Source organism: Silene latifolia, chromosome 2, assembly GCF_048544455.1.
Source record: "Silene latifolia isolate original U9 population chromosome 2, ASM4854445v1, whole genome shotgun sequence".
NCBI lineage: Eukaryota > Viridiplantae > Streptophyta > Magnoliopsida > Caryophyllales > Caryophyllaceae > Silene > Silene latifolia.
This window is the reverse complement of record NC_133527.1, coordinates 31507622-31579710: the sequence shown is the minus strand read 5'-3', so window position 1 is coordinate 31579710 and position 72089 is coordinate 31507622. Positions and strand designations below refer to the sequence as shown.

Sequence of the window (72089 nt, the reverse complement as noted above, 5' to 3'; positions counted from 1 at the left end):
TCTATCACGTTTTAAGTGAACTAAAGCGGTGAACTACGATAATTGTAATTGACACGGTCGATGAACTCGATTAGAACGATGCATGTTTTAGTTATGGCGATTTAGCGATGCATGCGACATAAATAAAATGCAAAACATAAAAAAATCCTAGTATGGCCTTCCTAGAAATAGAAAACTGTTTAACTATAACATATTCGGAAACCAACTCCATTGGTCCCTTGAACTTCGGTTGTGGCACGCATCTCGAGGTAACACCGTCTTAATGTATCGTCATCTTGAAGAAATCCGTCTTTGGGAACTCCGAAATGAATTAAAATTACATAATAAATTACATAATTTCCTATTATACATTTTTAACTATAAAAATAAATCTATTAAATTATAAGACGGTGATACGAGATCACAATAAAAATTACAACCGAATCGATATTCCCATACATATCGGGTAATACCAATTAAAACTAAGGCCATACTAAGCAAAATTACATAATTCAAAAATTATATAAATAAAAGACATTCAACAATTGAAATATGCAGCATTATAATATGTATGAACATGCTCAATTTTATGCTAAATCGCCTTTAAATTAGCCAATATCATATATTACTCGGTTTTTACGGATTTGCGTGATTTCAACATTTTACAATCACCAAAATTACATAAATTCATATTTATGTATAAGTTAATACCCTAACCTCTTAGGACTCAAAATTTAGTCTTCACTAATAATTTGACCATAATTAACTCATATTTGTTCATAATGGACTTAAAATTATAAAAATAAGCTATAAACTTCAAATAAATCATAAAAATTTCAAATAAATTTGAAATTTGAAATTTAAACTTATGAACATTCTGGAAAAATACCATGACACTCATAATGTTCAAAAACTTAGGTTAAAAAATTTCGAAATTTTATCCGGAAAAACAATGTTGCGGTTTATCGATTTAAACTAAAATAATCATAAAAACATGAGAAAAATTATTTTCACCAACTTTTCAATTTTAGATCCGAAAAAGACAATAAAAAGCAACATGTGACGTTTTTCCTTAGTCATGAAGCATGTTTTAGCAATTTTCACTAATTAAGTCACTATTCATGCTATTTTTCTTCAAAAATCCATAAATCATGCATAAAGACTTCAATATAGCCTATTATTTTACACACTTCTTGTAAAATTTCATGTGACAACATACTAAATTTCTATGACCAGATTCGAAATTTATCTCATATTAACCTATTTTTCACCTAAATCCGAATTTAATAATGAAAAATTCATTTTTCGAGCATAAGAACTCATAAAATTATGAAACTTTACAGATCATCTAATAATAATATATGTGAAAACATATCCAAAAACCACTGCAAAATTCGAAGTTTAGCTAATTTTCGTCCAAAAACGGCATTTTTATCATAAAAATCACATTTTAATGCCAATATTATATAAAATGAACAATAAAATCCGTAAATTAACCAAAATATCCTAAAAACATTTTAGGACCAGAAAATTAACATGCATAAATTAATTTCGTGATATATCATAATATCACAAATTTACAAGTTTTGTTTGTTAATCATATAACTCGGAAAAACAATAACCGATTTGCATGCAAACAACCTGGCTCTGATACCAATTGAAGGAAAGGTAGATCTTTATACCTAACAACATACTCATATATGTATAATTTAATTTGTCATAAAATTAACTAATGATCTTATGCATGCAAACATAAAACAAAATAAGGAAGAAATAATATTCTTACATTGTATTTTCGGTATATATGGGCACAAAAGAGATCTCCTTCTCTTTTGTTCTTGAGCTTTCCTTAATGGATGAACAAAGACCCAAGTGTAGGATCTCTCCCAAGGAATTATACCCAAAGCTTTCTTTTAATTAAAATCAATATCATTAATACTAGATAATATTAATTTTGTAAGAAAAATTGACCCAAAAATTTGGTCTCTAAAGCCCTTCAATCACACGGTTTGAATGAAGGAGAAGAGAGGATAGTTTTGCTTACTAAAACTTCTTATTTTCAGCATAGTTAGAATGAATGATTACTTAGCATATATATAAGTAAATAGGGGCAAAAGAAGATGAAAGGACATAACTCTTAATCTTCTCCAAATAGTGTAGAGAAGAGGAAGAGTCATGGTCTTTTTATTTGTCTTCAAAATTTCGGCCATTTAATATGGTGTCCATATTATCTTTGTCAATTTGTCAATATGTTACATGTCACATGTCACATAAAATTGCTATGTATTTTTAACACATTTTAAAAATCAACGTATTAATAAAAATACGTCATACACAAAAATCGACTCAGTAATTCATAATTACTTGTACCAAAATGTTTTACCAATTATAAATCACAACAACTTGTATTTATAATTATTCATTCAATTTCAATTGTTTCCTTAAACAATAATTTCATCTGAGTAAAGATACAATTCGATTACTCAGACCGTATCTCATCTAAATGAGACACGTAAATTTTACTTCCAAAATCGTCCGTCAATTTTCAAGTAATTTAATTAACTCGTAACATTATACGATTAATTAAATAATCAATTAAGAGTGTTGCCCTATAGGTATGACCTAGGGGATCAACTGATCACCACCGTCGCACGACGGTAATGTCAAACTCTAGTCAGCCAATCATTACCGATATGTGTGGACCAGTTGACAGTAAAAATACTTCCCAAATGTATTCTTTAAAATGAGATTTAATAATGATATTTAAATCATATGATCGCACTGTTGTTGAGGACACATTTCCCAACAATCATCATGATCGACAGTTGTGATCGCATTATTGTCGGAGGACACATATTCCAACAATCTCCCACTTGTCCTCGACAAGTGTGCGTCACCAATTCTCTTGTCCTATTACTATCTCCCACTCAATGCAAGGTGTCTTTCGGGTCGTGCTTGCAAGTGATCATATCGAGAGTGGTTTCCTCGATCTAGAGAATAACTGATTGACCGGATTTATCTACCATAGATACCTTCCGAGCGTGGCCACGCATTTCCAGTTCATTACTCCTCGAGTGGCCCTGAGATATTGTTATAACCCTGACAAGGGGTGGACAATTCCTATCGCACTTATTCCCTTCGACTAGCCACAACCATCATAAACCAAAATATTCCCATTTGACCCCATTTACGAAGGTCGTAGTAACATAAATCAAAGTTAATCTCAAACTGTGCCACCTTAGGCGAATAGTCTTTAGTCAAAAGAATCGACTCATTAGAATACTATAGTAGCTCTCGCCACGACCAGGCTATATAAATTTTCCAGAACTCTATAAGCGGTCATTAGGCCCGACAAAGTGTTCCTAACAGTCTGTCTATGTGATCGACTAGTCATCTCACATGACTCAATGGCACTTGAACTTGCCATCAATTGCATCACACTCTAGTCACTTCGAGACGTCACCTCATGTAAGTGACTATGGGCGAATACAATGCTAATCCGTGTTCACTTTAACGGGGTTCAATTGTCTCTACAACCCGTTTGGATGTAACAAAGTATAAGGTGAGTTAATGAAAACTCAAACGACGAATGTCGACATCACATCCGGTTAGTCAATACCATATTACAACCTTGTGATGTATATCGTAAGTGTGTAAACACTAGTCGATTGCAATAGAAGTTTAACATACCATGTGTCCATGTGTTCATACTTCTTGTATTACACTTCCTTTATATGAATGTTATCTATCATAGCATGAACCTTACCAAGTACACATCTAGGTTCCCAACCTAGGTTTAGGTTCTTTATCTTGAAAGAACTTTCTTGTTGTTTATCACATAACAAACGAATTATGGTGGATAATATAACTTGCACTGGTCAAGTGTTCTACCAACTCACAATGCACCAGGTATACGTTTTGTAGGGTCTTGCAACAATTGTCAAGATGATTAGCCTATCACTTCTCATAAGTCCTAGCATATTAGAAAATACTAGTTTTGAGTAACTTCTTACTACAACAAGTATCTTTTTCAAACTCCTTATTTCTCCTTTTAGCTTGAATAGCTTAGGATTTTCATAAATCCTTAAGTGTGTTCGAACTTCAATATGTGCAACTTCTTGTCACATAACAGAGTGTTCTGTCAAACACTAGAACAGCTCATTAGTTCTCCTCGAGAATTCATGACGATTCTTCTATGGCTTGCCAATGACTTATCATGCTCTTAAGCATACGATTCATTATTGGACATGTGCATGATTATTCTAATGGCGGAATCATTAGTAATCTTTAATCATGTGATCAACCATTCTTAGGTTCAATGAATGACCATGACTGCTTATGGTAGTTCCATTTTCATCGATATAAATAACCTACGTTTCTCGTTGATTTGATGTGTATATCTCAATACTTATCCAACATCCTATGATGTGATTGGATTCATCATAGTCCATTTTCATCCAGAATTGAAAACTCAAATACTTCTTTGTGAAAGATAGTACTAGCTCGTCATTCTCAATGAGTAATGAGTTATAAATTTTACAAGATGATTTCTCCCACTAAATTCCATGTCTTTACATGATAATTCCAAACTCCCACTCAATTCAACATGTTTCGCAATTAACTACTTAATCGAAACATTTCAAGAATTGAAATACACTTTGCTTTGCCAAGTTATTAAGATAAAACCAAATATGTTCCGAGCATATCTTTTCAAAATACTTATTTAAAAAAGGTTTTAATCTTAAACTTATGGAAAGAGATTTTTAATCTCTAACTCATTCATTTTATAATGATGCGTAGCAATGTCATTATTTAAATGTGAATTTCATTTAATACACGTCCTTCTCAAAATACCCTTTTCCGGAAGGAGGTTTAACCATTTCATTTTCATAATGAGGTCAAGTAATGACACTAGCATGGTTAACAATTAACTTAGCTTTTGTGGATATCGGCATATCTTCCTTTGCAAATTTTAATCATAAATCTCATTTATTTTCAAGGATGCAACTTTGTTTCATTTAGGCTCTTAAGTAAATATCAATATTGAAACTCTTGGTCAAATGTTGTTCATAAACTAGCCAAATCTCTTGTTAAGACTTTTCTTTAGTCATATTCTTTCAAAACTTTCTTTTGGTCTCCTCGTGTAATAATCTTGAGAACATATTCTTTTGATTACTTCACTTGGTCTCTTTTGTCATGTAGATCTCATCTATTCGAGACCATATATCTCATCTATTCGTGTATACTCTTTATTTAGGTATACAAATCATTCTTTCTTTCGTAGATCTCATTTACTCAAGCATACAAATCATTCTTTGTATTCTTTGTATTCATTGTGTCTTCATTTTTCTCCCACTCTATCTTTAGAATAAATATACTAGGTATTCAAAAGATAGCTTATGAGACACAAATAATGATTTTGAAGTATAAGGAGGACTATCTCATAGATTGACTAATAATTTTAGATTTGATGAGTGTACTTGGTAATTGACATTCCTTTAGGAGAGTTCATCAACTCAACATCACTTTATAATTGATCATACACAAGCCTTAAGCTTGTGGACATATAATGAATCCCAACATTATAGTTGTTTATTGGATCACTTTAAGTGGATGATCATATGTTTCTATGTTCAAGCATATAAAGACGTATTTTTTAGAACAAGGAAATACGATAAAAGGGGTGACTTGGGTTGCAAACCAAGCCACCAAAATCCAAAATACAACCATTGTTTAGAAAGGATCCAAAATCCATTTCCATGTCGAACACGGTCTTCAAAATAGTTCTAAAAATCTGAAACATAAAATAAGACAATAATAAAAAGCCAAGCTTCATTGGAAGCTACTCCTAGCTCCTTGATGATTTCTCAAGCTTGTTTTTCCTTTCCCTTGTCTTTGCTTGGAGGAGGCCCTATTTACAATAAAAAGGGGATACATTATCACAACTTTGTATCAAAATACCATAGTTGAATTAGAAACATAAAAGAAAGGATAGTCATTTACCTACTGGAGTGATCTTTCCAGCTTTACTGTCACCAAGATACTTGGAACAATTCCTTTTCCAATGTCCAACACCATTACAATAATGGCATTTATCAAGAGGACCCTTCTTGGTCTTGGAAGTGCTAGCTTCAAAAGTCTTAGACTTGGTGGACATGGGAGCTTGCCTCTTACCCTTTTTCCCATTCTTTTTGAACTTCCCTTTGCTCTTGGTGCTTATGTTAAGCACATCCTTAGGTGGGTTAACATTTAACCTCATGTCTCTTTCGGCTTGCACAAGTAACTTGTGCAACTCTTCAAGAGACACGTCCTTATCTTGCATGTTAAAATTCACCCGGAATTGAACATACCCTTTGACTTTGGATAAGGAGTGTAGAATCCTATCTACAATGAGCTCTTTGGGGATTTCAACTTTTTGAATCTTCAAAGTCTCGACTAGCTCCAACAATCTGAGCACGTGAGGGCTAACCTTTTGGCCCTTCTTGAAATCGAGATCAAAGAATGCCGAGGCCGCCTCATATTGGACGATCCTCGTAGTTTGTGAAAACATTGTCACAAGTTTGGAATAGATTTCATTAGCGGTGCCCATTTTAAAGGCTCTCCTTTGGAGATCCGCCTCCATCGCAAAAATCAACACATTTTTCATTGCGGCGGACTCTTTCTGGTAAGCCTCATATGCTTCCCTAGTAGCGGCACTCGACCTAGCATTAGGTTCGGGTTGAGAGGCCTCGGTGAGGTAACGAAACTTGTCGTCACCTTGGGCGGCTAATTTGAGTTGGGCATCCCAATCGGAGAAATTTGACCCATTCTTTTCAAGTTTACAACGATCCATGAAGGATCGGAGCCATGAAGCATTAGTGAGAGGTGCAGCGTTAGTGTTTGGTGCGGCCATTTGTTATGAGAAATAAAAGTGGTCTACAAAACGAAAATAGAAGGAATAAAACATTTGTCGTTTTCACAATAATAATACTTGTAAATTTAATTTAAACATGTTTTATTGCATTTATCTAGTGACCTCTACCCAACTTGATAAATGATTCCAAAACCCAAATTCATATCAACTTAGGGCACGGTGTGCCGAAATACCCTTTATTAACATAACTTGGTGGATTAACCTTTTAATCGATTCTACTTTTAGAACTCTTGGTCGATAAAATTACATTAATATTTATCTCTAGCCCAAAACACATCCGAAAATCGTCGTGAATACTTTTGTTGAGTTCAACCCAAATTTTGAATAAACGTGTCCATGATCCAAACTTATATTAACTTAGGGCACAGTGTGCCGAAATACCCTTTTAACATAAATTCGGTGGATAGACATTTATCACCCACTTCCCCTACGTAACAAGGTTTGTACCCCGGGGTGGCCGAGTGCACTCCCTCGCGAAATAGGTTTTCATGGTTTCTACTTTTTGGTAAGGCTAAGTCTCAATTGTTGGTTTTAGCGAGAGGTCATGTCAATTTATTATCTATGACATTTTAAGTGAACTAAAGCGGTGAACTACGATAATTGTAATTGACACGGTCGATAAACTCGATAAAAAGGACAATGCATGTTTTAGTTATGGCGATTTAGCGATGCATGCAACATATAAATAAAATGCAAAGCATAAAAATAAATCCTAGTATGGCCTTCCTAAAATTGTAAATCTAATAAACTACTATAAATTCGAAAACCAACTCCTTTGGTCCTTTGAACTTCGGTCTTGGCACGCAAATCAAGGCAACATTCTTTGATGGATCGCCTTCTCGAGTGACACCGTCTTCAAGGTATTCCGAAATAAATAAATTACATAATTTCCTATTATACATTTGTAATTAAAATAAAAATAAATCTATTAAATTACAAAACGATGATACGAGATCACAATAAATTACAACCGAATCGATATTCCCATATATTTCGGGCAATACCAATTAAAAACTAAGGCCATACTAAGTAAAATTACATAATTCAAAAATTACATAAAATTAAAATATGACAATCATAAATAAAATGCAGCATTATAATATGTATGAACATGCCCAATTTTATGTTAAATCGCCTTTAAGGAGCCAATATCGTATATTAATCGGTTTTTACGGATTTGCGTGATTTAACCTTTTAAAAATCACAATAATTACATAAATTCATATTTATGTACAAGTTAATTACTCTAACCAACTTAGGACTCAAAATTAGTCTCCACTAATATAATGACAATAATTAACTTATATTTCTTAATATTGTTTATAAATGGACCCAAAAATACAAAACTATTCCATAAACTTCAAATTAAATCATAAAAATTTCAAATAAATTTCAAATTTGAAATTTTAAACTCATGAACATTCTGGAAAAATACCATGACACTCATAATATTCAAAACTTAGGTTAAAATTTTCGAAAATTTATCAAGAAAAACAATGTTGCGGTTTATCCGATTTATCAATTATTACCATAAAATATGTGAAAAATTATTTTTATTAACTTTTCACTTTTAGATCTGAAATATATGATAAAATTCAATATGTGACGTTTTTTCTTAGCCATGAAGTATGTTTTAGCAATTTTTACTAATTAAAGTCACTATTTATGTTATTTTTCATCAAAAATTCATAAATCATGCATAAAGACTTAATTATAGCCAAATATTTTATACACATCTTGTAAAATTGCATGTGACAACATACTGAATTTCTATGACCAGATTCGAAATATATCTCATATTAACCTATTTATCCATTTAAATACGATTTTAACTTAAAAAATCCATATTTCGAGCATAACAACTCATTTTATTATGAAACTTTACAGGCCATCAGTAGACAATATATGTGAAAACATATCCAAAAACCACTGGAAAAATCGAAGTTTAGCTATTTTTAGTTCAAAAAGACATTTTTATCATAAAATCACATTTTAATGCCATTATTATATAAAATGAACAATAAAAATCCATAAATAAACCAAAATATTCTAAATACATTTTAGGACCAAAAACTTTAACATGCATAGTAAGTTTCGTGATATTACATAATAAACACAAATTTATAAGTTTTGTTTGTTAATCGTATAATTCGGAAAAACAATAACCGATTTGCATGCAAACAACCTAAGGCTCATGATACCGCTTGTTAGAAAAACTAATCTCATTATTTCGACATATTCATATATGTTACATTTAATTTAGTCATAAAATTAAAACTAAATCTTATGCATGCAAACATGAATAAGAATAAAGAAGAAATTGTTTTCCTTACTTTGAGTTTTCGGATATATGGGCACAAATGAGTTCTCCTACTCACTTGTTCTTGAGCTTTCCTTACAAATGGAAGAACAAGGATTCAAAGATAGAATCCCTCCCAAAGATGAATACCCAAGATAACCTCTTAAAAATTAATATTACTTGATCTAGAATAATAATAATCTTTACTAAAATCGACCCAAAACTATTGTTTTTATCTCTTGTAATTTCGGACAAGAGAGGATGATTTTGGAGTTTTTATTTCTCTAGTTTTTTTTAAGATGTAGAGAGTTTTTATTTCTTACACTAGAAATAATATGTGAAGTATGAATAATTATTTTTATTTTTTTGAGAGAAAAACTCTCTATATGGTCCTTTGAAAACCGGTGGGGAGAGAGGAGAGGAGAGGAGAAGTGAGCCAATGCATGGACAAGTAATTCTTCTCAAGAAAAACTAGGTTTGCATGGCTATAATTATTTAACACAATTATAGTCATTATGCTCTCCACTTAATTATTTAACACAATTTAAACATTATACTCCCTCCATTTTTTTCGACACTTACATAAAATGAATGCTCTATTTTATATTTTGTCATTTGTCAATTGTCACATGTTACATGTTCCATGACATTATGTGTATAAAATGTATTTTTAACAATTAAAAATCAACATATTAATAAAATATGTCACTTATAAAATTAACCTAGTAATTCATAATTACTAGTACCAAAAAGTGTTTCCGAATTATAAACTACAACATTCTGTATTTATAATAATTTATTCATTCCGTTTTAATTGTTTTCGTAAACAAAAATTTCATCTAAGTAATAAAATAATTCGATCACTTAGACCGTATCTTATTTAATCAAATTACAATGAGACAAGTAAATATTACTTCCAAAATCGTCCGTCAATTTTAAGTAATTTAATTAACCCGTATCGACATACGATCAATTAAATAATCAATTAAGAGTGTTACCCTTTAGGTATGACCTAAAGGGATCAACTGGACACCACCGTCGCACGACAGTAATGTCAAACTCTAGTCAGCCAATCATTACCGATATGTGTGGACCAGTTGACTGTAAAATATTACTTCCCACATGTATTCTTAAAATGAGACTTAAACATGTGATCATCATGATCGACAGTTGTGATCGCATTATTGTAAGAGGACACATATTCCAACAGAAAATTACTACATTGCAAACACAAATCAGATGTTCCTTTTAGGTACTTTAGCAAACGACGGAGAGCATTCCAATGTTCACTACTAGGGTTATGTGTATAACGACTCAGTCTACTAACTGAATAGGCAATATCTGGTCGAGTACAGTTCATAAGAAACATCACACTACCTAGGATTTTAGCATACTCTTCTTGGGATACACTCTTACCCAAGTTTTTACATAAATATATACTAGCATCGTAGGGTGTCCTAGTAGGCACTTCATCAAAGCAGTTAAACTTTTTCTACACTTTTTCCACATAATGAGATTGACTTAAAGAAATTCCTTTAGAGTTTCGAATAACCTTAACTCCTAGGATTACATTAGCTTCTCCTAAGTCCTTCATCTCAAATTGTGATGACAAAAATTCTTTGGTTTTAATTATTACCTCTAAATTATTACCAAGTATTAACATGTCATCAACATAAAGGCATATAAGCACACAATCAGATTCTATTACTTTTGAATAAACACATGAATCAGAATTGTTTACCATATAGCCATTACTTACCAAAGCGTTGTTAAATTTCTCATACCACTATTTAGATGCTTGTTTTAGACCATATAGTGATCTCTTCAGTTTACACACCTTATTCTCTTGACCCTCTACCACAAACCCTTCAGGTTGCGACATATAAATCTCTTCCCTTAGCTCACCATTCAAAAAAGCAGTTTTGACATCCATCTGATGTATAAAAAGGTTATGAATAATAGCTAAGGCGACTAGAGTTCTAGTAGTCGAAATTTTGGTCACAGGTGAATAAGTATCAAAATAATCAATATCTTTCTTTTGTGTAAAACCTCTAACCACAAGTCTAGCTTGAATCTTTCTATTGTACCGTCAGGTCTCATTTTCTTTTTTAAAATCCATTTACTCGTAATGGGTTTACTACCTTTAGGTAATCAGTCAACTCCCAAGTCTGATTAGACATAATAGAATCAAGTTCACTTCTAATAGCATCTTTCCAAAAGTTAGCATCAATGGATTTCATAGCCTCATTGTATGTTTTCGGATCATCTTCTGTTAAAAATGCTGAAACAAACTCATCACTAGCACAAACAGTGTAACCATGTTCAGACAGCAAGTTTGAAGCAAAATCAGGTCCAAAGTTTTTAGGACATCTAGGTCCCTTAGTCCTTCTAGGTTCAGCAACATGATCAATAGAAGTGCTACTACTAGCATGTGAAGAGATATCAATAGATGTAACAGGTAAACTAGGAAATGAATCAATATTCTTCTGTAATGGAAAAACATGCTCAAAAAACACATCATCTCTAGCTTCAGATATAGAATGATCACTTAAAGACATGAATCTATAAGCAGAACTATTTTGAGCATAACCTATAAAAACACAATTATAGGTTTTAGGTCCAACTGCAGGTCTTCTAAAGTCAGGTAAACCCACTTTAGCTAAACACCCCCATACCCTTAGAAAGCTCAGGTTAGGAGGATAGCCCTTCCATATCTCGTAGGGTGTCTTGTCTAATTTCTTATGAGGTACACGGTTAAGAATATGACAAGCTGATAGAATTGCTTCCCCCTACATATCGTCAGATAAGCCAGAACTTAAAAGCATAGCATTCATAATTTATTTTAAAGTTCTATTTTTCCGTTCAACTACTCCATTGGATTGAGATAAGTAAGGTGGACTAGTCTCATGCATTAGACCGTTTTTTTCACAAAACTCGGCTAAATAGTTTGATTTATACTCGCCTCCTCTGTCAGACCTTACCCTTTTGATTTTTCTGTCAAGTTGATTTTCAACTTGATTCTTAAAACTTATAAGCGAATGTTCTGCTTCATCTTTTGTCTTAAGCAAATAAACATGGGTGTACCTTGAACAGTCGTCTATAAAAGTGACATAATAATTTTTACCACCTCTACTTGCAACATTTTTAAAGTCAGCTAGGTCGGTGTGAATAAGCTCAAGAAGACCTGTTTTCCTAGTGGTAACAGGTTTACTAGATTTCTTTGTGAATTTAGTCTCAACACAGCTAGCACATTTAGAGAATTATTGACTCAACAAACTTGGAATTAAACTCAAGAGGACCTGTTTTTTATGTATGTGAATAAGCTCAAGAAGCCCTGTTTTTTTATGTAGTCAACATTCACATGACGTAATCTACCATGCCAAACATCAATAGACTCAACGATATAAGCAGAAGTAGATGCAATATTATTAGAAACTGAATCAGTGTTCAATACAAAAAGTTCCCCAGAAAGATAACTCTGTTGGGAAATGTGTCCTCAACAACAGTGCGATCATATGATTTAAATATCATTATTAAATCTCATTTTAAAGAATACAATTGGGAAGTATTTTTTACTGTCAACTGGTCCACACATATCGGTAATGATTGGCTGACTAGAGTTTGACATTACTGTCGTGCGACGGTGGTGATCAGTTGATCCCCTAGGTCATACCTATAGGGCAACACTCTTAATTGATTATTTAATTAATCGTATAATGTTACGAGTTAATTAAATTACTTGAAAATTGACGGACGATTTTGGAAGTGAAATTTACGTGTCTCATTTAATATGAGATACGGTCTGAGTATTCGAATTGTATCTTTACTCAGATGAAATTATTGTTTAAGGAAACAATTGAAATTGAATGAATAATTATAAATACAAGTTGTTGTGATTTATAATTGGTAAAATATTTTGGTACAAGTAATTATGAATTACTAAGTCGATTTTTGTATATGACGTATTTTTATTAATACGTTGATTTTTAAATGTGTTAAAAATACATAGCAATTTTATGTGACATGTGACATGTAACATATTGACAAATTGACAAAAATAATATGGAATCCATATTATCAATAGTGCCGAAAATTTGAAGAGTTAGACTTTAACTCTTCCTCTCCCACACTTTTTTGGGAAGATCAAAGAGCATGGCTTTTATAATTCATTTAATCATCATCAAAAACCAAGAGTTTTATAAAGATAAAGATGATACTTCCTCTTATGACCTCTCAACCGAAATTTGGAGAAAGACCAAAAATTTTGGGTCAATTTTCTTACAAAATTAATATTATCTAGTATACATAATATTGATTTTAATTAAGAGAAAGCTTTGGGTATAAATCCTTGGGAGAGATCCTACACTTGGGTCTTTGTTCATCCATTAAGGAAAGCTCAAGAACAAAAGAGAAGGAGATCTCTTTTGTGCCCATATATACCGAAAATACAATGTAAGAATATTGTTTCTTCCTTATTTTGTATTATTGTTTGCATGCATAAGATCATTAGTTAATTTTATGATAAATTAAATTATAACATATATGAGTATGTTGAGTATATAAATATCTACTTTTCCTTCAATTGGTATCAGAGCCATGGTTGTTTGCATGCAAATCGGTTATTGTTTTTCCGAGTTATATGATTAACAAACAAAACTTGTAAATTTGTGATATTATGATATATCACGAAAATAATTTATGCATGTTAAGTTTCTGGTCCTAAAATGTTTTTAGGATATTTTGGTTAATTTACGGATTTTATTGTTCATTTTATATAATATTGGCATTAAAATGTGATTTTTATGATTAAAATGTCATTTTTGGACGAAAATTAGCTAAACTTCGAATTTTCCAGTGATTTTTGGATATGTTTTCACATATATTATTTTTAGATGATCTGGAAATTTTCATAATTTTATGAGTTCTTATGCTCGAAAAATGGATTTTTCATTATTAAATTCGAATTTAGGTGAAAAATAGGTTAATATGAGATAAATTTCGAATCTGGTCATAGAAATTTAGTATGTTGTCACATGCAATTTTACAAGATGTGTGTAAAATAATAGGCTATAATGAAGTCTTTATGCATGATTTATGGATTTTTGATGAAAAATAGCATAAATAGTGACTTAATTAGTGAAAATTGCTAAAACATACTTCATGACTAAGGAAAAACGTCACATGTTGCTTTTTATTATCTTTTTCAGATCTAAAATCGAAAAGTTGATGAATATAATTTTTCTCATGTTTTTTTTTATTATTTTAGTTTAAATCGATAAACCGCAACATTGTTTTTCCGAATAAAATTTCGAAATTTTTAACCTAAGTTTTTGAACATTATCAGTGTCATGGTATTTTTCCAGAATGTTCATGAGTTTAAATTTCAAATTTTGAATTTATTTGAAATTTTTATGATTTATTTGAAGTTTATAGCTTATTTTTATAATTTTAAGTCCATTATGAACAAATATGAGTTAATTATGGTCAAATTATTAGTGAAGACTAAATTTTGAGTCCTAAGAGGTTAGGGTAATTAACTTATACATAAATATGAATTTATGTAATTTTGGTGATTGTAAAATGTTGAAATCACGCAAATCCGTAAAAACCGAGTAATATATGATATTGGCTAATTTAAAGGCGATTTAGCATAAAATTGGGCATGTTCATACATATTATAATGCTGCATATTTCAATTGTTGAATTTCTTTTATTTATATAATTTTTGAATTATGTAATTTTGCTTAGTATGGTCTTAGATTTTTATTGGTATTACCCGAAATGTATGGGAATATCGATTCGGTTGTAATTTTATTGTGATCTCGTATCACCGTCTTGTAATTTAATAGATTTATTTTATTATAGTTACAAATGTATAATAGGAATTATGTAATTTATTATGTAATTTTAATTCATTTCGGAGTTCCCAAAGACGGATTTCTTCAAAATGACGATACATAAAGACGGTGTTACCTCGAGATGCGTGCCACAACCGAAGTTCAAGAGACAAATGGAGTTGGTTTCCGAATATGTAATAGTTAAACAGTTTTCTATTTCTAGGAAGGCCATACTAGGATTTTTATGTTTTGCATTTTATTTATGTCGCATGCATCGCTAAATCGCCATAACTAAAACATGCATCATCGTTCTAATCGAGTCCCTCGACCGTGTCAATTACAATTATCGTAGTTCACCGCTTTAGTTCACTTAAAACGTGATAGATAATAAATTGACATGACCTCTCGCTAAAACAATTAATTGAGACATAGCCTTACCAAATAGTAGAAACCATGAAAACCTATTTCGCGAGAGAGTGCACTCGGCCCTACCGGGGTACAAACCTAGTTACGTAGGCGAAGTGGGTGATGAGTGTTAATCCACCGAGTTCATGTCAATGAGGGTTTCATCGGCCATACCGTGCCTAAATTGATGTGGATTTGGATCATGGACACATTTATTCGAAATTTGGATTGAACTCAACAAAAGTTTTTCGATAAGGGTTTCATCGGCCATACTGTGCCCTTGTCGGATGTGTTTTGGGCTATAGATAATTATTAGAGTAATTTTATCGACCAAGAGTTCTAAAAGTAGAATCGATTAAAGCGTTAATCCACCGAGTTATATTGATAAGGGTTTCATCGGCCATACCGTGCCTAAGTCGATATGAATTTGGGTCTTGGAATCATTTATCTAGTTGGGTAGAGGTCACTAGAAAAATGCATAAAACTTGTTATCTACAAGTATTATTAAAACGATAAATGTTAAGTTTTCCACTATTCCGTTATCATATTGTTCTATTTCTTTACCACAATTCATATACGATATCATTTCGATTTTTCAAAATCTCCATTAAAACATCGTAACTAGAGACAAATTTGAATTTTGCTTCTAAAACCTCATATGAACCATTGCTAAGGATCTCTTGTAAAGAGTATAGATTAAAGTTATTCATTATCAAACAGGTTTTTGATTCTTGACTAACACATCTACTTAGAATGGATTGTTATTCATATACTTAATTGAATTAAGTACCTTGAAGCGATAAATTATTTTGGTAATTAGTTTTGTCAAGAATTCGTAATTGACCAAAATAACGCAACCACCTCAATGAAAGTTTTTAAGACTAAAACGAACAAATGAAGAGTGTTCTTCATGAATTCAATTTTGCTTCTCAAAGCAAAGATTCATTGAAATAAGTGGGAGCATTCTCTTAAACCGTTAAGATGAGAACGAGGTTCAAGAAGTAAAGATTATAATGGAATTGATACAAGGTAATGTTAAAAGTAAAGTTGTTGAGAATGACGATACTAAACCTATCAATCCCGACCGATAAAGTTTCCATTGTCTCAAATGTTGGACACGAGAAAGGAAACTACCCCAAATTATTGAAGAATCAACAAGTTAGTTGTGGGACATCTAATGGGATCTTCTTCTTTAAATGTTTATTTGATTAAACATAAATTTTGCTAGTACCACTTCGTCAATATTAGAAACCAGTGGTGGTTTTCATCATTATGTTTGATACATAGGATGATTAAGTCGAGAGATAGAGTCATTGTGTACTAAATCTAGTTTTTGGGTTTGGAGTTGTACTTAATTGTGACTATTAAGTACAAAAACTCTAAATAAGAATACAAACTTGTTAAGATACAAAGAAGGTTTCACTTTTTGTGACCCTATACACCACGATTTGATGTATGGCTAGTCCATTATCAAGGTGATAATATTCTAAACCAAACTAGAATGATATATCATGAAGATGATGCAAGACTCAAATTGGTAACCCAAGATTAAACCTTAAATTTTGGAATGATGAACGCAAAGAGTTATCGAGTACTCTTGAAACCATTAGATTGTCAATGGTATATGCGTATCTTGTATTCAAAGCAAGATGTCTCGTGCCTTTTGGTTGAAAAGGAGATCGAGGTTGTAAATCATTGATCCAAAATAGGTTGATCATTTTCTTTTACCAACGATTTAAGTTGATAAGGTAAATAGAGAAATCTTTGAAGAAGTTCAAAGAATTCAAGGAATCACGATTTAGTCGTGATGGGATTATCAAAGTAAAAACTTTGATATAAGCCAAAGGAAATGTGATATAGTATCACAAGTTAATCTCTCTTAGCACGCATTATGGAGTAATGTGTGGTTGGATAATAAATCAAACGCTATTCGATATGGTTTGGACTTCAATCAAGTTACTTTGAGTTACTTGATCCTTTTGGGGATTTTATCATTTTTGTCTAAATTATTTTTCCACTAAATAGAATCATATGAGATATGAAATGGTAAGGGTACCATGTTTGTAAGTTTTCACAAGAAACAAATGCTCATTTTTCCTTATTATAATCACGAGTACACCGGGTTTGTGGCTCGTGAAGCTGTCTTTCTAAAATACAAGTTTATTTCTAGAAGACAGAGTGGGAGAAAATTATTCAAGAGCCACAAAGAATGTCATGTCGCAAGAAACAGGTCTTTCTTTGCTACATGAGATGTGTTGTGTAAGACGTTGTTTCTTTAAAACCTAGGAGGTTAAATTCGTCACTTGTTAAAGATGATGAATTCATGCTACTTTTAAGAAAGTAAAGAGCTTATAACTTACAAAAGAAATTGTTTGATTCAAGTTGATTACTTCTAGAAAGTAATGAACATATGACTTACATAAGAGTGTTTAAGTCACAACTCAATACAAGGCTTGGAGCCATGAAAATCCGAAACAAAAGGGCTTGATTAGTGACAAAGGGTTTTGCACTAATAAAGAGAGATTTCAAAACAAGATTGGTAGCAAAGAGTTTTGCACTGGTTGAAATGCTTAAGTCTATTTGGATATTCTTAGGGATTGTGTTTCATTATGAGGATATGAATGCAGCCAGTGAATCTAAAACCCACTTCTTCAATAGAAGGAATGTATTCAATACATGTCATGAGTTTTGTAGATTCTTGCAATCCTAAGATAATGTGAAATTTAAGAGATGGTCTTAAGTAGGACATAAATGAGTTGGAATCAACATTTTGATCATGTTATAAAACTTTTCTCGATAAGTCGAGAAGTTGTGTTTATACATGGAGTTTAGTGGGAGTTACGGAAATTTTAATTAGTCTTATATGTGGATGACATATTGATCATTGTGAATGATTTAAGACTTTCGGAGTAATATAATACATCTTTAATATCTAGATTTATGTAGATAAATCCACATGATATTAGCGTCAATAAGAAGTCTTATGTTGATAAGATTCATGACTAGTTCAATTAAATTGAACATATTTGATTGATTCCATTTGCTTCCGCTGCCGGATCAATTAAATGAGAAATGATGTATAACACTTCATATACTTTGAGTATGATGAATTGTTTTCAAAATCGAATTTAAGTAATCTTGACCAAGTGAGCCATAAAGATTACCCTTAAGTGCTTGCAGAAGTATTAAGGAAGTAAAGCAAAGTGTTTATGATGCAATTTTGTGTAAGAGTATTACACAAGTGACAATTGACAATTGAGATTGCGCATGGTTCCGACAAAACCATAATCAAAACACATTAGGATGGTTAAGATACCATTGTGGCAATGTTAATTAAGAAGTAGATTTCCTAGAATCGTTCTAGGCAATAAAGAACAATGAGAGATATTTATAACGGAAATTGAGTACACTTGTAATCATGAGATGTGCAAGAAGGATGAGTCCCGCACACTGTGAAAACAGTGGGAGCTATTCTTAGGCTAGATGGCCTATATCTTGATTGGATCTCGACACGTACTCAGAAAGTTTTGTAATGCAAATGTATACATTACAAAGGAAAACGAGTATGTAGTAAGGTTGAGTAAGGTACAAGAAGTTGATAAAACCTACTAACCAAAGCCTTATCAAAGGCTAAACATGATGAGTCATGTCATTTCAATTGAATTGAAATGAACAACTACGTACAAGATCAAATTAGATTATAGAATATGAAATAGTAATCAGGCATTGACTATTCATATGTGATAATCGCATTTGTCGTTTGAGTTTTTCTTTAAAAACTCATTTTATACTTTGTTATATCCAAACGGGTTGTAGTGACAATTGAACCCCGTTAAAGTGAACACGGATTAACATTGTATTCGCCCATAGTCACTTGTATGAGGTGACGTCTCGAAGTGACTAGAGTGTGATGTGATTGATGGCAAGTTCAAGTGCCATAGAGTCATGTGAGATGACTAGTCGATCACATAGGCAGACTGTTAGGAACACTTTGTCGGGCCTAATGACCGCTTATAGAGTTCTGGCAAATTTATATAGCCTGGTCGTGGCGAGAGCTGCTATAGTATTCCAATGAGTCGATTCTTTTGACTAAAGACTATTCTCCTAAGATGGCACAGTTTCAGATTAACTTTGATTTGTGTTACTACGACCTTCGTAAATGGGGTCAAATGGGCATATTTTGGGTTATGATGGTTGTGGCTAGTCGAAGGGAATGAGTGCGATAGAATTGTCCACCCCTTTGTCAGGGTTATAACAATATCTCAGGGCCACTCGAGGAGTAATGAACTGGAAATGCGTGGCCACGCTCGGAATATATCCATGGTGGATAAATCCGGTCAATCAGTTATTCTCCAGATCGAGGAAACCACTCACGATATGATCACTTGCAAGTACGACCTGAAAGACACCTTGCATTGAGTGGGAGATAGTAATAGGACAAGAGAATTGGTGACGCACACTTGTCGAGGACAAGTGGGAGATTGTTGGGAAATGTGTCCTCAACAACAGTGCGATCATATGATTTAAATATCATTATTAAATCTCATTTTAAAGAATACAATTGGGAAGTATTTTTTACTGTCAACTGGTCCACACATATCGGTAATGATTGGCTGACTAGAGTTTGACATTACTGTCGTGCGACGGTGGTGATCAGTTGATCCCCTAGGTCATACCTATAGGGCAACACACTTAATTGATTATTTAATTAATCGTATAATGTTACGATTTAATTAAATTACTTGAAAATTGACGGACGATTTTGGAAGTGAAATTTACGTGTCTCATTTAATATGAGATACGGTCTGAGTATTCGAATTGTATCTTTACTCAGATGAAATTATTGTTTAAGGAAACAATTGAAATTGAATGAATAATTATAAATACAAGTTGTTGTGATTTATAATTGGTAAAATATTTTGGTACAAGTAATTATGAATTACTAAGTCGATTTTTGTATATGACGTATTTTTATTAATACGTTGATTTTTAAATGTGTTAAAAATACATAGCAATTTTATGTGACATGTGACATGTAACATATTGACAAATTGACAAAAATAATATGGAATCCATATTATCAATAGTGCCGAAAATTTGAAGAGTTAGACTTTAACTCTTCCTCTCCCACACTTTTTTTGGGAAGATCAAAGAGCATGGCTTTTATAATTCATTTAATCATCATCAAAAACCAAGAGTTTTATAAATATAAAGATGATGCTTCCTCTTATGACCTCTCAACCGAAATTTGGAGAAAGACCAAAAATTTTGGGTCAATTTTCTTACAAAATTAATATTATCTAGTATACATAATATTGATTTTAATTAAGAGAAAGCTTTGGGTATAAATCCTTGGGAGAGATCCTACACTTGGGTCTTTGTTCATCCATTTAGGAAAGCTCAAGAACAAAAGAGAAGGAGATCTCTTTTGTGCCCATATATACCGAAAATACAATGTAAGAATATTGTTTCTTCCTTATTTTGTATTATTGTTTGCATGCATAAGATCATTAGTTAATTTTATGATAAATTAAATTATAACATATATGAGTATGTTGAGTATATAAAGATCTACTTTTCCTTCAAACTCTTGCCCACAAATTCCCCATTACGCGACATTACCACCTTGTCAGCCTCAAAAACAAGTTTCAACCCAGCTTTGTTTAATAAGGCACCAGACACAAGGTTTCAACGTAACGAGGGTACATACAAAACATTGTTTAGAGCAAGTGTTTTCCCCGAGGTGAGTTTGAGAAAGACCTTGCCTTTGCCTTTGATCGGTGCGGATGAAGAGTTACCCATGAAAACGCATTCCCCATCAGCTACCTCCTCGAACTCATCAAATAACCCCTTGTCAGCATAGAGGTGTCTAGAAGCGCCAATGTCCAAGACCCATTCAGCAACATTACCCACCACATTAGCTTCCACAACCACAGCAGCAATGATGTCATTAGTCACAGCATTGGCTTCAGCAGATTTATGTTCGGAGCATTGGTAAGCTTTGTGACCAACTTTTCCACAGACATAGCAAACAATTGGCCCCTTTGGTTTCTAAATCTTAACAACTGGTTTGGTATGCTTCCCTGGACCATTCTTCTTAGCAGGACCCTAGTTCTTCCCCTGACCAACCTTGGCCTTACTCTTACCCTTGAATTTCTCAAAATTGGATGGACCACTCGACTCAACCAGATTAGCTTTGACAGAAGCATTTACAGACAGACTAATGGTTTTGTCTTTGAGACGATTTGCCTCCTCGGTCCTCATGTGACTCACTAATTCTTGTAGGGAAAGGTCTTTTTTCTTATGTTTCAGATGGTTTCTATAGTCAGACCGGGAAAGGGGGGGGGGGGATTTTTCCAGTAACACATTTTCTAGAAAAATCTCATCTAGTTTCATCCCTTCATTAACTACATCAGCACAGAAATTCTCATAGACTTAGAGATAACCAGTTTGTAGTGACGTGGTATGAGAGCCACTACCTTGAAAACTATATTTCCGGTATGACCGTGGTGGCGATCAGCAAATGACCGGTAGTTCCCCAAGGATTTACACTACTTCACTCAGGTGCGCCCACTCGAGACTGAGAGCATTGGAACGACATAATTTATCTTTACCCATAAATTATAGAGAAGGAGAAGAGAGGAGGAGAATGTGTTGTGTGTTTCTGGAGTGGAAAAGCAGGTCCTATTTATAGGAGAATTGGAGAAGGTGAGGAGCCAAAAAACGTCTCCACATTTACTGCAGTCAAACGCAACTAAAAGACCATTAACACTGAAGATTCAGCTCTTAATTGCAAACTATTTGACTGTGTACCTAGACACTTCATTCCAAAACAAACACGCATCTGTGGCCCAAAAACATAGGCACAGCCCACCGTAGGCGATTGCCAAATCCCAAATCCCCAAATCCGGACCGGGTCGGGTCGGGTCAGGCGCGCGCGTGTGCGAGCTGAATTAAGCACCTCGCAAGGCTTCCACAAAAGCCTCTCATGACCCACTAGTGATATGGTAATGTGTAGTATGTTATATAAACACATGACAACAACTACATTCTACCAATGTGGGATAAATTGGAAAAACTACAAAAGGCATAACAAGCCCCTATTTCCAACACTATAAAGCTAGAAGAGGGGCAACTGATTTCTCTTCTAGCATCAAATGAGAATATGGCTCTTTGTTCATATGAATTACTTATGTGGATGACTGACCCTAAGACACAATGATTGCTCCATACATTGATTCATGGTAACTCACACCCCCACGTCATTTAAGTTAACATGGAAAAGGTTTGATCATATTAGCATACCAGTTTATGGATTTGATAAGATTTGAACTTTGGACGTCTCCAAAGTAAAAGCAAAGACTTTATAAAAAAATATAAAGTTGGTAAATCAATTGAACTCTAAAATAAAAAAAAAGTATACCTAATGACCTTGAACATGAAGGAGAGTAAATTTGCGATCATCCATGGCAATTGAAGGGTACAACAATCCGGTGCTAACAAAATGAGACCTAAAATCAAATCTTACTTTTATTAATACAAAAATATTCTTGCATTTTGATGAAGCCACCTCATTCTTTAACCATGTAATGATGTCATCGTAACATCACCCACTATCTATTTTTTAATTTTTAAAACAAATAAATTTATTTCTACTCCTACATCAGCAATAAAATTGTATTTAAATATAGAATTATTTAATGTCGATTTTTTCATCAAATTAGATTATAAGTTTTTTTCATATTTTAATAATATTTACTTCATTCTTCTTTATTAAAATTAAAATTTTCAAATATTCTATATATAAAAGATGAGTTTTTTAAAAGCTTATGAATTTAAAAGAGTCATCTTTTCTGGTACAATGATAAGAATGTTTGGTAGTATATGATATGATAAATCTCTTACATTAATTAAATAACTTAATTATACACGACCATAATTTTATCTCATTAATTAACTTGAGTCATAAATTTATATGATTAATATTATCGAATTAATTAACCCTTATCAATGACATTAATAAAATATAGAACAAAAATTATAGATCTGATCCAGCCAAGTGGCATATACACTTTGCATTTTTTTTATCAATTTTGAAATTTGTCATTCATTTAGTTGTTTATTTTTAATTTTTATACATCATGATTTAAAAAATATATATTTTAGATAGTTGTATTAATGAAAATTGCAAAAAGACATAAAAAATGTATTCATATAAGTTAACAAATTTTGTATATCATAGTTTTAAAGATAACCCGTGCAATTTTTATACGGGATTAAAACTAGTTGTTTATCAAATTGCAGTGAAACCCTAGAAATCGAAACTGCTTGTGCTCTGCTTACTGTACGAGCTAAGACGTACTGTTAATGTCTTATGTGTTCAATTTAATTCTATTCTTTAACAACTAATCATCCAAACACAAGGTGTGGTTATGTCTTAATAATCATGTTATTGACAAAATTACATATGTATTATTTACAAGTACTTGTTTTGTTTAGGGACAATTCACCTGCCAAAGAAGTATATCCACAATAGTTTACTTTAACGACAACCAACATGTACCTCCAACTGACATAAAAATTAAATGTTAACATCATGATGTGTGTCTTTTATATGATGTTTTACATCCAATTTTACACGCATTTCAGAGCTCATTCATGTAGTTTATGCTACATTTCTCCCTATTTTCGTCTACTTCCGTATTTTTGTACATTATTGCAGAAATGTGAAGAATCCAACAGAAATCGAGCTAAATCTGTCCCCGAGTATCCTGCGTTGCATTTGACGTGAAGTATTTGCTTAAGGAACGAGCTTGGTGCGCAATCCAAGGCCCAAAAGACAAATCCACGAGATTATAAAAGTCAAGTAGCAGCTAAAGCAGTCGATCGACCACTACCTTCAGTCGATCGACCAAATCACGGGTTCCAGAAGCTACTGTACACTGAAGAGCAGTCGATCGACTGCTATGCATAGTCGATCGACCAAGATGCTATTCCAGACGAGAATTAAAAGATCGAGATTTATCAAGCCCATGAGTTATTAGGTTTAGGAATTATGTTACGTATACTTTCTATATAACGTAACCTAGTTCGACAGATACAATCATCCAGTTTTGATCCGATCTTTATCTAAGTTTTACATAGTAACATTGAGTTTTTAATTCATTAGGGTTTGGAACATTGTTTTAGCATTGGAATTTCGTTCTTATTCTTAATCATTCCTCTGCAATCTCGGTATTCTTCTGCCTTATTTGAATTCACTCTTATTTCGTTATTAGTATAGAATTGCTAGTTAGGTTCCCGAAACCGTTTTATCGCTTTGTGTTAATTGTTTGTTCTACTATTTTTAGCATGAATTCAGTAATCTTTATCGTCAATATTATTGTTATTTTTGCCATAGCCATGAGCAGCTAAATCAATTGTGCTAGGATGTAGGGGAATTATGGCATAGGCGGCGTAGTATTAATTTGGACTGATATCGCGTGTCAGTCGATCGACTGCCATACCTGGTCGATCGACTGACCACGTGAGGTTACCTTTCGTTTTAATTGATTTTAATGTTGTATTTAACGAATCGAATGCATGCGACTAGTTAGATGCTTAATTTATGACTGACCCATTAGATCGAAAGATAGGGAAAGTTGTTAGATCACCAATTAAAATGACTAAACTGTGCTGAGATCGAAAGATAGGTAAAGTTTAGATTATTAGTCACTTTTCAGGACGAGAGTCAGTATTAGTGATATTAGGGACTTATAGCGAGATCGAAAGATGCTATCTGTTAAGAGTGGACCGAGAGGACCTCTTGTTTCCCGCCTCACATGTGTTCGATTTAGACCTGTTTAATATGCTACCGCCGAAGCTATAACGAACCGACCATCCTAGTACCCCTTCTTTATCTATTTTAATCCGTTTATTTAGTTTACTGTTTTTATTACTCTTAGCTATAGACCAAATCCAATCAAACCCCCACCTTATTGTTACCTTAGACCGAATTTAAACAACTAGAAATTACATCTGCCTCTCTGTGGTTCGACCCGACTGCCGCTAGCTATAGTTGTAGTTGGAGATTATAAATTTATTTTTGACACCTCACGACAGGTATCAAATTTTGGCGCCGTTGCCGGGGAGGCAATTGTTCTAATTTTTAGTTGCTTTTATTTAGTCTTTCTTTAGTTTAAGGGACTTCTGTTCCTTAAACTTTTCTTATATTCTTTTTGTAGTTTCTTCTTATGCGCAGGTCACAGGGTGGTGAACTAGTGCCATTCAATCCTGAGATCGAGAAATCCTTGCGCGAGTTGAGACGATCACAAAGGGTATTACCGACAGAGGAAGAGCTGAGTACTCTGTCATGCTACTACGAGAATGCTTTGTTCAAAGGATATCCACCTACATCTCCTGCTTCAATTTCTTCAGCCGAGACAGTCACTTCTCCAAAGATTCCAGTCATGGCTGAAGAAGCAACCATTGCTAGTCACTCAGAGCCGACAGCTGCGAATCTCTACAAAGGATTCGAACTACCTGGGGAGGCAAGAAAATTCGAGCCAAAGCCTTCCTATATTAACCTGGTTGAGATAAACCAGTTCGGGGGAGCTGCAAATGAAGATGCAGCCAAGCACATGGAGATTTTTATTGATTATTGTTGCTCTATACCCCCGCCGGCCGGTGTGACCCAAGACCAGATCAAGGAGACCATGTTCATTTTCTCCCTTCGTGATGCTGCAAGGGAGTGGTATAGAGATCTGGATCGAGCCGCTCATGGGATCACCGACTGGAATTCCTTAGCCCTGGCATTCTACAAAAAGTACTTCTCTGCCTCGAAGACTAATGCCATTAGAGCTCAGATCACGAGCTTTAAACAAGGGCCTGATGAGAACTTCCATGAAGCATGGGTCCGTTTCAAGAAACTGGTGCGAACCATACCGCACCATGGGTTCGAAAAATGGAGTCTTTGCAACCAGTTCTACAATGGGTTGTATGACGATCAGAGGGCTATTTTGGATGCTGCAGCCAATGGCCGATTTGATGAGAACATGGGAGAGACTAAGGGGTGGAAGATCATCGATGATTTGGCCACTCATAAGGCTGAATATGGGAATACAAGAGGAAACCAGAGGAGGGCTGCTGAATCTTCCTCTGTTGCTGCACTAGAAGCTCTCACTGCAAGGTTTGACAAATATGAGTTGGGAGGAGCTTCTAAAGGAGGGATGTACCATGTTAACGCTGTTTCAGACGGTCCTTTAGTCTGTAGAAGATGTGGAGCTGAGGGGCATGTCTCAGAGAATTGTTCTGCCCTCTTTGAGTCTTGTGCTGCCTTTCAACACTATAGGCAGACAAACACGTACTATGAGCCGAATGTCCACCCCATCTTGAGGTGGAGTAGCTAGAATGTCCTAAATCCGACCCAACCTCCACAATAGCAGCAGCAGCAAGCTTATGTGCCTCCACACAAACAACCATATCAAAAACCTCCCTATGTGCCGCAGCAGCAACAATCCCAAAATACCGAGTTCACCGAGTTGAAGAACTTATTGCTGAAGGAGTCCCAAACTAGAGAGGCCGGGATGAAAATGCTAGAGAGCCAAATTGCTCAGTTGGCTAGCAAGAGAACCACTCGAGCTCCGGGACACTTACCGACTCAAACTGACCAGAAAGAGACCCTAAATGCCATAACTTTGAGGAGTGGGTCTACCCTGGAGGGGCCTGCTATGGTCGAGGATGCCACTGCAAAAGATGAGGCGAAACCGAGTCAAAACAAAGCTGGAACGAGCAAAGGAAAGAAAAAGGCGTCTACCAGGTATATCAGTCGATCGACTGACATACCCGGTCGATCGACTGAAGTGCGGGTTACAGAAGCTTCTGGTCCTGTTCATCTCAGTCGATCGACTGACATCACTGGTCGATCGACTGAGATCGCTACTGATAGTGAGATTTTCGTCCTCCGATGCCCGACAACTTGAGGGATCATTTGTTTCGGGGCACGACAGTCCCGAAAATATTGGGGAAAGACCCGAGTGCTGATGGGTCAGTCCCGGCTCCGAAGTACGACCCGATGTCGATCAATGGTTCACATTTGAGACGGTCTGAGGAGGGTTCAAGCTTCAACAAGGAGAAAGTAGTGGACTTCCAGCCTAAGTCCACGGATACCGGCATGCGCGATTTAGAGGAGAGGGCTAAGCTACTTCTTACAGCCCCATATCCGGAAAGACTAGTGCCGACGAAGGAACAGGTATCTTTCAATAAATTTGAAAAAGTTATTCGTAGTTTGAATGTGCAAGTTCCTTTCCTTGAGTTGGTCAATCAAGTGCCTGCCTACACTAAATTCATGAAACAACTCTTGTCTAAGAAAAAGTCACTTGAAAATGTGCATACTGTCGCATTAACCAAAGAGTCATGCTCTTATTTGTCTCACACTGCACCCCATAAGCTAGAGGACCCGGGTAGCTTTTATGTTCCTTGCAATATAGGTACCTTCTCTATTGATAAGGCATTATGTGACTTAGGAGCTAGTATAAGCGTCGTGCCTTTGAGTCTTGCTAGGAAGCTCAAATTGACTAGGTTTGCAGTGACCGACATGACAGTACAGATGGCTGACCGATCTGCGGTCCAGCCAATAGGAGTCTTAGAGGACATTCCTGTCCAAATAGGGAAGTTTTTCTTCCCCCGTCGACTTCGTTGTACTTGACATGCCTGAGGATGCCCATATTCCCATTATTTTGGGTAGGCCATTTCTGCACACTGCTGGTGCACTCATAGATGTTGGTCTAGGTACCTTGACTTTTAAAGTAGGCAAGCATTCTATTGTCTTTGCCCAGCCATCTAAGAAAAAGGACCCCATGTGGCCTGTGACTTGTAACACGGTTTTTGACAAAAAATCGTACTTTATGCTTCCTGATATGCCCATATCTATTCCTGTTGTAACCCCTCCGCCCCAGATTGGGAGCAAATTGGAGGAAGATTTGTCTATTTCTGATATTACATGAGCTGGTTTGGGGAAGGAAGAGCTGCAAGTCACCCTAGCTGCGAAGAAGCCAATCATTTCACGAGGAGGTCTTGGTTGCCTTAGCTATACCACCGATGAGGAAGTTGATGACGAGCCAGTCAAAGTAACGGAGTCCGACTTGGACTTTGATGAGCAAGAAGAGGTCATTGACTAGGGAGATGATGAAAGTGTTGATCCGTTGAGCCATACGGACGTGGAAGCTACGAAGGGTGCAGCTGATAAGATAAGCACCGTTGAGGCTACCTCTAGTAGCCAGAAGCCGACAAAGTGGGCCATTCCGTGGCCGTTCTTGATCAACTACTAGTTGATCACATGTTTTCCAAACATTTTATTTGCTTTTGTTAGACACTTTTTATTGCTTTTGTGTGCGCGAAACTTTGCATTTTATTTTGCTTACTTAGGATTTTATACGCTTTAGACTTTATTTTGGGTTTTGCGCAATTTTGGGTGCGTATTATTGTGCACTTGCAGGTTTTTAGACCTCTTTAGCTCAAGTAATTGAGCAAATACGAAGAAATAGGGAGTTACAGCAGTATCTTCAGTCGATCGACTGGGCTACGTAGTCGATCGACCGGTCTGCAGTTTCCAGGAGCTATTGTTCCTTTCACCTTGGTCGATCGACTGAGATATGTGGTCGATCGACCGACCTGCACTGCTGTACCTATTTACGACCTCTCTCCTGCTATGTTTGGTCGATTTGCGGACTTGAGGGAGTTTTCTACTCCACTTTATCTTCCGTCACTATTTATTTCTTCTATTTTTCTCAATTATGCACATAATACCGCTTCATTATTGTCCTTCTCGATTTTATGCGTGGTACTTTGTTTGTCTTTTCAGGTACTTATTAGTAGCACTACTGGCTACTGAAACCTCCTAGCTTACGCTGGTTTGGGGAGGTTTCCTTTGTTGCGCTTAAAGTCTTGTGAGTTCCCGATTTCCACTTCATGTCATTTTTATTTGTTAATTTTCTCGCAAATTCCCGTTTCTTTTTTCTTCATTACATGATTTTGCACAATGGGGACATTGTGCGATTTGGTTTGGGGAAGGGTTTTGTGTCGCATATCATTTGCTTGCATTCACGTTTACATTTTGTTTTGTATTGTTTATTTCATTCTTATATTCAAAAATTCAAAAAAAAAATTGAAAAATTTCAAAAATTCAAAAAGAAATTGCACGTTTACTTTAGCATATAGGTCGAGTCGGAACGGTAGTATTTCAATGATGACATTGCATTTGCACCTGTTCTTGCCTAAGCCTTGCTAATTGACATGTTATTAGTAGAATCGTATAAGTGCATACCTACGAGTTTTCGTTAATTTCTTGGTGAACTTGAGACTTGACTTTGAAAATTGGCAAACTACATCATATTTCTGAGATTTAGAGCCTATAACTGGTGACATCTATGACCAGTTTATCTAGGATGTGAGTAGTACTCCTTATGAGACATGTCAAATCAATTTGCATAAATATGAACTTAATCTGCTTAATACCTGTATGCATTCGGTTTGTGGTTTGTTGACACATGTGGTAGAGGTTTCCCCTTATTCGTTTTGCCCATGAACTCCACACTGCCAAAAATATCCTATTTTTGTCCCATTTACTACATCCTACATTTAGCCTGTCCTTTGTCAAGCTAGTAGTCTTAGTTGTTGGGATTGTTACTTCGTTTTTGGCGGCGAACGCTCTTATTGAGATTTAGTTGGGAAAATGAAACGAAGGAGAAAAGAACTGAAAAAGTTGAAAAAAAAAAGAGAAAAGAAGAAAAATGATTCGAAAAAAGAAAGAAAAAAGAGGTTCTGTACTGTTGAAGCGGTCGATCGACTGGCATCGTAGGTCGATCGACTGAGGTTCGAGAGAAAAGAAAGAAATCAATTCGCATAATTCAAGTTTTATCTTATGGCGATTTTTTCTCCCATGTATTATTCATATCTTATGGGGAGTTAGTTGATTACTGTTATATCGGAGACTGTGAGTTTTGTGCTTGTTATAGCACCGTTTCATTTGTTTTTGAGCAAGAAGAAGGATGTTGCCATATGGTTCTGTTTGGGTACTAGCTTGATCACCTGTACCTCCACTTTTCCATAAATGTTTTGCCTCTTCTTACCCATACCTCACATATCCCATATATACCTCGGCATGTGTCATGGTCATCTATTTGGTTGGAATGCGTATGTACGGTTGTAGAGGTTACTTTCATATTAGATTGCAGGCATGTTCTTATAGGCCGTAGTTAGGTGAGTGTCACCACAAATGAATTCTTTCTATCTTTACATTATTCACCTGTGCTTATGGGTGATATGAGCGACCCGCGAGAGTCCAATTTGATAAGTCTCTATAGTTGACGGTTCAGCAGTTTTTAAACGACTTTATAACTCGTTTGCATGATTCGCATTACTAAGTGATTGTTAGTTATTGCATTAAATTGGTTTAGGCTTTACATGCTGCATTTCGCTCTGAGATTGAACTCGTTCCATTAGGTCATTAGATCGAGTCTAGTTCTTGCTTGGGGACAAGCAAGGGTTTGGTTTGGGGAAGTTTGATGCGTGTCTTTTATATGATGTTTTACATCCCATTTTACACGCATTTCAGAGCTCATTCATGTAGTTTATGCTACATTTCTCCCTATTTCCGTCTACTTCCGTATTTTTGTACATTATTGCAGAAATGTGAAGAATCCAGCGGAAATCGAGCTAAATCCGTCCCCGAGTATCCTGCGTTGCATTTGACGTGAAGTATTTGCTTAAGGAACGAGCTTGGTGCGCAATCCAAGGCCCAAAAGACAAATCCACGAGATTATAAAAGTCAAGTAGCAGCTAAAGCAGTCGATCGACCACTACCTTCAGTCGATCGACCAAATCACGGGTTCCAGAAGCTACTGTACACTGAAGAGCAGTCGATCGACTGCTATGCTTAGTCGATCGACCAAGATGCTATTCCAGACGAGAATTAAAAGATCGAGATTTATCAAGCCCATGAGTTATTAGGTTTAGGAATTATGTTACGTATACTTTCTATATAACGTGACCTAGTTCGACAGATACAATCATCCAGTTTTGATCCGATCTTTATCTAAGTTTTACACAGTAACATTGAGTTTTTAATTCATTAGGGTTTGGAACATTGTTTTAGCATTGGAATTCCGTTCTTATTCTTAATCATTCCTCTGCAATCTCGGTATTCTTCTGCCTTATTTGAATTCACTCTTATTTCGTTATTAGTATAGAATTTCTAGTTAGGTTCCCGAAACCGTTTTATCGCTTTATGTTAATTGTTTGTTCTACTATTTTTAGCATGAATTCAGTAATCTTTATCGTCAATATTATTGTTATTTTGGCCATAGCCATGAGCAGCTAAATCAATTGTGCTAGGATGTAGGGGAATTATGGCGTAGGTGGCGTAGTATTAATTTGGACTGAAATCGCGTGTCAGTCGATCGACTGCCATACCTGGTCGATCGACTGACCACGTGAAGTTACCTTTCGTTTTAATTGATTTTAATGTTGTATTTAACGAATCGAATGCATGCGACTAGTTAGATGCTTAATTTATGACTGACCCATTAGATCGAAAGATAGGGAAAGTTGTTAGATCACCAATTAAAATGACTAAACGGTGCTGAGATCGAAAGATAGGTAAAGTTTAGATTATTAGTCACTTTTCAGGACGAGAGTCAGTATTAGTGATATTAGGGACTTATAGCGAGATCGAAAGATGCTATCTGTTAAGAGTGGACCAAGAGGACCTCTTGTTTCCCGCCTCACATGTGTTCGATTTAGACCTGTTTAATATGCTACCGCCGAAGCTATAACGAACCGACCATCCTAGTACCCCTTCTTTATCTATTTTAATCCGTTTATTTAGTTTACTGTTTTTATTACTCTTAGCTATAGACCAACTCCAATCAAACCCCCACCTTATTGTTACCTTAGACCGAATTTAAACAACTAGAAATTACATCTGCCTCTCTGTGGTTCGACCCGACTGCCGCTAGCTATAGTTGTAGTTGGAGATTATAAATTTATTTTTGACACCTCACGACGGGTATCACATCACATGAAACATTAACAACCTAAAATATCTTGGGATACCACACAATTGAAAATGAAGAGATAACGAGGAGGACAATAGAGAGGGAGAGGTGTGAGGAAAGGGGAGTAGGGAGGGGTGAGAGGAAAAACACGGGTATTACGAGGAGAAAAGGAAGGATGAGTAGTACTAATAGGAAGAGAATTGGTTAAAATCGTAACCATTAAAGCATATAGAGAGTAGACATAAAAGGAGGCAGGGAGATATGAAAATAGAAGGGGGGAATAGTAAAAGGGATAAGGAGAATGAGGATTAGGAGACGACAACGTTAAAGAGAAAAGAAAAGGGGAAATAAGAGAACGAGAGGAAAGGGGTGAGGAATGGGGGAAAGAGAAGTAGGAAGGGTTAAAGGGAGTATGACAAATAGTAGTAGGAGAAAACAAATGGGAGGAAGGGAAAATGGATGGAGGTTGAGAAAGAGAACACGGGGAAAGAATAGGAGGAGGGAGAGGGAAATGGAAGAATGTGAACGATAAGAGGAAAGAAAAAGAGGAAGGGAGAGGGAGGAGAAATGAGAGTATATGGAGGAGTAATAATATGAAAGCAAGTAGAGGAGGAAAAATGGAAGATATAAGGGAGGAGGAAGGGGAAAGGGATGAAGGTCAAGAAAGAGAGTAAGGGAAAAGAAGTGAAGGTAGAGAGAAAAAAATGGAAGGATGCGAACTATAGGAGGAAAGGGAAAGAGGGAGGAAGAGGGAGGAGAAAGAGGAAGATATGAAAGAGTATTACTAAGGAAAATGGAAGAACTTATATGAGAGCAAGTGGAGGAGAAGGTGAAATGAAGGATATAGCGGATGGGAAATGGGAGGACCACGAGGTTGAAGAGGATAAGGTGGTTTAGGATGTCGCGGCGTTGGAGAGAAACAGAAGGACGAGGTAGATGGCGAGGAAGGTGGGGAAAAAGGAGAAGGAGGAGGAGTAAGAAAGGTTAAGGGGAGAAGAACGATTAGTATGAAGAGGAAGGGTGAGGAGTGTTGTTTACATTATTTTGCAAGCTACATTATAATACCATTGTCTTACATATTTTATATAATTGTGTTCTTTGACAATTAACCATCTAAACAAAAGGCATAGTTATATTCAGTGTTATGCTCTTAACAAAGTTAAATACGAATACGAATTATTTAAGAATGGTCGTAATTTTGTTTGCAAACGATTCAACCATCAAAATAATATAACATGCGTTTCATTGTGATCGACACTCAATATGTACAGACAGTCAAAACAAATAAAGATACGCTAATATACACATGAAATGCCAACGATCAAAATATCTTAGGGGACCGTGCGCAACGCATTGTGACCAATTATCCTAAACCACCATTATCAAATACACAATAAGCTAAAACCACAAAAACTAAACCACCATTATCAGTTGCATGTATCCATTATCCTAAACTCAAATTGTGACCAATTCATTTAAACAACATTGAATCCTAAATTGGTACAAACAACACATTGCAAATGTCGAAAAGATTGCTTTAAAACAAAAAAATGTAAAAAATAAACAATAAAATAGACTGAAACCACCATTATCAGTTGCATGTATCCATTATTAAACCATAAACAAAAGCATATACAAAGAGACTGAAAAACAATAAACAAAACCAAAATCAATTGATCCATAATATGTCGACATGGTGATCACTTGCATGTGTCCATTATTAAACCACAAACAAAACCAAAAACAAATAAACTGAAAATAAAATCTATGAAAAAAAGATAACCTCCTCTGACATCATATACTAGTATTCTTCTTCATTGATTTCCGTCTTGAAGCTTGTTTCGTTACCATCTTATCAATATTTTATGATAATGTTTTAGATTTGGGTTGATTTGTATGATAATTTTGAAATGAGGGAAGGAGAGATTGAGAGAGAAGGACAAATTTTTAGAGAGAAGAAGAGAAACTGAAAAATGATAAATTGATGACAAATTGTTTAGATTAGGTCAAAAGTGTGTTTTCAAATTTGTTGTAAATAATCAGTCTAGGGAAAGTAAATGGATTTATTTATTTTTTTATTCCCTAAAAGTCACTTCCCTCATAATGCGCACAATACCAATGCTCCGTCACTTCTCAATCCGTTTGCGTATAATTGGTACTATTCGACCCGTCGCAACCTTGTGACGGATATATCCGTTACAAGCAAGACTAATTGTTGCTATATATAGAGGCACTTGGACGATGTACATATACTTATACACTAAAACGTCTGTTTTCTCATTTGTAAACAATTCCTACCAATGATATTATCTCAAACGGAGTAGGATATATTCCTACAAATTCATTATTACCAGAGGGAGGCCTAGGTAATATTCCATGGGAAATCATCGTTACAAAAATTCATGATAAGTTACTTTAAGTTTATGACCTAGCTAGGTTGATTATTGAGCTTGTGAGAACTGAAGGGTGTTAATACGTACGAATAATTAATTTACTTTAGACATGTTTTTGTCTTATAAAGGATGGGGTTAGAGATTAGATGAGGGCTTAACTACTCAATCTAAGCTTCTCTCATGGAGGTGTTTATTTTGCCAAGTGAAATGGTGATGATTATTAAGTTAGAGTCTATTTAAACGTGTGACTCCCGTAAGAACTTGTGAGATTGTTGTTAGGGAAAGAGAAGGTAGTGTTATATGGACCTTCAGCCGAACTTTGTTGGATTTCACTTTGGTTGTTAGAAAAAAAAAAGTAAAGTTATTCATCTTACTACACCCTTTCACCTTTCATCTTCCCTTAACTTACACTCATGATATATCAATCTTCTTTATATAAAAAGTTTCACAATTTCTCATAACATTTGTTCTCTTCTTATTGTCCCAATCCATTTTTACTCCAACCATTTTTCAATTTTTTTTTTTAATGTTTGTGATGCATGTTTAGTTGTGTTTAAGGTATCTAATAGAGGGCTTATAGTATTTGTTATCCTCGGTGTTTTTATGTAATTTTTTTAAATGATTATTTTGGCAGGTTATTCTACAAGTCGTTTTCCTTTGATTTTGTTATTTGGCATTAGGTATTGGCATTTTAACTCTATTGCTACTAATTTTATATTAACTAATATTGTAAATTTATTTGATATTGTTACAATTTTATAGTGTGAACCAGATCTCTCTTACACATAATACCAAATGGTTGATTTGAGGTTATAATGTGTTAACTTTTGCTAAATTCACGTCTTTTGATCTATAATTGTTTCTAAAATAATAATATATTTATTGTGCTCTCTCCTTTTCTTACGTCTTTATTTTTTCTTTCTAATATGAGAACATATACTTCGTGTGAGTTAATATGGATATAGTATATGCTCAAGATGGATTATAATTTTGATACATTACCTTTCTCATAAGTTGTCAATGCGTTCTTATTGTCTTGGTGATACTTTTATATTTGTTGTGTATTTCTTAGAAAGTAATAGGTTAGTGTCCAATTTCCTATAGAACAATTAATTATTATTTTCGTGATGTTATGCTTACCTAGAACGATTAGCTCTTTATATTTTTGTCTTTTGATTTACTAACTTATAACCATGTTCTTATTTATATTAGGTATGCGGTTGTAACTCTGCATTTTCCTTCAATGGGTTAGGCTAGACAATTGTTGGAATCTATTTAGCAAAGGGTGATATTTACGAGTTTAAACATTAAAGAAGTGTAAACCCACATATTTGTTGGGTAATTGATCATGGTAGAGCAAAGAATTAGTCTTTGATGGAAATTTTTATGTATATTTAGGGGTTTGCATTGGGTGTCAAACGAAGAGTGTATTACTATGAGATCATCAAGATTCTTGGAATATGTTCTTCCACTATCGTAGTGTTATAGTATATGTAACGTACCTTCAGCCGAACCTTCATCCGAACTTTGTTGGATTTCACTTTGATTTTATAGTATATAGACTATAGTATATGTAACGACTCTAATTTTACATGACATTATGATTTAACTCAGCATTTGAATAAAGGACATGTATGATTAGATCCACGTATGCGTATAAGTTTAAAATTCTTCAAATCATATAAACCAGATTTGAAATTTTCTCTTAGCTTATGTATATTGGTCGAGCCGAGCCCAATTTAAGACAAGCATGATACATGAGATTAATTCATCAACAAATGATTTATATATATTCTAAAAAATAAGGTCAGTTGAAACCATACGTAGCCGGTGTACTACTGAATTATAAACGGTACGGTATGAAACAATTAGTCTCCCTTGTGACGGGTTATCATTTGTGCCGGATATTTTGTGAGATAAAATGGTAACAAAATGGGTTAGTGGAGAAAAGAGGACCACATACATGAATAGTGATGCGAGAGAAAGAAAAAAAGTGGATGATTTGTGAGATAAAATGGTATCCGTCTCTTGTTTGTGACGGATAGGTGCCGTCACAAACAAGAATTTGTGGGTATGAAATTATAGGTTGGCCCATATAGATAGGTTTACAGTTTTCAACTTCCGTGTAGGTTAAACTCTCTCTCATCAAAATTTCGTTCTCGCCAACTCTCTCATCAAATTCTCAATTTGGTTCTCAAAATCATTACCTAATTAATTGCAAATTACTGTGGTAAGTTTTCTCCTGATTTTCTTTGTAATTTTTTAATTTATCAATTCAATTATTCCTAAATGTTAAAACCCTAATTTAATCGTGTTTTTTTAAGTTTTTGAAAGGTATCGTGTGCGAGATTTTGTGATCATATCTGTTCTAAAAAGACTATATTATCTCATTTCCAAATATTTGATGGTATTTACCGTGATCGCTGATTTTTGATTGAAGTCTGCTTAATTTTTAGCTCTGCTGATTCTAATTTAAGGTTTCAATTCAATTTCTTTTGTCTCTTTGTAATTTTTTGATTCGTCGATTAAATTAGTTGAATTCGTAATGATGAATGAATTTGTGTTCCAAGTATTTGATGATATTTACTGTGTGATTCACTTTAATTTTTAATTTAAGGTTTGATTATTGTGATTCGTGGATTAAATTAGTTGAATTTAGGGTTTGATTATTGTGATTCACGATTGTATTTGTTATCCCTTACTTGTATTTGTTTATTTAATGTTCCTTTGCATTAAATTACCATCTTCATTTGCTTCTATTTCAATGTTTTTACCTTGTTGTTAATTGTCAAATCTACGATTTTGCTGTTGATGTTAGGATTATGGCTGGGGATGATGATGTGTGCAGCCTCAAAGAAATTCCAATCGAAAATGAGTTATGGTTGACTTATCTGAACACGCCTGGGACCTACCTCCCTCAAACTGTTGGTGCACCTGCTTGTGAGCTATTTTCTGTGGGAGTCTGCCGCAATTCCAAGTATTTTCAGCAGCATGATGTGTTTCAGATTTATGGTACTATTACTCTATATGATGTAGATGGCACTTCGTATGAACTCTATTGTCGAGCCTTTGGTGATTCCCAGACTTTAACTCCCGAACACAATCTCTTATCTCTGGATATGTCTGTCGATTGTCTTATTTCCACTACTTGGTCGCATATGGTTTTGAATCTTATGGATAAAGCTGATGATGCTGTCGTTGTCAAACAATGTCTGAATTTTGATAAACTGACTGATATTAATCAATGCAACAAAGTAGAACTAGCTGATAATTCTGTTTTTGTCACTTATGCTGCCTTCCGTGCTGCGGTTGTGGCTATTCTTAAAATCACGCTTATCAAGACAAATGATAGTTCTCCTGTTAATCTATCTGGAAAAATTATTGCTCGTTGTGGGAACACATATGGTCACAAGTATCCCGGGATAGTGCTTCTTAACAGTCCGTCCTTCGAGGCAATTTCCAATGTTCCTATTCTGCTATCTAGAGATGTGGTGGTTGTGCCTGCACATTCGTTTCTTAGAATTGATCTTCACCTATCTCAACTTGATCCACACCAACAAGAAGATATTACTTGTCAGGCAGACTTCCTTGCGAAACATCTCTCTAACCACAATGATGATATTGTAACTAAAGATTTTGTTGTCCGTTTTAAAGTGCATTGGCGTCACCCATATGCACTGAAGGACAATTCTAGGCAGCTGTTTGAACACCACAAGGTCGTGTGCCTTCCCGCTTCACTTGTTTTTTTTTTTGGCTTTCTCGTGTCAATTTCTTTATGTAATCCTATTAATGAGTTTCTTTGCTTATCGATTCAGATATCCAATGTTCCACAAAGACACCCCTTTCGTCGGTAGGTAACTCTTTATTGTGTTCACATTTATTGTTTTGATTTTACAATTATTTTCCATTTGGTGGTGTTAGTATGTCCTTTTGACTCTACTTTTTTGTTCGCAGGGAGTCGGCTTATTCACTACTGGACGTGTATGGAGTTATGATTCATCACGATACTGATAGTGAGTTAAAAATCTGCGGAACAATGAAAATTTGTGACAATTTCACAAAGTTTATATTATTTGACAGAAATGAGATGAATCCTGTCAAAATTTCTCGAAATGATGGAACCATTCCTATTGTTGTCCAAAGACGTTGTTTTAATATGTCCCCCGACTATTTGTATATGGCACTAATGCTTAAGGATGTTGAAGGTCAGGTATTGATTGAGGGAGAAATTTTTTGGAATGAGAGCCATGTTAAGAAGCCGATGTCTTGGTATGATAAGCGTATTTGCTCCGTCATTCGTGGTGTGCGTGGCTATGCAGAGGTGTTTTATACAATATTTTCCAAGGCAGAGCAGGCTCAAGTTACAATTACATTCTGTGGTGAATATGGATATGTGGGTATGGGTTTTATTTATTGTGTTGATGGCAGTGTTGTTGCTAGGCATAGTAATGAGACATACTTGACCGAACATGACAAAACATATTATCAGAGTGTCCTTTTTCGGGGTAATTCTTCAAACGTCCAATCAGGTTTTACTTTACCACTCTCAAAATCTGTTGTTGCTGTGCCAATTGGTGCGTCCTTAACGATTGCTGTTGACTTGTATGTAAAACCGCTGTCTCTTGGACATTCGCAAGAACATTTGGAATCAGAGGTTTCTTTTAATTTGGGTTCTAAGATTCTGCAGATCATTAAACACGAAAGATGTAGTATTTTAGTGTCTGTAGAGTGGAGTGATCTTGATAAATTAATTTACGAGGAAATAAAGGATGCTTATGAGGAGGGTTTCTAAATTTCTGTTTACGGAGTTTTTAACTTATGTATTGACGTATTGTAAGCTTTGCTAATAAGCGAACTAATGTTTGAATTATATTTGTATTCTAGATTATCAATGGTTATCCTTTGTGATTTTAAGTTTATATACTTCTTAATGTGTGTTTGTTTGATTAATATTAGCTCTCTCTTTTGGAAGCAAATTTACTCACTCCTACTAAACACTTAATTTATGTATGGAGTAATATCACCTATAACACTCATTCGACAATTTATGTATGGAGTAATGTAACCAAGAGTGTTATGTTTAAAACTGAGATGTTTATGGTCAATACTGAGATGTTTAAGTACAAAACGACGTTTACTTTAGAAACTTAATGTTCTTATATTGGCCTTGTTGCATAGCTATGTAACTGATAGTGTTAGAGTAAAATCTGATATTGTTATTGTAAAAACTAATGTAAATAAATTTTCAGTGACAACCTATATGAAAAGTTTTAAAACTCGATGTTTTTAAAAATTTACAGTGACAACCTATATGAGAAGTTTTTATGTTTTTATTGTAAGAACTTTGACTTTTACTTTAGAAACTGAATGTTCTTATCTTGGTCTCGTAACATGGCTAAGTAACTGATACTATTATTTTCAAAACTGAGATTTTTATGGTCAAAACTAATATTGGCGTCATACTAAGTAGTTGTTAGTTTTATGTACAAAACAGATATTTTTATGTTATAAACTGAACTTATGTATATAAGGAAATCTAATGTTATGTTCAAAATCGAGATGTTTAAGTACAAAACTAGTCCTTTTATTTTTATTAAGAAAATCGTAACCTTTTGCTTTAGAAACTTAATGTTTTTATATTGGCCTAATAGTTTTATGTTCAAAACTGAGATTTTTATGGTCAAAACTAATTTTGGCTTCCTACTAAGAACTTGATAGTTTTATGTACAAAACAGATGTTTTTATGTTATCAACTGAACTAATGTTTATGAGCAAAACTAATGTTATGTTCAAAAATGTAGTTTTATGTACAAAACAGATGTTTTTATGTTATCAACTGAACTAATGTTTATGAGCAAAACTAATGTTATGTTCAAAACTGAGAGATTTATTGAGAAATCTGTAACTTTTACTTTTATTGAGAAAACTATAATTTTTATTTTAGAAACTTAATGTTCTTATATTGGCGTTGACAACCTATATGAGAAGTGTTAAAATTTTTATTATAAAAACTGTAGCTTTTGCTTTAGAAACTTAATGTTTTTATATTAGCCTTGTTACATAGATATGTAACTGATAGTGTTATGATCAAAATTGAGACTTTTGTGGTCAAAACTAATGTAAATTAATTTACATTGGAACCATGGGGACGTCATTGTATTTGGCACGTCATATAGTAGTAACGGATATAGGTTACTCTGTGCACTTTTTGTTGGGGTGATTAATTATTGCTTCTACGTCATGTTCGGGTGTGCATTCATTACCGATGAAAAAACATATACATTTGTGTGGCTCTTGGAGACATTTAAGGAGGCGATGAGTAATAAATCCCCGGGCATTATTTTAGCAGAGCGTGACTTCGCTATTGCCAATGCAATACGACAAGTACGTCAATTGTGCATAATGTTATGTTAAATAAGTTCGGTTTCAATTACTACGTATGCAATATAACCTGCTATTTATATTGTTACTTGTTATCGTGTTTACAGCTATTCCCGCAATCAAAGCATCAATTTTTTCAATTTCTTGACAACCGCACGGAAGAGAACATGGAAAACTGAAGAGGAGTTCTTGTTTGGAAGAAGTGCTCAACATAGTGAAGTTGTAGGTGTGTTAACTCTGAGCATAACTGGAGAAAGACGGTTCGGAAACATCACAACAAGATATCAATTCAATAATAGTTTTTTTCTTAAATTTTTTGTAGTTTTCAGACTTGTTTTAGTTTGGATTATGTATGCCAATTGGATTGCAATAATAGTGTTTTATTTTTTAATATTTTCAGTAACGTTTAATTTTTGTTATACTGTATCCTTGTACATACATAAACTTTCGTGGTTGGTGCTCCATAATACGAAATAATTTTATTTACAAAAGAAAAATATAAAATAATGAAGAAAAGTGGATATTTTAAGTCTGAAACTCGTGACGAGGTGTATGAATTTTTCATACACGACCAATCATGTACCAAAAAAAACATTTGTGTTAAAATTTACTTTACTTTAGAAAGCTACTAAAAACATTCAATAAGTCTTCCTTGTAACGGGTATATTTGTCACAAACATGTAAAGGGCAAGTATTACCCATTTGGGTAGATAATATCTAACCAAGTGATTTTTATTTGACCTGTCACAAGCTTGTGACGGATATCGTCCGTCACAAATGAGAATTGGAAAACACTCATTTGTGAAAAACATTATACGACACGTATTTTGACACATTGTATTGATGTTTGTAGAATAAAATTACCAAAAGCCATATGTGAAGTACATAATAACTATCCCACCTGTGACATTTTATACCACATAACCCAATTTCTCGATTTAAAAGGGAAAAAACACCAAATAGTCAATAGTTAACTTCCCCTTATGTAGAATAGGGGGAAATTGGAGATGTATGTCATTTGACAATACAAGGAAACCAGTTTTCTTCAACATACAAGTGAGGAATCAGATAAGTGAAGAAGCCATTTGAGACTAGTACATTGAGTTGGGGTTCTGTTGTACCCATTTCTTGAACCTCGTTGTTCAAAGCATTGTCCTCATTTTCAACCAAGGATGACCAAGTATTGGATTTGTTCAACATCTGATTTATGACATCATCCATCAAGGCTTGCCAATTAGGATTTTCCATTATACGTTGGGTTTGTGATATGACATCCTCTTGGGAAAGACAAACAAGCTTCACAACAGAATGCTGTTTTTCTACTAACTCTTTTGTAGCCAACCTCTTGACATGCTCTGAACATCAACTCCATGTCCCTTAAAAATCTGACATGACTCATCAGAATGCTGCAATTACATTAAAATATATCATGATACTAATAAAAGAAAAAACATATTGTCGGATTAATAACTTATAATCATCAGTTTACATCTATAATACTATTCAATATCCAAACTTAAAAAAAATGAAACGTTATCTGAACTAATGACACGGAACATGATGTACTCACATGTGTAGATCACGACTTGATTTCAAGATTAGACGGCAGATTGTCAGGTATACTATAGTAGATAAACTTTGACGTATCATCAACTTCAATACATGGCTTGTTCATATTATCTTGTAGAGATATATCTTGTGGGCGGTAGACCCTCCATTTCCAGACCAACGGTGTCGACTACATCTAAAGTTTGAGGCGTACTTGCCCAGTGCGTATACACTTTGCAAATGGAAAATGTTGTCGTGTTTATGATGCCTTGACCATACCCCGCTTGAACTCGCTTTAATTCTTTTCTTCACCTTGTCATCAGCCCAATTCTGAACAAGTGGAGTCTTCAGTGGTGCTAGTATGCCCTGAAAGGATTCGGTGAAGATAAGCTAGTAACAACACCAACACACAACCATTGACAGCAGTTTGAGAAGGATTCTCAAAATATAATATCTCCGTACTGATGTACATAGTCTATCCAAAATAAAGGAGCACCAATCCAATCGAGGCAACTGAGACACGTCTTCTAAGACTTTAAAAAGTGACTTGTCCACTTTTCGTTCAGAATTCGGCGATAAGAAGCTTGAAACAGAAAATAAGATAAACAAACACTAAAGACATCACCACCATTCTCGTGCTCACTAAAGGCGTTAACAACCTTATCCAAAGTAATGTCTTCTTCCTTTGACGCCTTAAGCACATCCATCCATTTTTTAACTAAAGAAGGATCTTTAGTTTTCCCTTTTTCATGATGTGTAACCGCGTCTATTTTTTTGTCAGATATATTGGAATTCCAAAAATGTCATGAACATCGTCAGGCGTAATATAGTACATGTTACCATTTCCCAAATTTTGAAGTCTGTTATGCGGGTTAAAGTTCTGGACTAGCCAAGGAACGATGCCTAAAGGAAGGGTCTTCATTTTTATCATCAACAACCCGCCGAAACTCAAATCTTTGACATCCTCAATTTGACGACTAGTAAGATCCTTCACTCCCATTTGGAAATAATTTGGATTACACTTGGTAGCATAGTTTTCCGTACATTAGAAAAAAAAAACAATAAAAAATGATCTTATAATAAGTCAAAATATTAAATATTGAAACTGTTGGTATAAGGAATCAATAGGAATCCAAAGAAAAACCTAACTTTTATACTAGGTAGATGTGCTTTGTATTTATAGTACTCTGTATATGAGGAGTCACGTAAATTCCTTACCTCAACAATGACAAAAGCAAACGAGAGACCAAATATATGGCATAGCATATAAAAAACTCGCTGAAAAGCAAGTCAGAAAGATGGACGTTGCTAGCTGGAAGAAGCATACCCTTAAACCATCCCTAAGCAGTGGTCGCGTTAATTAGGTCGCGACCCGATTTTACTCTTAATCCCACCTTATTAACCTTGACCCATTTTCACCCTCCCAAGCAGAAGGTCGCGACCTAGGTCATCAACCCAATCATTTTCCACCTTCCAATCCTTTTTGTTTTGTTTACAACCAATAATAAAGTGACACCTATTGGGTCACAAATTGACCCAATAAGGTCAAGAGCAACCAAAGAGGTCACAAATTGACCTTTTTCACCAAAAGGTCACGTTAATTTGCAAAGAGGCCACACTAATCTCGTACTTAATTGTTGATTAAGGCGACCCAACAAGGTCACGACCTCCCTCGTGACCTTGCTTGGGGATGGTCTTAGCCGGCCAAACTCAGAGTCATAGTCATATTCAGTACGGAGTATTTGTTATTTTAAAAGTACATTTACCTCATATTGTGAAATAAGAATTGTTTGATTTACTTTAGCTCAGAAAAGTTCAGAAAAGTTAAGCTTTGGTCAGTTCAGTTCAACTTCTATATATTCTGTTTAGCAAAATTAAGTTCAAAAACGGAACAATAGAGTATTATTACATCATAATCATACGACATAGAGTATAAAACACTTGAAATTGACAAAGAACTCCTAACTAGGATAACTTTAGACCGTCAACTAACAAATTTGTATAGATTATAAAACAAAAAACATTTACACTTATTTTCATGACAACTTTCACGAAAAAAAATTAAGAAAAAAAAGTAACATATAGACTTCGAAAAATGCGGTCAAAGTGTCGTCTTAGAGACCGCAATAAAGCAAATGTCATGAAAATAGATTTGTGGAGGGAGTATTTGTGATCATATTTGAGTTGTCGGACGTCACTAGAAATTGATAATTGATCAAGCACTTTGTTTAGAGATAAGCTACATCTAAATTATCAAAGTTAATAATAGATGAAATAACTTGTTATGAGATTAAGGCCAGTCAGTTTTTTTTTCCATGCTAATTTGATTGTAGGTTTACACGGCTACAAATGTTTTTTTTTTTTTTTTTAAATGGTGTCTTATGTTCTTCGTACGGAGAAACATTCCTTTAGATGGAAACTTCATAGAAAAAAAATATTTAATTACTATATCATCTTTTAGTCAAATTAAAAACAATAAGTCTCTCTTGACGAGTCAAGTATCACCTATATGGGTTGATAAGGCAAAAAGTAGAGTGCTTAGGGAGTCACAAATGATTTGTCTTTATCCACTTATGTGAGTTTTATTTGATCTGTCACAAGCTTGTGACGATATTGTCCGTCACAAATGAGAATTTGTGAATTAAAAATACGTTAGTCTATTATTACGGTATTTTTTCAAATTTGGAATCTCTCACATCGCTCAAAAACGTACTTGAAAAGTTTGTTTCTTTTTAATCGCTCGAGAAAGAAAGAGCGAAAGTATTCAATTAGTTTGATGACAATTATATTGCTAATTAAGTTAGTATAAATATCACCGGATACTTTATTCTATATTCTATGGGCCTTTTGAATTATTTCATCATATGAAGAATAACGGACGACCGAGGGACATATGGCAATTAAGCTCGATATGGCGAAAACTTATGATAGGATGGAGTGGATTTTTCTGCGACAGGTGCTGATGACGATGGGATTTGACCGAGCTTGGATACAACGGGTGATGGATCTGCGTTTCAACGATTACTTTTTCGGTCCTTATCAACGGAACTCCATCCGACGAGTTTCGGCCGACTAGGGATTACGCCGGTGGGACCATTGTCCCCATATCTTTTCCTTTTATGTGCGGAAGCGTTATCTAATTTAATACGACGAGCAGTGGAGAGTAATGTGTTACATGGGACACGACTTGCTAATTCGGCCCCAGTTGTTTCACATCTTCTTTTTGCAGACGATAGTATCTTTTTCACTCGAGCTACTATCGAGAATGCTGAGGTTGTTAATAATATTTTGAGAAGATATGAGAGTGCCTCGGGTCAACTTGTGAGTCTTGATAAGATGACTGTCTCGTTTAGTAAGGGAGTGGATAGGGGACGGCGTAATGCGATGTGGGCATGCGGTGCTAGGTGTAGTGCGGCGTCGAAGAGCAAGCTCGGTATTTGGGCTTACCCACGGTGATTGGGCGATCGAAAAAAGTTATTACGGATATTATTCGTGTAATACCCCGTAATTATAAAGGTTGATAAGTGAATAATTTATGTAATTCAAATAATTTATTAATTAGTAATAATCGTATAATAATTGCAATAAGACGGAATAATATAATAAAATCATGAATGGGTCGGGAATAGTTAATTGGGCCATGTAAATGCTTTGGATTGTGTGCTCGGATAACAATAATAATAATGATAATTATAGTAGTATGTGTAATTGTATAATAACAATAATAATAATAATAATAATAATAATAATAGTTGCCTTAAAAGACGGATTTCCTAAATTGAGAAGGGATTAGCTTAACTTGTCTTATAAAAGTGAAAATATTACATCTAAATTGTCATAATAAAATCTGGAATTTGAAGAGAGAATTGGGGATCTAGGGAAGCGTGACAAGAGACTCAAAATCAACAATTAACTCGAGGTGACGGTTGTGAAGAATTACAATCGGATCGGATTGCTTTATTTATTGGATTGCTTGAGCTACGTAATTGGAATTGCTTGCTTATCAGGTAGGGATAAATCCTACTCAAATTTTACTCGATAACGTTTGTTGGATGATTTATATTAAAGTGAATTGATCATATGAGAATTGTGTTGGTTGATATCATTGAAATTGTTGGAGGGGAGAATTATATTGTAAATGTTGGTTGGATTAGTTATGATGGAGTTACTGTTATTGCATCGGTTATTCAGTTTAATACTGGCAGACATCCCTTCGTGGTGATGTAGATTATTATTGCGGTTATATTTGCAGACGTCATGGTAAGAGCCTTCGGGTGACGTATTTCAGATTTATTCTGGCAGACGATATTTTATCTTATTTACTCGAGGCAGGCCCCAGATTGGTCTGCAGGTCATCTGGTGGATATTAATCAACTATATGTTGAGGCAGACATTACCTTATGGTAATGTAGTGTGTGTTTACTCACCTTCGGGTTGAGGCTGCCCCGGCCAGGGATTGGCGGGATGATTAGTGTAATGAGTAAGTAAAAGAAAGGAGCACGTTGTCAGGGAGTTGTGCAATGAAAAAGGAAATTGGATTATTTATCGTATGTTTTTGTTGTTAGTATTTATTCCTACTCAACCTCGCGGTTGACTGTGTATTCGTGAACACCTGCGGTGAACCGTTTTCTGGGGAGCAGATTTGACAGGTACTACAAATATTTTGAGTTATTGTTGTGTTACCTTGTGATAAGATTGACGTGATTGATAATCGTAAAATGCTTAATTGTATTGGATGGTGCTTACTGATGAGGATGTTATAAGTGTTGTTGTAGTAGTTATAGGTGAACTTCGGGACGAAGTTCATTTTAAGGGGGGAAGACTGTAATACCCCGTAATTATAAAGGTTGATAAGTGAATAATTTATGTAATTCAAATAAATAATTAATTAGTAATAATCGTATAATAATTGCAATAAGACGGAATTATATAATAAAATAATGAATGGGTCGGGAATAGTTAATTGGGCCATGTAAATGCTTTGGATTATGTGCTCGGGTAACAATAATAATAATGATAATTTTAGTAGTATGTGTAATTGTATAATAATAATAATAATAATAATAATAATACTTGCCTTAAAAGACGGATTTCCTAAATTAAGAAGGGATTAGCTTAACTTGTCTTATAAAAGTGAAAATATTACATCTAAATTGTCATAATAAAATATGGAATTTGAAGAGAGAATTGGGGATCTAGGGAAGCGTGACAAGAGACTCAAAATCAACAATTAACTCGAGGTGACGGTTGTGAAGAATTACAATCGGATCGGATTGCTTTATTTATTGGATTGCTTGAGCTACGTAATTGGAATTGCTTGCTTATCAGGTAGGGATAAATCCTACTCAAATTTTACTCGATAATGTTTGTTGGAAGATTTATATTAAAGTGAATTGATCATATGAGAATTGTGCTGGTTGATATCATTGAAATTGTTGGAGGGGAGAATTATATTGTAAATGTTGGTTGGATTAGTTATGATGGAGTTACTGCTATTGCATCGGTTATTCAGTTTAATACTGGCAGGCATCCCTTCGTGGTGATGTAGATTATTATTGCGGTTATATTGGCAGACGTCATGGTAAGAGCCTTCGGGTGACTTATTTCAGATTTATTCTGGCAGACGATATTTTATCGTATTTACTCGAGGCAGGCCCCAGATTGGTCTGCAGGCTATCTGGTGGATATTAATCAACTATATGTTGAGGCAGACATTACCTTATGGTAATGTAGTGTGTGTTTACTCACTTTCGGGTTGAGGTCAGCGCCCGCCCGGATTGGCGGGATGATTAGTGTAATGAGTAAGTAAAAGAAAGGAGCACGTTGTTAGGGGGTTGTGCAATGAAAAAGGAAATTGGATTATTTATCGTATGTTTTTGTTGTTAGTATTTATTCCTACTTAACCTCGCGGTTGACTGTGTATTCGTGAACACCTGTGGTGAACCGTTTTATGGTGAGCAGATTTGACAGGTACTAAAGATTAGCTGACTTGGGAGCTTATGGGAATGCGTGAGGACTTGGACAACCTACCTAGAAGTCTAGACCACATAGAATGTTTTATCACTTTATTTATTTCCGTTGCGAGTTGTAATTATTTTATATTAAGTTTTAGTTTGTAAGTATTGTAATAAACATGTTTTCACTAAAGTTTTAATTTAAAGTACTTTGGTTTGTTGTACTTTGTTATTCACTACCTCGGGAAACCGAGATGGTAACGCTCTCATTTACTTGGGATGTCTAGCTAAAGGCTCCTGAATAAATGGGGGTGTTACAATTCGTGATAAGCTCTGCAAAAGGCTTCAAGGATGGCGCGGGAAAACTTTGTCTAGGGCGGGTAAGGAGATTCTTATAAAGGCTGTTGCCAATTCGCTCCCTAGCTATGTGATGAGTGTTTTTAAAATTCCTGCAAACTTTTGCGATGAGCTGAGATCGATTGTAGCTCGCTTTTGGTGGGGTCACGATGAAGGCAAGCGAGGCATCCATTGGGTGGCGTTGAGCAAACTGACTCGGCCCAAGGGTGTGGGTGGGATGGGTTTTAGAGATTTTCGGCTTTTCAACCTTGCTTTACTTGGTAAACAGGCATGGCGACTAATTACTAACCCGAACAGCCTTTGGACTCGAATTATGAAAGCGAGGTATTTCCCGGATGGTGAGTATATGTTAGCGGTTCTTGGGCATGATCCCAGCTATACATGGCGTAGTATACTCGAAGCTCGACCAGTTTTGGAGTAGGGGCTTAGCAGGAGAATTGGAGATGGGATGGATACGAATATTTGGAATCATGCGTGGATTCCAAATTCGTATTTGGGTCGAGTTATTTCTCCTTGTGGGCCGGGGAATGAAGGGATGCGGGTTGCAAAGCTGCTGTTGCCGAATGGGGTTGAGTGGGATGAGGAGAAACTTAATTTGTTCTTTCTACCATTCGAACGGGAACGAATCAGAAATATCCGGGTTAGTCCTAATAGGCCACGCGACATTTGGTTCTGGGGGTTAGAAAAGGATGGTATGTACTCTGTCCGTAGTGCGTTTAAGAGAATGGCTGGTTATGATGGCGACATGGCTACTAGCTCGTATGGGGAAAGGGGAATGCGGCTTTGGACCCGGCTCTGGAAATTTTCGGTTTGGCCTCGCGTAAAGCTCTTCTTTTGACAACTGTGTAGCGAGGCACTAGCTACTAGAGCGAACATTGCTGCGTGAGTCGGAGGTGAGTACTCTCTTTGTCCTTTATGTCATTCGTTTTTAGAGTCAAATCTTCATCTTTTTTGGGATTGTGGGGTGGCCAAATGGGTTTGGGATGGGCTTGGGGTCGAAGGAGTGGTGGAGCACAGCGGGAGTGATGTGAAGGAGTGGGTGGAAGAATGCTGGAAGGATTTGTGCGAGACGGAATGTGTGAAGGTGATGGTAGGATGTTGGGCAATTTCGGAACATCGGAATAAGGTCATCTTTGACAATATTGTGGTGGACCCTGACCTCATTGTTACACGTGTGAAGGATGTTATGTTAGAAATATTAATCTCATTAATTAACATATTCATATATGGGAGAAATTATTTAGTCATAAAATAATTACAAATCTTATGCATGCAAACATAAATAGAAGTAAAGAAGAAATCGTTTTCCTTACTATGTGATTTCGGCTTTATGGGCACCAACAAGATTTCCTTCTTGTTAGTTCTTGAGCTTTCCAACAATGGATGAACAAGATTCAAGTTTAGAATCTCTCCCAAAAGCATATACCCAAAGAAATCTCTTAATAACTAATATTATTTTGTACTAGAAATAATATAAGTCTTACTATAAAATTGACACAAAAATATTAATTTGCTCTCCACTATTTCGGTTAAGAGGAGATAATTATTGTGAGTTTTCTATCTCTAAAATGTTTCACAAAAATGTAGAGAATTTATTTTCTTATTCTAGAAATTTTTTTGTTGAAGTTGTGTATGAATGATGGAGGAACAACTCTCTTTTTCTCACTTGGAAAACCGGTTGGAGGGGCTCATTGGGGAGCCAATGCATGGATCCAATTTTCTTCCCAAGAAGTGTAGGCTTGCATGGATACAAGTAAGGTCTTATCATTGTGTTTTCCACTCAAAAATAAAAACACAATATACACCTTAAACACCCTCCATATTTCGGCACTTTTATAAAATGGATGGTCCATTTTATTTTTTTTTGTCATTTGTCAATTGTGACAAATGTGACATGTTGCTTGTCATGTGAAATTGTAATGTATTTTTAACATATTAAAAATCAACATCCTCATAAAATATGTCATTTACAAATCGACTAGTAATTCGTAATTACTTGTACCAAAATGGTTTATCAAACTATAAATTACAACGTCTTGTATTTATAATAAATTATTCATTCAATTTCAATTTCAATTTCAATTGTTTCGTAAACAATAATTTTATCTAAGTAACAAAATAATTCAATTACTTAGACCGTATCTAATATAATCGAATTACAATAAGACACGTTAATTTTACTCACAAAATCATTCGTCAATTTTAAGCAATTTAATTAACTCGTATCGGCATACGATTAATTAAATAATCAATTAAGAGTATTTCCCTATAGGTATGACCTAAGGGGATCAACTGATCACCACCGTCGAACGGCAGTAATGTCAAACTCTAGTCAGCCAATCATTACAGATATGTGTGGACCAGTTGACAGTAAAATTATTACATCCCACATGTATTCTTAAAATGAGATTTAAACATGTGATCATCATGATCGACAGTTGCGATCACATATTCCAACAATCTCCCACTTGTCCTCGACAAGTGTGCGTCACCAATTCTCTTGTCCTATTACTATCTCCCACTCAATGCAAGGTGTCTTTCAGGTCGTACTTGCAAGTGATCATATCGAGAGTGGTTTCCTCGATCTGGAGAATAACTGATTGAACGGAGTTATCTACCATAGATACCTTCCGAGCGTGGCCACGCATTTCCAGTTCATTACTCCTCGAGTGGCCCTGAGATATTATTTTAACCCTGACAAGGGGGTGGACAATTCCTATCGCACTCATTCCCTTCGACTAGCCACAACCATCATAACCCAAAATATGCCCATTTGACCCCATTTACGAAGGTCGTAGTAACACAAATCAAAGTTAATCTGAAACTGTGTCACCTTAGGTGAACAGTCTTTAGTCAAAAGAATCAACTCATTAGAATACTATAATAGCTCTCACCACAACCAGGCTATATAAATTTGCCAGAACTCTATAAGCGGTCATTAGGCCCGACAAAGTGTTCCTAATAGTCTGCCTAAGTGATCGACTAGTCATTCTCATATGACTCTATGGCACTTGAACTTGACATCAATCGCATCACACTCCAGTCACTCCGAGACGTCACCTCATACAAGTGACTATGGGCGAATATTATGTTAACCCAGTTCACTTTAATGCGGTTCATGATTGTCTCCACAACCCATCGGATATAACAAAGTAAAAAGGAGTTTTTAGATTTAAAAACTCGAACGACAAATGTGATTATCATATGAGTAGTCAATACTTGATTACTACTTCATATTCTATAATCCAATTTAGATCTTGTATGTAGTTGTTCATCTCAATTCAATTGAAATGTCACGACTCATCATGTTAAGCCTATGAGAAGGCTTTGGTTAGTAGGTTTTATCAACTTCTTGTACCTTACTCAACCTTACTACATATTCGTTTTCCTTTGTAATGTATACACTTGCATTACAAAACTTTCTGAGTACATTTCTAGATCCAATCTAGACATAGGCTCTCTAGCCTTAGAATAGCTCCCACTATTTTCACAGTGTGCGGGACCCATCCCTCTCGCACATCTCATGATTGCAAGTGTACTCAATTTCCGTTGTGAGCATCCTCATTGTTCTTTATTGCTTAGAACGATTCTAACAAATCTATTTCTTAAATAACATAGCCACAATGGTATCTTAACCATCCTGATGTGTTTTGATTATGGTTTTTGTCAGAAACCATGCGCAATCTCAATTGTCAATTGTCATTTGTGTAACACCCTTACACAAAATTGCATAAAAAAAACACTTAACTTTCCATCCTTAATGCTTCTACAAGCACTTAAGGGTAATCTTTATGGCTTGCTTGGTAACTATTACTTAAATTCGATTTGAAACAATTCATCATACTCAAAGTATATGAAGTGTTATACATCATTTCCTATTTAATTGATTCGGCAGCGGAAGCAATTGAAATCAATCAAATATGTTCAACTCGATTGAACTAGTCATGAATATTATCAACATAAGACTTCTAATTTGACGCTGATATCATGTGGATTTATCTCCACAAATTCGGATATTAAAGATCTATTATAATACTCCATAAGTGTAAAATCATTCCCAATGATCAATATGTCATCCACATATAAGACTAATTAAAATTTCCGTAACTCCCACTAAACTTCATGTATAAACATAACTTCTCAACTTATTGAGAAAAGTTTCATCACATGATCAAAATGTTGATTCCAACTCAAAATGTCCTACTTAAGACCCTCTCTTAAGTTTCACATTATTTTAGGATTGCAAGAATCTACAAAACTCAAGACATGTATTGAATACATTCCTTCTAATTGAAGAAGTGGGTTTTAGATTCACTGGCTATATGTATATCATCATAATAAAACACAATCCCTAAGGAGATCCAAATAGACTTAAGCATTTTAACTAGTGCAAAAACCCTTTGCAACCAATCAAGCTTTGATATCTAACAATTCATTTGGAATTTATTTTGGATTTTCATGGCTCTAAGCCTTGTATTGAGTTGTGACTTAAACACTCTCATGTAAGTCATATGTTCATTACTTTCCATAAGTAATCAACTTGAATCAAGTAATTTCTTTGTAAGTTGCAAGCTCTTTACTTTCTAAAAGTAACACTAGTTCATCATCTTCAACAAGTGATGACTTTAACCACCTAGGTTTTGAAGAAACAACGTCTTAGACAAAATGTCTCATGTAGCCAAGAAAGACCAGTTCCTTGCGACATAACATTCTTTGTGGCTCTTTGAACAATTTCTCCCACTCTGTCTTCCAGAAATAAACTTGTATTTAAGAAAGACAGCTTCACAAGCCACAAACCCGTTGTACTCGTGATTGTAATAAGGAAAAAAAAATGAGCATTTGTTTCTTTTGAAAAACTTACAAACATGGTACCCTAGCTACCATTTCATATCTCATATGATTCGTTCTAGATTTAGTGGAAAAATAATTTAGACAAAAATGATAAATTCCCCAAAAGGATCAAGTAACTCAAAGTAACTTGATTGAAGTCAAAACCATATCGAATAACGTTTGAATTCTTTATCCAACCACACATTATCCCATAATGTATGCTAAAAGAGATTTACTTGTGATACTATATCACATTTCCTTTGGCTTATATCAAAGTCTTCACTTTGATAATCCCATTACGACTAAATCGTGATTTCTCTATTTACCTTATTAAGTGAACACATTAGTGTCAACTTAAATTGTTGGTAAAATAAAATGATTAACCTATTCTGGATCAATGATTTACAACCTCGATCTCCTTTTCAACCAAAAAGCATGAGACATCTTGCTTTGAATACAAGATACGTATATACCATAAGATTAACAATCTAATGGTTTCAAGAGTACTCGATAACTCTTTGCGTTCATCATTCCAGAATTTAAGGTTTAATCCTGGGTTACCAATTTGAGTCTTACATCATCTACATGATGTGTCATTCTAGTTTGGTTTAGAATATAATCACTTTGACAATGGGCTAGCCACACATCAAATCATGGTGTATAGGGTCACAAAAGTGAAACCTCTTTTGTATCTTAACAAGTTTATATTCTTATTTAGAGTTTATGCACTTAATAGTCACAATTAAGTACGACTCTAAACCCAAAAACTAGATTGAGTACACAATGACTCTATCTCTCAACATCATTGTTGCTAGTCGTCATATTCTAATCATCCTATGTATCAAATACAATGATGGAAACCACCACCGGTTTCTAATATTGACGAAGTAGTACTAGCAAAATTTATGTTAATCAAATAAACATTTAAAGAAGAAGGTCCCATTAGATGTCCCACAACTAACGTGTTGATTCTTCAATAATTTGGGGTAGTTTCCTTTCTATCGTCCAACAATTTAGACAATGGAAACTTTATCGGTCGAGATTGATAGGTTTAGTATTGTTATTCTCAATAACTTTACCTTTAACATTACCTTGTATCAATTCCATTCTAATTTTACTTCTTTAAACCTCACCCTTTTCTTAACGGTTTAAGAGAATGCTCCCACTCAATTCAATGAGTCTTTGCTAAGAGAAGCAAAATTGAATTTCATGAAGACTACTCTTCATTAGTTCGTTTGGTCTTAAGACTTTCATTGAAGTGGTTGCGGTATTTTGGTCAATTTTGATTTCCTACAAATCTAGTTACCAAAATGATTTAACGTGTCAAAGTACTTAACTCAATTCAGCACATGAGAAACAATTCATTATAAAGTAGATATGTTAGTCAAAAATCAAAAAACCCTTTTGATCACGAATAACTTTTATCTATACTCTTCACAAGAGATCCTTACAATGGATAATACGAGGTTTTTAGAAGAAAATTCAAATTTTGTCTTTAGTTACGATGTTTTAATGGAGATTTAAACTAAAATCGAAATGATATCGTATATGAATTGTGGTAAAGGAATAGAACAATATGATAACGGAAGAGTGGAAAACTTAACATTTATCGTTTTATTAATACTTGTAAATGACAAGTAAAACATTTACATAGTGACCTCTACCCAACTATGATAAATGATTCCGAGATCCAAATTCATATTAACTTGGGCACGGGGTAGCCGATTCATCCCTCATCAATATAACTCGGTGGATTAACTCTTTAATCGATTCTACTTTTAGAACTCCCGGTCGATAAAATTACATTAATATTTATCTTTAGCCCGGAACACATGCGACTACGGTCACGAATACTTTCGTTGAGCTCAATCCAAATTTCAAATAAATGTGTCCATGATCCAAATTCATATTAACTTGGGCACGAGGTAGCCGATTCATCCCTCATCAACATGAATTCGGTGGATAGACATTTATCAGCCACTTCCCCTACGTAACAAGGTTTGTACCCCGGGGTGGCCGAGTGCACTCCCTCGCGAAATAGGTTTTCATGGTTTCTACTTTTTGGTAAGGCTAAGTCTCAATTGTTTATTTTAGCGAGAGGTCATGTCAATTTATTATGTATCACGTTTTAAGTGAACTAAAGCGGTGAACTACGATAATTGTAATTGACACGGTCGATAAACTCGATTAAAATGCATGTTTAGTTATGGCGATTTAGCGATACATGCAACATATAAACAAAATGCAAAGCATAAAAATAAAATCCTAGTATGGTTTTCCTATAATAGTGAATCTAATAAACTATTACAAATTCGGAAACCAACTCCTTTGGTCCCTTGAACTTCGGTCTTGGCACGCATTTCAAGGCAACACTTTTCTTTAATGGATCACCTTCTCGAGTCACACCGTCTTCAAGGAACTCCGGAATAAATAAATTACATAATTTCCTATTATACATTTGTAATAAAAATAAAAATAAATCTATTAAATTACAAAAGGGTGATACGAGATCACAATAAATTACAACCGAATCGATATTCCCATACATTTCGGCTAATACCATTTAAAAACTAAGGCCATACTAAGTAAAATTACATAATTCAAAATTACATAAAATTAAAATTATGACAATCATAAATAAAATGCAGCATTATAATTTGTATGAACATGCCCAATTTTATGCTAAATCGCCTTAAGGAGCCAATATCGTATATTAATCGGTTTTTACGAATTTGCGTGATTTAACCTTTTATAATCACAATAATTACATAAATTCATATTTATGTACAAGTTAATTACCCTAACCATCTTAGGACTCAAAATTAGTGTCCATTAACATATTGACAATAATTAACTTATATTTCTTAAAATTGTTCATAAATGGACTCAAAATTACAATATTATGTCATAAACTTTAAATAAATCATAAAAATTTCAAATAAATTCAAAATTTGAAATTTAAACTCATGAACATTCTGGAAAAAATACCATGAAGCTCATAATGTTCAAAACTTAGGTTAAAATTTCGAAATGTATTGAGAAAAACAATGTTACGGTTAATCCGATTTATCAATTATTACCATAAAAAAATGAAAAAATTATTTTTCTTAACTTTTCACTTTTAGATCTGAAATATGTGATAAAATGCAACATGTGACGTTTTTCCTTAGTCATGAAGTATGTTTTAGCAATTTTTACTAATTAAAGTCACTATTTATGTGATTTTTCATCAAAAAATCATAAATCATGCATAAAGAATTCATTATAGCCAAATATTTTACACAGATCTTTTAAAATTGCATGTGACAACATAATAAATTTCTATGACCATATTCGAAATATAACTCATATTAACCTATTTTCTCATTTAACATGAAAAATCTATATTTCCAGCATAACAACTCATATTATTATGAAAAATTACAGGACATCAGTAGATAATATATGTGAAAACATATCCAAAAACCACTAGAAAAAACAAAGTTTAGCTATTTTTAGTCCAAAAAGGACATTTTTATCATAAAAAACACATTTTAATGCCATTATTATATAAAATGAACAATAAAATCCATAAATTAAACCAAAATATCCTAAAACATTTTAGGACCATAAAATTTATCATGCATAATAAATTTCGTGATATATCATAATAAACACAAATTTATAAGTTTTGTTTGTTAATCGTATAACTCGGAAAAACAATAACCGATTTGCATGCAAACAACCTAAGGCTCATGATACCGCTTGTTAGAAATATTAATCTCATTAATTAACATATTCATATATGGGAGAAATTATTTAGTCATAAAATAATTACAAATCTTATGCATGCAAACATAAATAGAAGTAAAGAAGAAATCGTTTTCCTTACTATGTGATTTCGGTTTTATGGGCACCAACAAGATCTCCTTCTTGTTAGTTCTTGAGCTTTCCAACAATGGATGAACAAGATTGAAGTTTAAAATCTCTCCCAAAAGCATATACCCAAAGAAATCTCTTAATAACTAATATTATTTTGTACTAGAAATAATATAAGTCTTACTATAAAATTGACACAAAAATATTAATTTGCTCTCCTCTATTTCGGTTAAGAGGAGATAAATATTGTGAGTTTTCTATCTCTAAAATGTTTCACAAAAATGTAGAGAATTTATTTTCTTATTCTAGAAAATATTTTGTTTAAGTTGTGTATGAATGATGGAGGAAAAACTCTCTTTTTCTCACTTGGAAAACCGGTTGGAGGGGCTCATTGGGGAGCCAATGCATTGATCCAATTTTCTTCCCAAGAAGTGTAGGCTTGCATGGCTACAAGCAAGGTCTTATCATTGTGTTTTCCACTCAAAAATAAAAACACATATACACCTTAAATACCCTCCATATTTCGGCACTTTTATAAAATAGATGGTCCATTTTTTTTTGTCATTTGTCAATTGTGACAAATGTGACATGTTGCTTGTCATGTGAAATTGTAATGTATTTTTAACATATTAAAAATCAACATACTCATAAAATATGTCATTTACAAAATCAACCAGTAATTCGTAATTACTTGTACCAAAATGGTTTATCAAACTATAAATTACAACATCTTGTATTTATAATAAATTATTCATTCAATTTCAATTTCAATTGTTTCGTAAACCATAATTTTATCTAAGTAATAAAATAATTCAATTACTTAGACCGTATCTAATATAATCGAATTACAATAAGACACGTTTATTTTACTCACAAAATCATTCGTCAATTTTAAGCAATTTGATTAACTCGTATCGACATACGATTAATTAAATAATCAATTAAGAGTATTTCCCTATAGGTATGACCTAAGGGGATCAACTGATCACCACCGTCGCAGACAGTAATGTCAAACTCTAGTCAGCCAATCATTACCGATATGTGTGAACCAGTTGACAGTAAAAATATTACATCCCACATGTATTCTTAAAATGAGATTTAAACATGTGATCATCATGATCGATAGTTGTGATCGCATTATTGTCGGAGGACACATATTCCAACATGTTATACACGAGGGTGTAGGGGAGGGTGATGTAGGGGTAACGGACAGAGGAAGGGTTATGGGGTCGCGGGAAAGCGGAGAACCAGAGGAGGGGTGGAAAAGATCGCGGTTTGGCTACGTCAAACTTAATGTTGATGCTGGGGTTAAGGAGGGGGAGGGAGTTACTACGGGTATTGTGTGTCGGGATGGGGGGGGGGGGGGGGTGAGGTGTTATGGGGAATGTCGGTTGGGCGGGTGCAACAGTGGGACGTTCATATCGCTGAAGCTTGTGCGGTGTTGGACGGGCTGGAAGATGCGGTGCGGCGCGGAATTCAATTGGTTGAAGTGGAGAGCGACTGTTTACAAGTTATTGAAGCTATTAAAGAAAAGAAGATGGGAAGAAGTATGTTATCGTTGCTGATGGAGGACATCATTGCTTGTAGTTCTCAGTTTCAGTCGGTCATTTGGCTACATGTATCCCGTTCCAATAATTGTGTAGCTCATGCTTTAACTCATTATATTCCTCGTGTTTTGGGTCGAGTTGTATGGGATGATGGTTTACCATTGTCTACAAACGCTGCTGTACGGTTCGATCGTTTATTTATTGAGTAATGCCTTCGGGCAGTTGCATTCAAAAAAGAAAGAAAACCCAGTAAGTCATACGCCATAACAGGCAAAAAGAAAGATTATACCTCCGAATGTATAACAGTATCATATAATTATAAATCTAATTGACCTTATGTCAAAACCAAATTAAACCGAGCCAATTGGCTATGTTCTTTTGAACTTAATTTCATTTATTTTAGTTCAGTTAAGCTCTATTCAGTTCAATTTCAGCTTTATTAATTTCAGTCCAGTTCATCTCTTAACCTAGTTCAGTTCAACTTCATTCAGTTCAACTTTGCTCTTTTCGGCCGAATTAACAAAGCCTTATATATATATATATGTGTATGATTTTTTAGTTATGCTTTAATTATTGGGAGCCCAATAAAAATAGGCCCGTGCATCGCACGGGAATTAAAACTCATTTTGTGTAAAGGAGGCACCGAAAAAAAAAATTTAGGACATTATTTTTATCGTAAAAACATTTTAATACTTTGAGATTTGTTTCTTCTAATGTCGTAATAATTAAACAAAAAAAACAAAAAAGGGCAAATTAGTGTGTTCGATTATGCTTTATGTTGATTTATTTTCTCTAAAATGCTATAGATTTCATTAAAATCACTTAACTAAATTTCATAGCAATAAGAATCGAACCTGGTACCTATGAGATGCATATACACTCCCTCTACCAATTGCTCTACTATAGATTGATGCATACTTAAGATACTAATAAAAAAATTATTTCTAGGATTTCATGGTGGGCACCTGTCTACCCGGACCCCCTAGATCCTCCCCTGTCTTTGCCTCAAACTGATCAGTCCTTGAGACTGAAAACTTTCTGCAAATTCACTAAATAACCGCAAAATCTGACCACATAAGAATGGGGGTTAGAATTATAAAATATAATTTAATGATTTAATTTTTGAGAATTAAATATGTAACTATTGTTATTATTATCATATTCTTTTAGCACTGATACTATTATCATTTCTTTGTAATTAAAAGAGAGTTTATATCGTCACTTCTATGGACGAAAAAAATATTATTTGAAAAAGATCAAGTTTGTGTCTCATGGAAAGATAATTATCACCATTAGATTGTGATTCGTGATAATTTATTTATTTATCAAATCAAAAACATAATCTTTATTACAACTTCAAGAGGTAAACCCATTTTAGTTTTTGAACAATGAAAAGCCCAAATAGAAGCCCTCGTGACTCAGCGAATGGAAACACAAAACGCAAGCATATCATGCTAGTTTTAATTTGTTCTGTTGCAACACCCCATCCCACCACCCAAGTATTGAAACTTCAATATAGAGATGAATAATATAAGTTCGTCTAAGCTTAATGCTCAAGGAGTGTGAGGGAAGTACTTTCTAGTTATTTGCGTCATAGTACCGATTAAGATGATGACATATCTACCACGGAAAAATAACACGCTCTGAACTGTTAGAACACACATAATTAAAAATCACATTCCCTATATCAAGCACTGAAATTCGATGATTAATGATGCATAAATTGATCGCTGTCGCCGCGGCATTCTCCTCTAGCTATCGATGACTACCATGAGTTCACAATCACTATAATGTACCAACTTAAATCGAATCAAATAAAAATAGTCACATACCTTGATCTTGGTATTGGTCTTGAGAGCATTGGTATATCTAAGCTTAACTTCATCTCAGCGGTATATCTAAGCTTAACTTCACGTACCTTGATCTTGGTATTGGTCTTGCGTTTTTTACCCAAATCACAAAGATTTAAAAGATATTATAAGATGTGAAGAATTATTATGTTATTGAATGAATATTTACGTACAATTACATGAGCTTATATACCACACTAGCTAGCCCTAAGATCTTGCATAACAAGATATACAGAAATAAGGAAAGGATCAAAAACTAAAGATACATACAATAAACCATACATATGGAATGGCAAATAAGGTAAATAAAAGATATACTTTCCTATGATACAAAAGATATAAAAAAGATTTCATAAGATAGTTTATTCCTTAATATTCCCCCGCAAGACGGACTGTCCATTGAAAAGGCCGATCTTGGATAAAAGAGCTTCAAACCGAGGCCGAGGTAGTGGTTTCGTGAGAATATCCGCTAATTGATCATTACCACTTATATGAGCTACACGGAGAGTGCCAGCCTGAACCTGTTCACGAACAAAATGGAAAGCAAGAGCAACATGTTTCATGCGAGAGTGAAATACTGGATTAGCAGAGTAGTGAGTGGCACTTAAATTGTCACAATAAATTGCAGGAGGAGAAGTGAAGCAAAGATTGAGCTCAGTAAGAAGGGACTTGACCCATAGGATCTCAGACGTGACATGAGCAACGGCGCGAAACTCAGCTTCAGTAGATGACATAGCAATGGCATTTTGTTTCTTGGAGGACCAAGCAATCAGATTCTTGCCAAGATAAACGATATAGCCAGAGGTGGAGATGTAGTTGTCCGTATCTCCGCCCCAATCCGCATCACTAAAAGCGTGGAGCTGAAGAGTATTTTGACGATGTAAACGAAGACCAAGATGCATTGTTCCATGAAGATACCGTAACAAACGACGTAGGGTGGACCAGTGAGCAAGCTGAGGACGTTGCATGAACTGGGCGAGTCTGTTAATGGCAAAGGATAGGTCAGGCCGTGTGAGAGAAAGGTACTGCAAGCTGCCAATGGTGGAGCGATAGGCTGTAGCATCACAGGCAGAGGTATTTGTTTCAAGGGTAAGAGAGGGATAAGTGATCATGGGAGTGGTAGATGGTTTGCATTCAAGCATGTCACAGCGCTGGAGAAGATCATGAATGTATTTAGTTTGGGAGAGTAAAGTCCTGAGGAAGTAGGAGTGACCTCAACTCCTAGGAAGTAGGAGAGGACACCCAAGTCTTTTAGAGAAAAACGAGAGGCCAACTGTTGGATAAATTTAGTGAGAAATTGAGTCGACGGACCTGTAACAATGATGTCATCCACATATACTAGAACATAAAGAGTATTTCCATGATGAGTGTAGATGAAGAGGGAAGGATCAGCGAGGGACGCTTTGAAGCCGAACTGTAGCAGGTACCGTTTAAGTTCATTGTACCATGCTCGGGGAGCCTGTTTAAGGCCATAGATAGCCTTATGAAGCCGGCAAACATGGGTAGAGGTATCATCATTGATGAAACCGGGTGGTTGGGTCATGTATACGGTCTCATGAAGCGTACCTTGGAGGAAGGCATTGTTGATGTCGAGCTGTCGAAGGGACCATCCTTGACTGAGAGCAATGGAAAGGAGCAATCGAATTGTGACGGGTTTAATAACCGGACTGAAAGTGTCAGTGTAATTGATGCCATGTTTTTGATGAAAACCTTTGGCAACCAAGCGGGCTTTATATTGTTTAATTGTATTGTCGGGATTGTATTTGACACGGAACACCCACTTGCAGCCTACCACATCGTGAGCTTCATGGGCAGGGACGAGTGACCATGTTTTGTTTCGAAGTAACGCATTATATTCCTCAATCATAGCGGCACGCCACTGGGGTGAGGCAAGGGCTTGTTTTGTGGTATGGGGAAGCGAATTTGGTGAGGTTGTAAGGGCTAGTTTGGCATACTTTGGGTTGGGCTTTCTAATGTTGTTGGAGAGACGGGTGACTACTCGAGGGGGAGGGGGTGGCGGGTCAGGGATGGGGTTGACTCTGGAAGGACGGGTTGAGGTGGAGGTAGGAGAGGAAGTGGACGTGTGGACAGGGGTGGCATCAGGAGACGGTGAGGGAGGGTTTTCTGTCGTGGGAACAGAGGAGGAGGCAGGCGAAGTTTCAGGTGTGGGAACAGGGGAGGAGGCAGGGGTGGCGGGTGGATTTTGGGAATTGGAATTGGTGGCAGGAGTGGAGACTGTCGAGGGTAGGAATACGACTGGTGGTTCACACCAGTCCACGATAGATGGGGCCGTGACAGTGACGGAAGTGGAAGTAAGTCGGGTGTAGGGAAAGGTTGTTTCAACAAAGGTAACATGACGGGACGTGTATATGCGATTTGTGGTGGGATCGAGACAGTGATAGGCACTTTGAGTAGATGAGTAGCCTAAGAAGACACAAGCGATTGATTTGGGATCGAGTTTATGAGAAGTGTAGGGACGAAGCCAAGGGTAGCAAAGGCAACCAAAGGCACGGAGTTTGTTGTAGTTGGGTAACTTTTGGAAAAGACGGAAATAGGGAGAGTCATTGTGGAGAGTAGAAGTGGGTAAGCGATTTATGAGGTACACGGCTGTAGCTAGGGCGTGAGGCCAGTAGACGGTGGGGATTTGGGCATGAGTGAGGAGCGATAAGCCAGTTTCAACTATGTGACGATGTCGCCTTTCAGCGTACCCATTGTGTTCGGGTGTGTGAGGCGGCGAGGTAAGATGTGATATCCCCTGTTGAAGAAGGGTAGGTGTAATTTTGATATATTCACCTCCATTGTCAGAGAAAAATTGAATAATTGGACGATTAAAAAAATTTTCGACAAGGAGTTTAAATTGGTTGAAAATTGCGAATGTATCGGACTTGTGTTTGAGAGGGTATAACCATGAATATTTTGTGAAATGATCAACGAATAAAACATAATATTTGTAGCCATCGCGGGAGTGAATTGGGCTGGACCAAACATCGGAAAAAATTAATTCCAAGGGAGCAGATGACGTAAGTGTAGAAGTAGCAAAAGGTAATTTGTGGCTTTTATTGATTTTGCACGCATTACAGTACTCAAAATTAGAATCGGAAATAGATAAATTTGAACTACGCTTTAAGAAAGAAAAAACATTTGATGAAGGGTGACCCAAACGGTGATGCCACAACACCGTGGAGATGGACGAGGAAGCAAGGAGGGCTTGAGGTCGATAATTGGAGGAGCGAGGAGGACGAGTGTAAGGTTGAAGGGTGAAGTTAGGATGGTTTTTCTTGAAGTTGCGACAGGATAGGAAAGTGTGGCCCTTGTAGCCACAGTACTGGCAGACGGAAGCTTCTTTGGGTGGGGCAGATTGGTCAGGTGGTGGTGCGGATGGTGTGTAGGGTCGAGGAGTGAATCGTTGCTGCTGGTGGGGACGAAATTGAGCAGCGAAGGCAGTAGTTGGTAGTGGAGTATTTGTTGTGGTTTCAGGATTTTGTAGTTCGTAATTGATTAGTTTTTCGTGCAAGGCGTCGAATGAGATTGGTGTGTCTCGTGCTTCAACGGTTTCTTTGATAGCACGGTAGCGAGTGGAGTCGAGACCACGGAGGACCTTGGCAATAATGTCCTCGGGATCCATGGGTTTGCCGAGGTTAGCTAGTTCAAGAGTGCAGGTTTTGATTTTGTGCATGTATTCGGTTATGGTTTGATCCGGGGTTTTGGCGATGGATTCTAGTCGGGTTTTGATTTGAAGAATGTGACCCCTCGAGGGGTTGGCGAAGGTGGAGGCTAGGGTGGACCACGCAGCCTGTGACGATTTTGTTTGAGTCACAAGTGGGGCAATAGAACTGTCAAGAGTTCCGACTAGAGAGGCAAGGAGTAGACGATCTTGTCGTGACCAAGAGGAATAGGCAGGGTTAGGGGTAGGCTTGTTTTCAGCGATGACAGTTTTTGCGGGACATGGGTGAGAGCCATCGAGAAATTGGAAAAGTTCTAATCCTTCAAGGAAGGATTGAATTTGGAATGCCCATTGAGTGTAGTTGGTGGTGGTGAGGGTTTTGCATTGAGAGAGATTGACAAAGATGATAGGAGTATTTGGTTCGGCAGTGTTGGGGAGGATGAGTGCGTGATTGGCCATGATTGAGGAGTTAGGTCGTAGGATCGAAGGCGGTTGATACCATATAAGATGTGAAGAATTATTATGTTATTGAATGAATATTTACGTACAATTACATGAGCTTATATACCACACTAGCTAGCCCTAAGATCTTGCATAACAAGATATACAGAAATAAGGAAAGGATCAAAAACTAAAGATACATACAATAAACCATACATATGGAATGGCAAATAAGGTAAATAAAAGATATACTTTCCTATGATACAAAAGATATAAAAAAGATTTCATAAGATAGTTTATTCCTTAATAGATATTACCCACTTACCATAATAATCTACAAGAGGGCTATAATGTACACACCAACTTAACAAGGAAAAGAAGTGAACAATGGAGAAATTAATAACACACCTATAGCTAATATCCTAGTGAAGACAAAACCAAAAGGCGGCCTTAAGAGCAGAGAGGGAATTGTAACAATTAAAAAACATCAATTAGCACACAAAATGAAAACCACCCATAAAGCTTCAAAAATCATCAAGTTATAACTCAGAATCCATGAAACATCAATAAAGTAACCTATTAAGTGATCCATATTCAAAGGAACATGTGATTATCTTGATGTCTATGCAAATTAGGGTTTGGCAAAGTATGGTCGTTGACTGAACAAGAGTAAAGCGGGAAGAAACAATTAAGCTGTTGTGGACAGATATAACCCTTTTAAATATAATCAAATTTAAACCTTGCGACAATCTACAACTACAATAAATAAAGAGCAAGTCAACCAACCCCTTTCTTCATAATGTTTCGTTACGTTGCAGAATAAACGTACAAATATTGTATGTAGCAGGGCTAGTCTAACACTTAATTAATTAATTACAAGCAACTTAACTATACGCAGCTTGGCAACCCAAAATCGAATAAGTTTCACTTCTAAAGAAGAAATTGGGGGGGGGGGGGTTGGTTTACTAAGAAAGAGACGATAACAGGAATCCCCATTTGAGACACAACCTAAATTTTTCAGATCAAAATCCAGTTTTTTATCATAATTGAGAAATGAAAGAAGCGCTATAATTGAATTCCCAACAACTTATTTGTATCCAGTAAGGAAAAATAAAAAGGAGTGAGGCAAAATCAATGAAGAGATGAAGATAAGTACCTGCTTAACTCTTCAAAATAGGTCGAATGTCATATTTTCCTTCTATATGAAAAGTATCCGTCCTTTTCTATCTTCTTGTTCTAATTTGATGCGGCCGAGACTTGGATGAGTAAATATATGCAACCCCTATTTGAACAAATATAATCATATTCCAGCAAATTCAAATGAACTGTTTTATGTTAGAGAAGTAAATCCGTGTTTTAACAAGTAATGAACACGGATAAAAAGAGCTCATACTATGAAATGTTCACCATGTGTTAGTGTATCAGATTGATAAAAGTAGGGAAAAAATAAATTCAATCTGAATTAACCATGTCGCTTAGATACAGAGCTTTTTCTTGAATGGTCTTGCTTTGTATCAGCTAGCTGAAGTAGCTTTTGCACCTTCTTTGCTACTTATGAACTTGTGGATGTGCTATGGTCTTGTGAATGTGCTAATGGGAACAAATTATTATACTCAGATAATGCAGAATTGCGCAAACGGTAGCACTCTTAATACATAATGTAAAGAGTGAAAAACTAAAGGCTACTCATCATTAGTGAAGTCGGGCAGCAGGTCCTGATAAGCAAGGTATAAAAATAGTGACATACAGTTTTACACCTAGTCTTGTTTTTGTTGGAGTAGTTTGTGTAAAAGTATTGCTCACAGAAAATAAATGGAGTACTTTCCTACGTCCTTTGATAAATATTGTGAAGACAATGGTCTAATTCATCAAAGGACTGCGCCTTATAGCCCTCAAATGAATGGAGTGGCAGAAAGGAAAAATCGAACTTATATCGATATGGTTAATTCCATGTTGTTGAATGCGAGTTTGCCTTCGTCCTTATGGGGAGAAGCACTCAAAACAGCTTGTCATGTAGGAAATCGGATTCCTACTAAAAAGACTCATAAAGCCCCTTATGAACTTTGGTACGGTCGAAAACCTAACTTGAATTATTTTCGAGTTTGGGGATGCATAGCTTACTACAAAATTATTGACCGAAATCTTCGAAAGCTTGGACCAAGAGGGAAAAGGGGCGTGTTTATAGGCTATGCAGAAAACTCAAAGGCATATAGAGTTTTAGACTTGGAGACAAATGTTATCATAGATTCAATACATGTCGATTTCTTTGAAAATAAATTCATCAAGGACCCAATTTCTAATGAGAATCAAGTCCAATATGATCAGAGTGGTGGACAAACTAGTGAATCACCTAATGATCAACGTAATGTCGATATAGAAAAGAATCGCACTAACAAAAGAAAACTTGTACCACAACAAGTTGAACAAAGGAAAAGTCAACGACCCAAGAAGCCTAAAACGTTTGGGAAAGATTTTATTCAAATGACATCTATTGCATACCTAGTTGAAGGAAATAGGGACAAAGTCCTAAACACAGTTGCAAGTGTTTTAAATGTTGAGGATGATCCTAAAACCTATCAAGAAGCCATGACTTCAAGAGATGCGCCATTCTAGAAAGAGGCCATTAATGATGAGTATGAATCATTAGTGGCTAATGGTACTTGGATTTTATCCAATCTACCTTATGGCTCAAAAGCTATTAAGAACAAATGGGTTTTTAGGAAGAAATACAATATTGATGGTAGTGTACAAACCTTTAAAGCAAGGTTAGTTGCCAAGGGTTTTACAAAAAAGGAGGGTATTGATTACTTCAAATCTTCAATACTTATGCTCCCGTTGCTAGACTATCTTCAATAAGAACTCTTATATCTCTTGCTTCCATATATGACTTGCATATTCATCAAATGGATGTTAAGACAACTTTCTTGAACGGAGACTTAAATGTGGAAATTTATATGGAACAACCGGAAGGTTTTCTGTTGGAAGGAAATCAACACAAGGTGTGCAAGCTAGTAAAGTCACTTTATGGCCTAAAGCAGGCACCCAAGCAATGGCACAAAAAGTTTGATAAAGCCATTTTAAATAATGGCTTCAGACATAATAATGCCGATAAGTGTATTTACTCAAAACAAACCAGAGAGTATATAGTAATTATCAGCCTTTATGTTGATGATTTACTAATATTTAGCACTAACATGATCGGTATAAAAGAAACCAAAAAGTATCTTACCTCCGTATTTCAAATGAAAGATTTGAATGAGGTTGATACTATTTTGGGAATTAAGATAATAAAGCATAATTCGGTATATATCTTGAATCAATCCCATTATGTTAAAAAGTTACTGGAGAAGTTTCAGCATCTTAATATTAAGGAAGCAAACTCTCCTTTTGATTCAAGTATCAAATTACCGGATCAGTGTGATAGAATTGTTGCTCAATTAGAATATGCTAGTGCAATAGGCAGTTTAATGTATGCTATGCATTGTACTAGGCCTGATATAGCTTTTGCTGTTGGCAAATTGTCTAGATACACGAGCAAACCCGGTAATGAGCACTGGAAAGCTATTACTAGAGTACTCGGTTACTTAAAGAGTAGTATGAACTATGGACTAGTCTATAGTAAATACCCTTCAGCTCTAGATGGGTATTGCGATGCTAGTTGGATCACTAGTACAAATGACAATAAATCAACAACTGGTTGGATTTTCGTTCTTGGTGGAGGTGCCATAAGTTGGGCATCAAAGAAACAAACGATTATTGCTCATTCAACCATGGAAGCTGAATTTATAGCTTTGACAGCTGCAGGCAAGGAAGCAGAATGGCTAAGAAATTTATTGCTTGATATAGAGTTGTGGCCACAACCGATGCCAGCTATTTCCTTATACTGTGATAGTCAATCCACAATGTGTAAAGCTTATAATAACGTATACAATGGAAAATCGAGACATATTGGTTTAAGGCATGCCTATATACGAGAATTAATCTCAAATGGAGTGATCACAATTGTTTATGTTAAATCTAAAAGTAATCTAGCAGATCCACTTACTAAACCATTACCAAGAGATTTAGTAAGTTTAACAGCTGGTGAGATGGGGCTTAAACCCGTTAAGAAAACCGACAACGGGAACCCAACTTCGGATTAGTATTACTAGTTCAAGTTCAAAGGGTAACAACAAATTGTCGTCAAGTTTTCGTTTGTCACTTATGATAACCCTATCGACCAAAGCAAGTAAGATAATGAAGTGACGACTGTTACGGTAGAAAAGGATGAGCTTATGCTCTTAATGGAAGTTATGATTTTAGTAACAGGATCAAATTAACTCCACCTATATAAACATAGAAGTGGTGCCGCTTCATCACCATGGAAATAACGGGTATCTATGGCGTAAGTGTTTATGAAAATGGATCGAGCGCATGGCCATATAAGCGCTGACTCTTTTACGGGCCATAAGATATATTTTAGTATCATGTGCAATTCATCTTCGTTCTGATGTTGGAAGTCTTGGTTCAATCTTCGGACACCTAGAACTTTGTTAGAATTTTTGATCTATTTGCTAAGTGAAAGTTCAAATCGAGAGATACTTTCATAATGCATGATGCTATAAGAGATGATTATTAAATAAACAATCTCCACAAACTAGTGGGGGAATGTTGGAGTAGTTTGTGTAAAAGTATTGCTCACTGAAAATAAATGGAGACATTTGGAGTATATAGATACATACTCACTTATTATATTGATTATGAGAAATGGGCTAGTGCTAAAGACTATTGGGCCAATTAGTAAATGAATGCTAAATACTAAACTAATCTTGGAAAGGGCAATTGGGTGCAAGGGACTCCGTATAAACGAAGTGATGAATCCATTCATCATTTTTGGCGCCAAAAACACATGAACAATTGTGTTGGTTCATATTCATTGCCCCTCTTCATTTCCTATATAAACACTTCTGCTCCACCATTTCTTCATACCAGAAATCGTTTTAAGGCCTCAAGAAGCAGTATTGTATCCCAAAGGGATTTGCCTTTATAATGGGGGCATAATTTCCTTTAGGAAAGTATAACGAACGCCTTACTGCGGTTTCGATCAACAAATTGTTCTAACAGTTTTCCCTAAGTACAATTTCTACTTCATTTCCTCTCAGTATGCTGATCCTTATCTTACTTTGTAAATTCATGCCATAGGGAGCAATATAGTACAAGCCAATAAAAACAAATGAGCCGGACGATTAACGAAGAAATAACCAACAACACCATATATGCAATTTTTAGGTTAACTCTTAACAAATGCCAAAGTAAACCATAAAAGAGAGACAGAAGGCGCGCATCGGATCAGTATCCTAGAATGGGAGCTGCTTTTTGTCGCCCATGTTTTACTTAGTATCGCCCGAATTTGGCATTGACTTTCCAATTCTACCCTTATTTATCTCATTTTTTGATTTTCCAATTTCATCTCCTCCCAGATTAGCCTCCAAACTAAATAACTAAATCCCATAACTTAAAATCTCCAATCATGAATGATGACAATTCACACGTGAGAAACGAGGTAAATTAATCAATTCGATCCTACACTTTTTGCAATTTTCGTTCTTCCTTAGCAAATTTATGATTTATGCGGATAGACGACGTAAAATTTTAGACTAGTTGTCTCAGTTCTTTCCTTTCATATAATTATTCCACCACTAAGAACTTGTCTAATGACGGGCAGAAAGTCGTATCCCTATCAAATGTAAATTTATAATCACTTACTTACTAAACTACTAAAACAGTAATATAGCGAAAGTAAGGGTAGAACCAACAAGGAAGGACTAAGTCAGTTAAAGTGTCTAACAGTTTAGAGTAAAGTAACTAGTTTGGGGGGGGGGGGGAATTTGATTTGTTTGATTAAATAAAGAACTAAGATTAATCTAATAATGAAATAGATGAATTCAAATGGTTTAAAAGGTCTTAGACCCAAGCATATATCCACACTCAATAACAATTGATCAATGTAAGACGGTTTCAATTACTAATCTTGATTACTCTATCGTGAATGTAAAATTTCAATTCTCCTTACGAATAGTCAATTAAAACGAATCCCGTTTTAATCAACCCTAACTATTAAACAGCCCTAACAATCTAGTTCAAAGTTTAATTCAACAACATCAATATAATTTAGGGAATTTGTAATACCCCGTAATTTAGTAAATGAGATATTAATAATTTATGTAATTTAATAATTAATTAAAGGTATTGCTAATAATAATTACAAATAAGACGTTAATTGAATAATAAAGTAAGTAAGCGAGTCGGAATTATGCTTAAAAGTTAATTAACCCTTGGGCCGTGTGATGTATATAATTGGGCTGATTATATAAAGGCCTAATATGAGTAGTAGTCGAGATTTGAATTGGGATTTAATAATAAAATAATAAGTATAATAATTGTATAGTAATTATATAGTAATAATCGAAAAAAGGTAAAGGTTTCCTAATTGGCCTAATATACTCTCTAATTCTTGACTATAAATACCTAATAATCTGAAAAGTAATTCATAAAAAGAAGAGAAGGATATTTTGGAGACGGGAGAAGCTATTAGCGATAAAAGGTGACGATTTGGGAAGAATTTATAATCGGGTTCGTGTGCTTTAATTATTTGGAGCGCTTTGAGCTGCTTATTTAGATTTGCTTGCCAGGTAGCAAACTACTCAATCTTGTCTTATTTCTGTGATTGCTAAAGATGGGTTAAAATGTATGAGGTGGTGGATTGGTGAAGGATATGTTTAACTGTTTACAACGGTATTATTATACTGCTGGATTTTCTG

General features: G+C 35.1%; 1 protein-coding gene, 1 long non-coding RNA gene and 1 other non-coding gene across 3 annotated transcripts; 2 read left to right on the top strand and 1 right to left on the bottom strand.

Annotated features, from left to right (window-relative positions):
* Nucleotides 1–26262: 26262 nt before the first annotated feature.
* Nucleotides 26263–26369, bottom strand: LOC141645011 (small nucleolar RNA R71). Its single transcript, XR_012544609.1, has one exon. It is a non-coding gene; the product is annotated as a small nucleolar RNA R71 (small nucleolar RNA).
* A 10621-nt stretch (nucleotides 26370–36990) lies between these two features.
* LOC141642572 (uncharacterized) lies at nucleotides 36991–39778 on the top strand. Its single transcript, XM_074451409.1, has 4 exons — nucleotides 36991–37089; nucleotides 37678–38575; nucleotides 38675–38709; nucleotides 38814–39778. The coding sequence occupies exons 2-4, from the start codon at nucleotides 37682–37684 to the stop codon at nucleotides 39649–39651; spliced, it is 1767 nt and encodes a 588-aa protein (XP_074307510.1). The 5' UTR covers nucleotides 36991–37089; nucleotides 37678–37681; the 3' UTR covers nucleotides 39652–39778.
* Nucleotides 39779–40600: 822 nt separating this feature from the next.
* LOC141642571 (uncharacterized) lies at nucleotides 40601–41631 on the top strand. The gene is made up of 2 exons (XR_012543344.1): nucleotides 40601–41243; nucleotides 41348–41631. It is a non-coding gene; the product is annotated as an uncharacterized LOC141642571 (long non-coding RNA).
* Nucleotides 41632–72089: the final 30458 nt, after the last annotated feature.

Bases quoted from the DNA above. Each gene is read 5' to 3' on its own strand.
- LOC141642572 (XM_074451409.1), top strand. From the start codon at position 37,682: ATGGCTGGGGATGATGATGTGTGCAGCCTCAAAGAAATTCCAATCGAA. The intron at 38,576-38,674 runs GTCGTGTGCCTT...TTATCGATTCAG, and splicing joins AGCTGTTTGAACACCACAAG to ATATCCAATGTTCCACAAAG. The intron at 38,710-38,813 runs GTAGGTAACTCT...TTTTGTTCGCAG, and splicing joins CAAAGACACCCCTTTCGTCG to GGAGTCGGCTTATTCACTAC.